Genomic DNA, 72,089 nt, shown 5'->3' with positions numbered 1-72,089 from the left:
CAGGGAAAAACTACCTACTTCTCTCTTTTTTAAGTTTTAACCTGAAGAGTTCAAGCTATGAGAAGGTCATATGTGACCCACTCTAAATTCAATCATGTATGGCTTCCACATGGCAAGCACTAGGAAGAGCAGCAGGGTTTCAAAAGTGCTCCATGTTTGTATAAAACAATTCAAACAAAGACATTAAAAATGGTCACATTGGAAGTTTGTTTTGTCTTTGTGTAGCATGAAGGATGGTTTCATGAGAAATGTAAAAACAAATCAGAGTTTTTCAAAATCCCCAAAAACCGCTGATTTTATAATTCCTCTTGAGTTCCCTCACTTTGGACTTGCACAACCACAAATGGATTCAAGAAAAGGAAGTAATAAGTAAGCGTCGCCATTGAAAATCCACTCCCTTGACTTGGGTTTCTTGGTAGAATATAGGTGACATCCAATATACAGCATCCGAAGACCTTGTGATAAGTCTACACTAGCAAGTATCATGGCCTATGGTGAACCACTCAATATATTACCTGGACATAAACAGAAAACATAATATACACTCATCCAGTTTTAGTTCTGGTACTAGGACATCAAACAGAGAACATAATATTTTCTTTTGTTTTTGGTAAGAATTGAGGACATAATTGAATCATAGAAATTTAAAAGGAACAATTGCTTCCATTCTGACCATAGATAAAGCATAGTTACAAAGTCCTTCATGTAATTACAATAAACCATAGATAAAACATACTTACAAAGTCCTTCAAGTAATTACATTAAACCATTTCATGAAAAAAAGATTAATTACAATCAACCCCCATTCACAGAACTGTTCATAGGATCGGATCTGAACTCATGTGCCCACTTGAGTTGTTCCACTAAAGAGAGAAAAGTATGCACAATCAACAAAAGTGGAACATCCTACTGATTCGGGTACATAAGTCCACATCATTACCCATTACCCCATTATCACATTATCACATATAACAAAAAAAACCCCACCAAAAAACCTGTTCACAAATCAAAGTGAAAAACCAAAAACAAGAAATTTTCCACATTGATTCACACAAAAAAAGAACAAAAAAACCATCCACCAAAAAAAAAAAAGAAAAAAGAAATCAGTCCATGTCTTCTTCCGGATCTTCTTCTGGCTCATAATCTTCTTCCTGGTCATCATCTTCTTCATCATTTGCTTCTTCCAATACTATCTCTTCATCAACTTCTTCTTCTGACAGCCCTAGCTCTTCATCATCATCTTCATCATCAGAAGACAACACAATGCAAACTGGTGCTGGAGGGACTGGTATGTCGTCTACTAGAATTGGATTATCATACGAATCACCTACATTAGCAGGTGGAGCTACTGGTGATGGTGGAGCTGGTGGAGCAGGAGGAGAAGGAGTTGGTGGACCAAGTGCAACTGGAGGGAATGCTGGATCAGCTATATCGGTTGGAGCAGGTTGAACTGGATGAGATGGAGTGACTGGTGAAGCAGGAATAGCATTATCTATAGGTGGAGATGGAGATGCCGGTGGAGCAGGTGGAGATGGAGGAGCTAATGGAGCATGTGGAGATGGAGGAGCTAGAGGACCTGGTGGAGCAGATGGACTAGGTACAGCTCCTTCAGCTGCCAAAGCAAGGACCTACATTTCCCTGTGCTTCTGAATACGCCAACATCTGATTGCTGTAAGAAGCACCAGGTTAGGAGCTCTCCTCCTATTAACCCTATGTCGAGGTGCCCTGTTTGGCTTTCTCCTGATACGACACATTAGTCTTGCCATTCAAACACACTGAGTGAAATAAAACAGCAGAAATAAACTATGTACAAAAAAAAGGGCAAAAATTGCAGTTATTAGTAAGGTATGAAAAAATTACATTGGTCCTGTGATACAAAGCCAAGAGCCATATAATACACAAACAAAGAGATATGCTGTGTTATAAAAAAAATGGTGATCAGAAAACAGATTAGGGTGGAATAAACACAATAACATAAACATTTATTACCAAAAAAGACAGAAATCACATTCTGATCTAGGGTTTTTATAAAGGAAACCATAGTTTAAGAAGAAAAAAAATTGCCTCTGTGAAGCAATAGGAACCCGATTACACATAGCAATCACAGTGCATATGAAGAAGCTAAGCTAGTTAAGCAAGCAAGCAACCCACACAGTACATCTGCAAGTGATTTGTCTTGGTCAAATGACGGTTATTGAACCTATTGGAAAACCTTTGGTAGCTGAAAAAAGGAATCAACAAATAGGGATTGGGGGCTTCTGGAATAATATAAGCAGCACAATATGGAATCACTGAGACATTCATGGGAGATATTCCAAGTTAAAATCAGATACCACGTCGCAATCCTAGCGTTTCTATACAAGCCATATTTTTTCTAATTACTCTGTTTCTATAGTTTGTCACTTTCGAAGGCATGTTACAACAGTTCCTGTGTGATCGTGCATTTGATTATTAGAAAAACTTAGTTACAAGAATAAATAGTGTAAGATAATTACCAAAAGATAATTGCTTCGTCCAGCAGAAATTGTCGATAAACGACATATGAAGAAGCTATGAAAGTTCACACAGGAAGCTAAGCTAGTTAAGCAAGCAAGCAACCCACACAGTACTATAGACATTGTTTTACCAAAAAAGTACTATACACATTGCACCAGCAATGGAATCCCCAAGAAACCTGAGTCACAGATTACAGACATCACATCCACCAGTAATGGCTTCCAACCCAAGTTTGGGTTTATGATCATGGCATCAAAGAAGAAGAAGAAAGGGGGCACAACTAGAATCCTTCTCAAGAGTAAGCATTGAATCTATAAAAAATTTCAACATTGATTCTGTAAACATGGAAAGACCAGCAATAGCAGATCTATTAACATTGTACAAACTAAATAGAACAGAGAAAAGAAAATCCAGATTTCTCAAGTAGTACATGTAAAACAAAATGCTGCCCAAGTTTTTCCAATGATTTTTCACCACCAATACTAACGTAAGAGACTAAAAAATCACTCTCTACCTGAAATGGGATGAAAGAAGACCCTCAATCCACTGAATCAGACACTACACCCAGTTCGGTTTTCCTGTTTAAACCTCAAAAAATTTGATCCAATAAATCGAATTCCTATAACAACTAAACCAACCACAACTTACAGATTTATAGCAAACTAAGGGCTTCTTGGGCTTTCCCAAGGTGCCCAACAGAAATAATATTTTTTCATGTAAAGAGAAGACAAATTATCTCTTCCTATTGGAAGATGTATGGACTAAAGATTAAAAATTAATCTTTCTAATCATACCAGTGTAAGAAATGTAGTTATGCAAGATAATCAACTTTCTAAGAATTCAAAGATTAAAAATTAATCGAATATAAATGTCATCTGATCACATCCTTGAGGCATGCAATAAATCCATAAAACTTAGGTCCAAACTGCAACCTTCTCTAGGAAGAGTAATGCTGTAATTTGATATCTCTTAAGAGCCATATAAAGTTACTCCGAAATAGGAATCCGATTACACATAGCAATCACAGTGCATATTTGTAGGGTAATAACCGGTTAGATATAGCAATCACACATAGCTACAGTTACACCTAAATCAGTCCAAAATGTAGAAGTGACGGATGGCCGAGAAGTCCAAAACCTCTCCATGATCAGTTTCTAAACCCCCAAGTATCTGTGGATTATCGATCCAATTAAGCCAGTAGGCCAGAGTACCAATAAATGATAGCTACAGTAACATCTAAATCAATAAGAAAGGGGGGAAATTGGAAAAATATCAAGGTCACAAAAAAGTGTATAACCAATAGATTAAAGACAACAGAGAAGTATTGTATGAAACAAAAAATGGGAACATCCGAAATTCATCAAAAGAAGGAGAGATTTTACCTTCAAGCAGTCAATTCCAGCAAGCAATAAAAAAAGATTAGGGTTTCTAGATATTTATATCAAGAGAAGAAGATGGCTGGGAAACCCTAATCGTTCTTTCACAACCCATTTTCAGTAAACCAGACATTCTGATCTCAAGTAGAAGAACAAAGTACTAACAAAAAGGGCACTGTGCATTGAAGCTTTGATCGAGTATAACCAACAGATACTCAAAAAAAAAGAGTATAACAATAGATTAAAGACAACATAGAAGTATTCAATGAAACAACAAAGTAGAAACATCCGAAATTCCTAAGAAGGAGAGATTTTACCTTCAAGTTGTCAATTCTATCAAACATAACAAAACAAAGCAACAGGGTTTCTAGGTATTTATATGAAGAGAAGAACATGGCGGGAAACAAGATGGACTGACTTTCGGATTCCCGCCTTGCAGCAGATTTACACCAGTTGGATCCATAACGAACCAGTCCCTTATGGAACCACATGTCATATCTTTCAATCCATCCTCTCACCGCTTCGCCTTCACCTTCTATGTTTATCGCTCCCTCTGTAATTTCTCTGTATCCCATTTCGAAATGGGATTACATACCCTGTGAGACAGTCGTTGATCAACCCATTCAAGTGATGTACTTTTTGAGCATTCGATTGACTGACAAGCACTCACAGATCACGTACAACCAACATACAGGATCAAACTCGTCTTCCTCAATTTTAGGGTTACAAAGAGCTATAAACATCTTCATCGTCGCCTCCTATACCAAGAATTGCAGGTAGGTGGTATTGTGGTAGGATAACCGACTCGGTTTTAGGGTTTGAATAAGTGGGAAGTGACTAGGGAATAGGACAGATTTATGTTAGTAAATGTCATTCGTTAAACCCAATAACGATGAGGACCTAATGCATTCCAACTGTTAATATTCCAGGGGAATCCTTATTTAGGGTTAGCAAACCTTTGAGATCTCAACCGTTGAGATTAAATCACTTCATTTACAGCCGTTCACTTCAATCTCAGCCATTAAATAAAAAACTGAGACTAAACCTTTGCGATCTTAGCCTTTGAGATTAAACCTCTCAAATTCCAGCCGTTGATATTCTAATGTTTCATATTACAACGGTTTATTGATCTCAACGGTTTTTATCGATCAAACCATTGCTCGATAAAACCATTGCGATTATACCGTTCACAATATTAAACCGTTGCTCGATTAACCCGTTAAGATTAAATCGTTGGTCGATTAAATCGTTGGTTGATCAAACCGTTGATCGATAACACCATTGCGATTATACCCTTGACAATATTAAACCGTTGGTCAATCAAACCGTTAACATTAAACCGTTGCTCGATTAACCCGTCAAGATTATATTGTTGATCGATTAAATCGTTGGTCGATCAAACCGTTGGTCGATTAAACCCTTAAACCCTAATACCCAAACCCCCCCCCCCTCAACCCGAATTTCCAATTAACCCAAAACCCCCCTAATAACCAAAAACCCAAAAAACCCCAACTACCCTTTAACCTTAATACCGTTGATCGATTAAATCATTGGTCGATCAAACCGTTGACAATAAACTGTTGCTCGATTAAACCCTTAAACGATTAAACTCTTAAACCTTAATACCCAAAACCCCCCCTCAACCCGAAATTCCAATTAACCCAAAACCCCCTAATACCCAAAAACCCAAAAAACCCCCAAAAGCCTTTAACCCTAATACCGTTGATCGATTAAATCGTTGATCGATCAAACCGTTGACAATAAACCTTTAGTCGATTAAACCCTTAAACCCTTAAACCCTAAACCCTAGTACCCAAGACAATGTTATAAGTTCCTAATTGTTGAATTAGCCAAATTCAGCATCTCGTTACCAATCTTTGAATTCGGAATTGACACATATTTGGCTAAATTCAGGTTCTCCAGAACAAATATTGAATAATCAAATCGACAATTCACTGAGTCAATCGGTTTATTATAGGCAAATACATGCGGTTGTCCATGTTCTATTATTTTGAATGCTATCATTCACAAACTTTAGGTACCCACGAACATATTAAGGACTTCTTCACCAATTTGCATATGAATTTTTGTTTTTTTTTCTTCAGGATAGGAACTCATTAGGGGTGTTATACACACATTCCAACCAATGAATTTCTCAACATCAAATAACTTCTGAATTTTTTTAATTGCTCATAGCGATTCATATTAAACTGGACTAAACAACTGCATTTAAAAACCAAAATATTGATCAGACCCAAACCAACCACAGTCTACTTCTAAACGGACAGCATTTCGACACATACAAGATAGTATTGCATACCTGTTAATAACACAATAATGATCTTAAAAAATAAAACAATACAATGAAAATATCTCAAATCCAACTTGTATTTCTTTCCTCAATTCATCCTTCATCAAATAGCAACCTAGATCTAATGATTACCCACACAACCTACATTACATCATCATCCCAAGATACAATAGTTTAAGTTCCCAACTCATTAAAATGTCAATACGTTATTCAACAAATTAAAAAAAATGTCCAGTAATCCATTCCAAGCCACCATCTAATTCTTCTCAAAATATATAACATCACCATCTTCACTTCTTATCTACTATTCATTTATGCTTTCCTCCTTACGTTCAGTTCCATCTCACTGAACGTATCAAATACTTCTTGTAACATTCTTGTTTGATTCTCCGAGCCTTTCAATACCCCTTTTCAAATATCCTTTCATAACACGGATTCAATTGAAGTAGCTTCTTCAATTGTGGAGGTTTCTGTGCCTTCAAGTGAAGTTGGAGTATGTTGGGTAGATGAGCACGGCCTTTTTTCTGCAATCCATTTGAACATGCCACACCCATTATGTTCAACCTGTTTTTCAATTCAAAAAATATTAGTCAAACCCAAAGAATTAATTCCAACAATATTTGTTATAAATGACATAAAAATATGAAGGTTGGTATAATGGTCATACCGAAGTTGATTTTGGGCAGCACCAGAATTTTCGATCTTTGTTCTTTTCAGTTTTTGAAGTTCTCATCTTACATTGTCCATTTCCACAGTCGCATAATCTTAATTGGTCTACCCACAAGAAGAATGGACATCCACTTGGACAATTGTAGTATTCTCTACCATTATTTGCAGCTGACTTAGAAATATTTTTCTTACATGTCATTTTACAATGTTCTCAAGTAGCAACACTAACCATTTTCTTAGAAAAAGACATTTGCTCATTTATACATAAAAAAAAAAAGAGAGTACAATAATCAAGTAATCATGAGATGCTGCATACACACAAGCCTGAGTTCATCCTAGGAAATTAAAACATTCAGGTTAGTTGATTTCACAAAACACCAAATGTGTAGCAAATCTTGTTTGTAATGCTATGCATTGTTTGGGAATCAATTTCCAAACACTGGCATACAATGTGTAGGAAATCTTGTTTGTAATTCATATGTTCAAGCCATGTTGTAGTATATTTAACATTGAAAATTGAATGGAATGATTAAGGGATCTACAATTACCCACTACAAGTATAAACTCCCAAGCTTCTGAATCAGAGATTGCATGGTCAGACATTGTGATGCAGCAGCCAAGAAGTTTTAAACAAAAATAGGTAAGAAACCTTAGCAATGTGAAGGTATCTAGTGCTACCTTTCCCACTCCATCCAAGGACTTCTACAAAACTGGAATTTTTACTATTTTCAAAGTCCTCTAATTAGGAGACCTTGATTTATCTCAAGGTTATTTTCCATAGCAAAATTTTCACGTTATGTATATTCTTATTCCTATAACCGTTGCTACAAATCTTGGTCAAATGATAAAGTTGAATTCCAGTTTCATTTCTCCTACTGCAATCATATCCTTTAGTTCTGATTGGTCGTGGTTAACCTCTACTTTGCTTCAAAACTTTCACATTTTCAAATTCTTTTTGTTCATTGTACTCCAACTAAACAGCCCATATGTAAGACAACAATTGCAGGTTTGAAGCTAAAGACTTTAGTTGGCCCATATTGTAGGCCATATATGCCCAATTTCCATTGCTATAAGTGCAGTGTTCCTTTACCTTCAACCCACCCCCATGTGAAACAATTGGGTCTGTTTTTCTTATTGCTCTTCACAATCTAATCTTACCAATTTGATGGTAAGGAGCTGTCTATTAATATCTAAATAAATAACATCACACTACAAAGGAGATAAAACATAAAGAGATAAATTTCATTACTACTAACTATTTGTCAAACAGATTAACGTTGCCCAAGAATGGTTTCAGAATGCTCATTCATGAGTCCTTCCCAAGGCTATTTTGCAAAATTATGAGAATTATATGGTTTTTAAAAGTTGACACTGCAATTCAGAGTTTAGGATGAAAAGGGTGAACTAAACTGTACCATGGCAATTAGAGATCTAAAGTTCCATCAATTTCAATATCTTAAGTTTTTAGATTTTATAATATATATAGCATCACACTCTTAATTATATGCTTAGGAAGGACAAAGATAAGGATGAGGATACTCATGATAGTTTGTTATACAAAGCACAGTTCTATTGAAATGCCTCAAGAATAGTATTAATTGTGGTTCATATGCAAGGCTGCAGACACAGGAGAATAGGAAAAAAAAAAAAACTATAAATCAGCAGATGTTTACAAATTATGAACCTTTAATTGGCCTATTTTTTAACTTCCTTACTGGCCAATGATAGGAACCCGAATATGCCTCTTTATGACTTCAATGGGAACCAGTCAGCCTCCCACAAGACAACCGTACAAGCTCTCTTGCTTCCATTTAGAATCCTAGAATCTATCAAGTTCTCTACATTAAAGTATATCATATCGATATTTTATTGATGAAGGCTACAAGGGCAGTACTTTCACTTGGACCAACAGCCAAGAAGGGTCAGGGTATGATGAAGGTTAGGCTAGATTGGGTTCTCTGTAACAGTCTTTGGTCAGCTCAATTCCAAATGATCCTTTCCCCACCAAAAGGGTCAGCTCAATTCCAAATTAATCTGTAATAGTCTTTGGTCAGATTCCAAATTAGTCAAATTCATTATCTGTAACTGCTATTCAAATGCTGCTACTTCAATTTCAGTTCTTGGAACTCAAGCATCCAGAGCCCCTTTTGTAATCAATTGAGCAGACCAAAGACTGTTACAGATCAATCCTGTTTAACCTCATACTTCACTCACCGACCTAGTGAACCTTTCCCCACCAAAATGTAATCAATTGCTGGTACAGTTCTATGGGCTTCAGCAATATGGAACGCAAATTCAAAGTTTGGATGGAATGCAAATCTAGCGTTTGAAATCCATATTTATCACTAAGCCAGGCTACTCTTCCATCTTATATGAACATAAAATTTCATAAATCAATCAATGCATAAACATATTGAACTGTTCAACATCATATTTAAAAATCATACATTGAGAGACTGAAAGAAATAAACAGAGAATAGCACTTCATAAGAAGATACAAATAAACTGAGAACAGTACCGTTGAGTTTAACGATTCCAAAAAGAAATGCAAATTTCTTTTTACCGGTGGGATATGGATGAAAGATTGCCGGAAAAACAGTATCGTTATACCACCAAAACCCTAAATCGCAGCCTTCGTTCAACGATTCCAAGACCAGCAGATCGCATCAACCTTTGTTCCACGATCAACCTTCGTTCCACGATTCCAAAGCCACCAATCGCACCAACCTAGCTTCCTTCCACGATTCAACAGGTTTTTTTTTTTTTTCCCCAAATTTGGATTTCACCGGTAAAGGGGTAAAGGGTCTTTTTTTGTCATTTTCAATTCGGTAAGTGGAACTTTATTTATCCGGTTACCCTTTTATATATCTCAACGGTTCAGATGGAGTTGTTAAATCTCAACGGTTGACATGTAATCGTTGCGTTTTAACATTGCGTTTAACCCACTTTCCCACCCGCGCTGTGACTTTTTGCCCTTTTAAAAAAAAACTTTACAATCACAACGTAATCATAATGTAATCATTATCCTTTTTAAAGAACTCATGATTTACTATTTTTTTTTTCTTTTCTGTTTCTTTCTTCTTTCTTTCCTTTCTTTTTCTTTGTGCTCCGTTTTTTTTTTTTTTTTTTTTTATTCAACAGCAGCTGCTTGGCCCAGCCAGCAACTGCTGCCATGTGCATGCCTTACTGCACATGGCCGTGGCAGCGCAAGCCACGGCCCGCTGCTACCGCTGTTGTGCATGCCTAGGTCATGCGCGCTCCTGCACACATCCGCGGCAGCCGCTGTTGTGGGCTTGCGCCAAGGGCAGCGAGGCATGGGGAAGAAAGGAAAAAAAGAAAAAAAGACGGGTGAGCCTTAAGCCAACAACTTTGATGCCATTGTTAGGTCACACAATCTAGGATCCAAATTATCTAAGGTTTGGATCATACCTGAATGTGTATGAAAATGCAGCGGAAGAAGGGTCAAACGCCAAGCTTATGGTTACGAGCACACAAACGAATCTCCACGATTACGACAGGCTTCTCCACAAAGAACTCCACACCACAAATCCCTAGGAAGAGATGGAATCCCAAAGAGAACACAAAACACTAGAGAGGGGGAGAATTTGGTTTCACAGATCTCTAGGTCTTAGGATTATAGGTTTTCTATATAAAGCCAAAACCCTAAGACCCCTACTCCTTTTAGATTCCCATTGAAAATCTTTCTAAGAGGGAGGAATAGACTCAGCCACTTAAGTGGTTGGTTCTTCCCATGCACACCAGGGTCGGGTTGGGTCCGTGGCCCCTTGTGGGCGTCTTGGACCGGGCCTGGCCTGTGTTCTATTTACAATATTAAACTTGATTTAGGAGTAGCTCTGATACATGATAAGTTACAAGAAAATTGTTTGAAGTGGCATGACCATGTTCAACGAAATCCTTTTTATTTTTGTGGGTAAAGAACGGAAGCCTTTAGTTGCTCTAATATAGAAGAATGTTTTGATTCAGATTGAAGAAACTAAAAGAGTCAAGACCTTGAAGAGAGCGCTGATTGGAGGGCAATGATCCATGTAGCCAACCCCATTTAGTTGGGATAAGATAAGTTGTTCTTGTTGTTGTATGATAAAAATCAGTATCAGATTGGTATCAGTGTTGAACCGAGCCATTTATACTAGTACCGTGAAACCGTTTAATAAATGGTTCAGTTATGTTTTAAAAAATGAGACTGTTTAGTTAATGGTTTGAAAAATATGGGGGAATTTACAAAGGTAGCCATGAAGTGTGCAATTTTTGTAACATGGTGGAATCTTGTCAATCTTTTCAGATGGTTCATTTTGGTTTTAAAAAAACCCATTTATATCGATTTAATTTTGATTATTTCAATAACACTCTCTCGAATCTTCTTCATTCCCATGGTCATTGGCCACATCTCCACATTGATGAAATTATTTATGCTTTTTTTTAATTCAATCATTCAAAACTCAAAAAGATAGATAGGTTTTTATGTACGGCATTTTCTATTAAACCATTTAGGAATTGTATAACTAATTAATAAATGATTCGGTTTTGGTTTATTACATGGAATTGTTTATTGGTTTTGGTTTTACAACATGGAACTTTTTATTGGTTTTGGTTTCTACCTCTGACACTGTGAACCGTGTTGTGTGTGAAAACCTCCGTCGCCCGATTCGCCCACAGATGAGCCTGTAAAAACTGAATAAGCGCAAGAGAGCCGGTGTGGCTCCGGCCTAGGACTCTCCGACGCTCAAGTCAGGTCTCCAGTGCAACAGCGTAACAACTTAGTAAAAAGTGAGTTGAGCGTTTGAGCTCCATACCTGGGCATTTATAGGATGAGATGAGGCGGTTGGAGGAGTCATTGTATGGTAAGAGTCCTCTATTGGTAGGGCTCTTCCACACGGAGCGGAGTGGAGAGTTATTTTCAGAGCCGGTCTCTTAATGAGGCAAGAGTCCTTATGGGAGTGTGATTTGATTTCATCGCAGGATTGCGGCCCGATTCTTATCCCATGTTTGTCAGGACACGCTGACGTGGCTCCGTGATCCCTGGTGAGCCGTTATTGTTGCCTTCGCAGAGGGCTTGGCCTCGTGCTTGGCATATGTGGTGTGGGAGTTGCCCCTAGACACGTGTGTGAGCTCGGCTTAGGGCTTGGCAGGCCTGATGCTCGGTCACGAAGCCCGACCAAGTTGGAGATGGGGGAGATCACCCTCTTTGTCGGTGCCCAGTTTAGTGCCGCGCACTGGGTGCTCGGCCCTGTTCTCAGCGGGCTAAATGTTCTGTGGCGGTGCTCGACCAAGTGGGGGATTGAGGTGGTGCCCTTTCCCTGGGTGACCGGTTTGGTGCGACACTAAACAGCTCTGCTCGGTCCTCGGGGCTCGGCTCGGCGCTCTCCTTATGGGGTCCTTGGCCATATGGCCGAATAGGGAGGGCTCGGCTCAGAGCTCGATAGAGTGAGTGTTCGGCCATGGCGCTCTTCAGCTTGGCTCGGTTCTCAGGTTTGACTGGGTTCACCCACGTGTCACCTCTTGAGTGGAGGGTGGTTTTATGACTCCTCCAGGCTCGGCTCGGCCTTGGTGAGTATGGCATTCGTCGTGTCGATCACCTTCGTCTCGAGGCCGAATCCGAGTCCGTTCTTTACATCCATTTGATGTCTCGTACGAACTCTGACAATTGGGTGTCAGTGACATGTCACTCGGTGCCATTATGACACTCAGGAATTCGAAGCATCCACCGATCTGAATCGTTAGATCTCTTTCCCAGGGCGTTTCTCGACCGTTGGGTCTCGGCAATTTGGTTGCTATAAATAGTGAGGATTCTTCTCTCATTTCTTGCTTGCTCAAATCTTCAGAGTGCTCGGCTAACCCAGTTCTTGGATCTTCCAAGCGCTTAGCCTTCTCAGGAGTTCGGCTCTTCTTTGCATTCAGCTCGTCAGTCAAACTTCGCTCAACCAGTAAGTTTTCTTTCTCTTCACAATGTCAGTTGGTAGTGGCTCTGAAGGTATTTTTCTTTTTTGACCATGTACATGTCCCCATGTTTGGGGTTCTTAGAACAAACCTCTTTTTTCTCTTTTTTTTTGTACCGAGCTGAGCCGGCGGCTTCTTGACTGTATTGTGCCGAGCCATCGGGTTCAGAATAATGAAGAGAGACTTGTTCTCCAAATTTTGTCTAGGTGTTTGCGTTCGGCCTTTTCTTTCTATTATTTTGCTAACATTGTTCCTGGATCCGAGCACCGAGGCCGAGCATTCAGTCTGACCCCTTAACCGAGGTTAAAGCCTTAGCCATTGTATCTCTTTTTATCCTCGCTTTTGGCTCGGCTAGAGTGCTTGGGAACGTATTCAGATGTCGAGCCGAGGCCGAGCTCTCAACTGAGCTTAAAGCCTTAGAGACTTTTTTAGCTGTAATTACTAGCTCGGATCGATCACTGCGTTCGACGTTTGCGTGGGATTATTGCTCCAAGCCATCCATTCGGTCGAGCTTAATGCCTCGGGCGATTTCTTGTTGTACCCCGGGCGCCAGTCTGCTCGGCCATCGCGCTTGGCATTGAGATGGCTGTCTCATGAATAATCTTGTGAGTCAGCTTGCCTATGAGGGCTGGTCTTATGACCTTATTGCCAACCTATGAGGGTCGGTCTTTACCGTCAGTCAATTTACAAGGATTGGTCTTATGACTTTGTTGCCGACCTATGAGGGTCGGTCTTCGACGTCGGCCAATCTATGAGGATTGGTCTTATGACTTTATTTTCGACCTACGAGGGTCGATCTTCGGCGTCGGTCAATCTATGAGGATTGGTCTTACGACTTCGTTGTCGACCTATGAGGGTCGGTCTTCGGCGTCGATCAATCTATGAGGATTGGTCTTATGACTTTGTTGCCGACCTATGAAGGTCGGTCTTCGACGTCAGCCAATCTATGAGGATTGGTCTTACGACTTCATTATTGACCTATGAGGGTCGGTCTTCGGCGTCAGCCAATCTATGAGGATTGATCTTACAACTTCGTTGCCGACCTATGAGGGTCGGTCTTCAATGTCAGCCAGTCTATGAGGACCTTATTGAATCTCGAACTTCAAGTAGGATTTGAATTGAGCTTAACATAAAAGTCGAGACCAAAGCCGAGAACATAGGTGTACGGGCTAAGCCGAGCTGAACAGAATACTTATTGAAAAAATTTCTTCAAATTCTCAGAATTCCATGGCCTCGGTACCTTCTTGGCCCCCGGAGTCTGCAAGCGATACGTTCCTAGGCGAATTTGCTTAGAGACTATATATGGTCCTTCCCAGTTTGGTGCTAACTTTCCTTGTTGTCTCGATTGAGATGCGCTGACTTTTCTAAGGACGAGGTCTCCTTGGCGGAAGTGTCGTTCCTTTACCCTTGAGTCGTAGTACTTTGTCGTCTTCTGTTGGTAAGCCGTGTTCCGAAGTAAAGCATTCTTTCAGAATTCATTGAGGAAATCAAGATTGGCCCTAAGTCCATCTTCATATGTCTTCTCGTCAAAGTTGAGCACTCGATATGACAAGGCCTTGACCTCCATGGGGGTGAGGGCTTCAGTTCCGTATGCTAGCCAAAACGGGCTTTCTCTCATGGGTGTTCTCACTGTCGTCCGATAGGCCTAAAGGACGCTCGGGAGCTCTTCCACCCACCTTCCTTTGGCCTCATCCAATCTTCTCTTGATCCCCGCTAGCAGTGTTCGGTTTGACACCTCTACTTGCCCATTAGCTTGTGGATGAGCTATCGCCACCGGACGAAAATCTATGTAAAAGTGCTTGCCGAACTCTCAGAAGCTTGGATTGTTGAATTGTGCCCCATTGTCTGTGATGAGCACTTTGGGTAGCCCGAACCGGTAGATGACTTTGCCTCGGAAGAACTTCTCCATGTTCTTCTCGGTGATGGTGGCTAAGGGCTCGGCCTCAATCCACTTGGTGAAGTAGTCGATAGCAACCACCAAATACTTTCGATTTCTGGACGTCGAGGTAAAATCTCTGAGAATATCCATTCCCCCCCCCCCCCCACATGGCAAATGGTATTGGGCTCAGCATCGGGGTTAGCTTCATCGCTGGTCGGCCTGGAACGGATGCTAATAGTTGACATTTCTCGCATGTCTTTACATATTTCATAGCTTCTTCTTGTATTCTCGGCCAGTAAAATCCTTACCGAAGTATCTTGTATGCCAATGCTCGGCCACCCATGTGGCTCCTGTATATGCCTTCGTGCACTTCTACTATAATGTACTCGGTGCCTTTCGGCCCGAGACATCGGAGGAGGAGAGCCGAGATAGCTCTCCTGTACAATACGCCATCGATCATCGTGTACTTCGCGGCTCGGATCTTGACTTTTCTTGCTTCCTCGCAGTTTTTTGAGAGTTGATCGTTCTCCAGATAATTGATGATCGGGCCCATCCAGGTCGGCCCATCCTCTTCAATGTGCTTGATACTTTCTTCTTGTAGGGATGGCCTTTCCAAAATTTTAATGTAGACTGATCGGCTCAGATTTGGGAGGTCGGCTTTGGCTAGCTGTGAGAGGGAGTTAGCCACAACATTCTCTTGTCTCGGTACTCGGACCATCTCAAAGTGCTCGAGCTCGAAGATCAGTGCTCGGGCTTAGCTCAGGTATGCTATCATCCTTTCATCCTTGGCCTCGTACTCACCATTGATATGGTTGACCACAAGTTACGAGTCGCTCTGTACTTTCAGTCGGTTGATCCCTATGGCTTTAATGACTTGGAGTTCGGCTAGGAGGGCCTCATATTCGACCTCGTTGTTGGAGGCTGGGAACTTGAATCTTAAGGCGTATTGGATGCGAAACCCCTTGGGGCTAACCAACATCAAGCCCACTCTACACCCACCGGAATTGCTCGAGCCGTCAACCTTCATGACCCATGACTATTCGGCCTTGAGCTCAGCTTCGGTCTCCCTTGTTGGTTCGACATCCCATACCTCGGGGTCGGGTATAGTGCATTCCGTGATGAAATCTGCCAGAGCTTGCCCCTTTATCGTCGTCCTCGGGTGGTAGCTTATATCGTATACGCTCAGCTCCACTGCCCACGCGATCAACCGACCCGACACATCTGGCTTCTGTAGTATCTTCTTGAGGGGTTGATCGGTTAGCACCATGATTGGATGAGCTTAAAAATACGGCATCAACTTCTTTGCGGCTGTGACAAGGGCAAATGCTACTTTCTCAAACTTAGAATACCTGGTCTTGGCATCGACGAGAACATGGCTGATGTAGTATATGGGCTTTTGTGCTCGGCCCTCTTCCCTGATCAGTACCACGCTAACCGCTACCGGAGTCGCAGCGAGGTAAATTTGGAGCTCTTCCTTAGGCTCGGGTCGGGAGACGAGAGGTGGATTCTCCAAGTATTTCTTCAAGTCTTCAAAAGTTTGTTGGCATTCTTCGGTCCACTTAAAATCCTTCGGGCTTCGGATGTTCTTCAAGGTTTTGAAGAATGGGAGACACTTATTGCCCGATCTCGACATGAACAGTACCAACGCCGCTACTCTTCCATTCAGCCTTTGTACTTCTCGAATCGTCTTTGAAGGGCTTATCTCTTGGATGGCCTTGATCTTCCTCGGATTGGCCTCGATGCCTCGAATGGAGACCATGAAGCCGAGAAATTTTTCCGAAGTCACGCCAAAGGTGCATTTGGTGGGGTTCAATTTCATTTCATTCTTCCTCAGCACGCCAGAGGCCTCTTCTAGATCAGCCAAGTGGTGCTCGACCTTCAAGCTTTTCACCAACATGTCGTCTACGTAGACTTCCATGTTCCTGCCAATTTGCTCACGAAATATGTAGTTTACCAACCGTTGGTACGTTGCTCTTGCGTTCTTCAACCCAAATGGTATGACCTTATAGCAAAAATTTTCTTGGTCGATTTGGAAAGCCGTGTAGGACTCATCCTCTTCGTGCATCAAAATTTGATTGTACCCAGAGTACGCATCCATGAAACTGAGCATCTAGTGCCCAGCGGTGGCATCTATCAACAGATCGATCCGGGGCAGTGGATACTCATCTTTTGGGCATGCCTTGTTCAGGTCGGTATAATCGACACACATCCTCCATTTCTCGTTCGGCTTGGGAATCGTGACGACGTTCGCTAGCCAAGTTGGGAACTTTTCTTCCCGGATGAACCCTGATCGGCGGAGCTTCTCCACCTCTTCTTTGATCGTGGCTTGCCGATCGAGGGCGTAGTTTCTTCTCTTCTGTTGAACCGACTTTCGATTCTGATCTACATGGAGTCGATGCTTGGCTAGGTGCCTCGATATGCCGGGCATGTTGGCAGTCGACTAAGCAAAGACGTCGGCATTCGCCTTCAAGAAGTTTCCCAGTCGGTTTCTTTGTTCTTCGCACAGTGACGATCCGAGCTGCATTGTCTTCATTGGACCTTCATTGCTGAGGGAGAATGGGATGAGGCCTTCTGCGGGCCTTCCACGCCTTTCGGTGAGCTCATCCCACTGATCCTTAGGGAGGTGCTCAGCACACATAGCCATTCCTCGGACATTTCCTTTGTTTTGCTTGACGAAGGTGGCGTAGCACTCCCGGGCTTTCTTCTGATCGCCCTGGATTTCTCCGATGTCGTTTTCCGTGGGGAACTTCATCTTCAAATGCATCAACGAGATGATGGCTTGGAGGGCGGTCAGTGATGGGTGGTCGAGTATGGCGTTGAAAGCCACCACTGATCGTACCACCATAAATTTAACTTGAATCGTTGCTTGACATGAAGCTTGTCCAAACGTGACTAGTAGGTCAATTGAGCCCTTGATTGTGGCGGCGGCCCCCGAGAATCCATAGAGGGAGGTTCCTTCCGACTTGAGTGCATCATCACCGAAGCCGAACTGTCGATACACATCAAGTGACATAAGATCCATGGATGCCCCCGTATCGACCAATACCCAGTGAACGGGTCTCTTCGTAATTTTTACCTACACACCAAAGCATCATCATGAGGTAAGCTTATACCTTCGAGGTCGGCCTTGGTGAAGGTAATCGCCGCCTCAGACTTTGGCCTTTTGCTCGGCATTTTCGCGACTCCGACAAATCGTGCATTCGCCTTGGCCTTCTAGGTGGGCTCTTGTCCGGGCCCTCCAAGGATAGTGTATATTGGAGATCCTTTATCATTGCTCGGCCTGGACCCATCGTCTTTCTTTTCAGCTCGATCCTTGGGTTCATCGCGGTCTGCCCTTTAGCTCTCCGCCCTCTGCTTGGCCCTTTTTTGGTCGCGGTCCTCCGATCGTCGACCCCCCCGTTCTTCTCGGTTCCCTTTGATGTACCGCTTCAAGTGCCCTGCTTTGATCAACTCTTCAATTTCTCTTTTCAACTGATAACAATCTTCGGTGTCATGACCGGTGTTCTTGTGGAATATGCAGTACTTGTTGGGGTTATGGGATGACCCGGCTTGCATCGACCGCGGCCGGCGGATGTACCCGTCGTCCTGTATTTGCATAAGGATTTCCTTCCGCGATGTATTTAAGGGAGTGTAATCGGGGCTCCAAGCTCGGTCGGTCTCTCGGCTCAACGAACAGTCTTGGGCCGCTTTTCATCTTTGCAGTCATCAGTCGTTGGCCTTTTCTTCTCAGCCTTGCCTTCGTTTGCCTTCCGAGCTTGGAGCACCTCTGCCATGTTTACGAACTCGTTACACCTCTCCAGGAGCTCGGCCATGTTCTTCGTTGACTTTCAGGCCAAGTCTTTGATGAGGTCCATGTTTGTAAGTCCATTGCTCATCATCGTATGGGCCGTGGCCTCATCCAAATCCTTGATGTCCAAAGATTCTTTATTGAAACGAGAGGCGAAGGCTCGGATCGACTCATCAGGATTTTGTTTCACGTTGAGGAGGTTGACCATCGTCTTCTTGTGCTTCATGCTATTCTGGAAGTGCGTGACAAAGGCTTTGTAGAGCTGAGCGAAGCTTATAATGGAATTCGACGGCAACCACCAGAACCAGGAGGTCGCCGCACCCTTGAGAGGAGGGGAAAGCCCGACAAGAGACGATTTTAGTTCCCCCGTACATAGTCATCATCGCGTTGAAGTAATTAATGTGATCCGTCGGGTCAGTGGTTCCATCATACCGGTCGAAGGGAGGATAAGGGTGTCGTCTGACTAGTGAGTAGGCATCCGGGGTTGCCTGTTTCTTCAATCCTTCAATTTTCTCGGCCAACTCTCGTAGCCTCCTTTCCAATTCAATTTTGGGTGCTCGACCGTTCGGCTTGTCAGCTCAGTACAGGTTGTCCTCTTCATTTGGCCGAGGTCTGCCATTCTGCCCCTCAGCTCGGGATCGGCTTGCTCGATCATTCCGTTGAGGTCGGCCATTATGGTCAGCTCGGTCAGCCTCACCCCTCCTTATTCTTCTTTCTACTTGGAAATTGGACCCGCGGGGGCTTCTCTGCTGCTCTTCTCGGAGAGGCGGGCTTTGGCGTCGAGGGCTATGGCGAGATCTTTCTCCTTGCCTCGAGACACGTCTCCCATTTGGCTCCTCCTCTTGTTCTCGGTGTCCTCTCGGCTGCCTGTCCTCTCCAAGCTGGCTGAAAAATATCGATTTTCTGGCAATCGATGCTGCTGGTTCAATCTCTCGTCCTGCTCTCGGGCTCCGACGATGCTCCAGCTCATCCCGCCTAGCGCTCTTATTGGGACGCGAGGGAGGAGTTTTTTGACGGGGTGGATGAGACGATGCTGCTCGGCTCGGCTCGGCCCAATGTCGACCACCATTTTGCTGTAGATTTCCCTCGATGAGTACTAGCGCCAAGGGGGTGCAACCGACGGCTGACCCAGTAACCCGCCCTGGGCCATCTGTCCCATGAAAGTTCGCAACATCTCGTTGGTATGAAGCACTTGTAGTTGAAGGTCCATAACTTGTCGATTCTTCACCGGGGCTTTGGGATCCAAATTTTCTATTAGTGGCAGCGGCAGAGGCAGGTTCAACCCATTCGAGTTCGGCTCGGCCTGGGTCCGAACCTCCACGGCCGTGTCCAACACACTTCCCCTATTCCCTCCGTTTACCGGTGGAGCCGGGTTGGCAGTGACACCCGTGCTGCGCTGAGTTCCTCCCCCGCATGGGGGTCTTCCGGCCGCACCCTGTCGTGAAGTTTCAGGTGGTGGCGACTGTCTTACTCGCCTATCGGGCTGTGGCTCATCCCCACGGGAAGCAGAGCTGTGTTGTCCCGATCTTGTTTGCACAACCATCGTCTTCGCTCCTTTGATTGGTAAAAACGATGGTGACTAGTTGATGTCGTTCCCACAGACGGCGCCAAATCTGTTGCGTGTGAAAACCTTCGTCGCCCGGTTTGCCTACAGATGAGCCTGCAAAAACCGAGTAAGCGTAAGAGAGATGGTGTGGATCCGGCCAAGGACTCTTCGACGCTCAAGTCAGGTCTTCAGTGCAACAACATAACAGCTTAGTAAAAAGTGAGTTGAGCGTTTGAGCTCCATACCTGGGTATTTATAGGATGAGATGAGGCGGTTGGAGGAGTCCTTGTATGGTAAGAGTCCTCTATTGGTAGGGCTCTTCCACACGGAGCGGAGTGGAGAGTTATTTTCGGAGCCGGTCTCTTAATGAGGTAAGAGTCCGTATGGGAGTGTGATTCGGTTCCGTTGCGGGATTGTGGCCCTATTCGTATCCCATGATTGTCGGGACACGCTGAAGTGGCTCCGTGATCCCTGGTGAGCCATTATTGTTGCCTCTGGAGAGGGCTGGGCCTCGAACGGCCGTGCCCACAGTGCTCGGCCTTGGGCGACCGTGTCCTCAGGGCTCGGCCTCGTGCTCGGCATATGTGGTGTGGGAGTTGCCCCTAGACACTTGTGTGAGCTTGGCTGAGCTCGGCTCAGGGCTCGGCAGGCCTGATGCTTGGTCATGGAGCCCAACCAAGTTGGAGATGGGGGAGATCACCCTCTTTGTCGGTGCCCAGTTTAGCGCCTCGCACCGAGTGCTTGGCCCGGTTCTCAGAGGGCTAAATGTTCGATCACGGTGCTCGGCCAAGTGGGGGATTGAGGTGGTGCCCTTTCCCGGGTGACCGGTTTGGTATGACACTAAACAGCTCGGCTCGGCGCTCTCCTTAGATGGTCCTTGGCCGTATGGCCGATTAGGGAGGGCTCGGCTCAGAGCTCGGTGGAGTGAGTGTTCGGCCATGGTGCTCTTTAGCTCGGCTCGGTTCTCAGGTTCGACCGGGTTCACCCACATGTCACCTCTTAAGTAGAGGGTGGTTTTATGACTCATCAAACCGTACTACCATTTAACCAAAATTAGTGTTTAACACCTTTAAATCCTAGTTGATATTTTACATGATTTTGTTTTTTAATTTTTCAATGCCTTTTAGGCATTTTATATTAAAAATAAATAATAAAAAAATTTATTTTATAAAAAAATACTTTTTTCAGTTTTATTCATTAAAACAAAAGGAGTTCGAAACTAAAACTGAAAAAGTTTCCTGTCATTTAGATAAGGATTTTCATTCTCTCAAGTGCGGTGCATTGTCCAGTGCATCTTTAAAGTGCATCGTATGGTGATCACTACACTTGAGAGGATAAGAATCCAATGTTTTTTTTATTTATAAGAAAATCCAATGCACTTTAAGGATGCACTGAACAGTGCACCACAGTTGAGGGGATGAAAATTCGGAAATATAACCTAATTGATCCTAAGCCTTAACCACCAAGAGTGCTTTCAATACATAACAATATTCTACGACATTAGTGATGGTTTCATAAATAGATCGGAATCGATGATATGATTCCAATCAATGTCAACTGCTGCAAATTAATTTTGGAATAGACCAATTCGGATCTGATTCCAATTAATGTCAACTGCTACAATATATTTTGAAATCGGCCAAGAATACTCTTTGATTTTTATTTATTTTTCTTTCTTTTAATCAGTAAAAAAAATCAAAAGTTAATAAATTTTCGGAAAAAAAACTCTGATCGGGAGTGTGGCCTACATTGGCACTTCCATGAGTCTGTCTCTCTCTTCCTCATATGAAAAGACATCTCTGCCCCCTTGTTTTGAGGAGGAGAGAGACAGATTCATGGGAGTGCTGGCGTAAGCCACACTCCCAGACAGAAAACTACTTCCTTAAATTTTATTTATGTAATAAGATCTACAAATCTTTTGAATAAAAAATTTATTATGGTGACTCTCCACCAAGCAAAGTGAAAGGCAAGCATAATGTGGATCTCTTCTAATTTGGATGCAAAAGTTGTAGAATCTTATATTTGTTGCGAGTTACCTAAAATCAGGGATTTAAAAATCGGAATAATATTGGTTGATTCGATCAAAATCAGTTGCGACCGATCCTGTTTCCTCATGATTCGAATCACCATCTCCATACAAATTTTCTAGTGTCCTGGCCATTTGATTACTTGACCCAATTCGGAATCTGTTAAAATATCATATCAGTCATATGGGAGACCAATCATACATCAATTTCATAAGGGATTTGATATGGATTGATATGGTCTTAGATTCCCTTACCTTAGAAATCGGTTTTTAAGGCGAATTCTCCTGAGGTTCGTATCAAATCCCGATTCCAGGTTATGAATCCTGCCTAACCCATTGCAGTTATTCCTTCCAGGTCTACTTTAAAGTGATTTAGATTTCATAAACCCAATCCATTTCTTGGGCTATTTCAAGGTTAAGCAATGTTAGTAGATTTATTTTTTTTTTTATTGTCAATTGGGTCCAACTGGGCCATTTGTGTCCACTAGTTTTGGCTTTGTGAATCAAGCTCTTCTCAAGTGGATATATTTTTTCAAGTATTCCCACAAGATCTACTTTTCCTTTTGGAATATAAATAACTCAACCTAGCTTTTGGTTTGAATTCCCAGATGGGCAAGAGACTAGATTTCAAAGTTCAACCCTCCTGTCCTAATCATATCATACTTTAAAAGGAAAAAAAATGAAAGAAATCAATCACATATTCCATATCTTTGCCTTTAGTATCAAACATCCTTTCCTTAAATACAGATATGTAACTTTGCTTTCATTTTAATTAATTTTTTTTATAGATCACAGTTTGACAGCAGCTAAAGCTAAACAATCATATTCTCCCAAGTTTCTTATGAGCTAAATGTTAAAACAAACACCAACAAACACGAATAGAAAACAAAAACAGAGCAAGACGATACAAAGATTTAACATCGTTTACACATCAATATGATGTGCTACATCCACGGGCAAAGCTGAAGATGTTTCAATATACAATAGAAGAAAGTTACAATGTGGAGATCTCTCAAGAACACTCAAAATGGCGCTACAAGCTCTCACCCAGAAACTCTTAGTTGAAAAACCTCAAATCTCACTCTCTTTACAACAAGACGGGTAAGACATATAAATACTCTATCGGGTCGTGTCAACCCAAGTCCTCTACCTACTATCACAGATCTCAGAAAAAGTCTCATTCAGATCAGCACCAGAAAAATATCGAAGCGGGTCAATCTTCAAAAGAACGGGTATAGGAATTCGAGACACACATAACACTAAATTTATTTGGAAAAATGAAAAGGTAAAGAAATATGTTTCCAAAGAGGTGGGGAGGCTTTGCACATCATCAATTCCAACTAATTGATTTGAAAATATTTATGTTTCCAAAGAAAGGGGGTGGGGGTGAAGGGGAGGCTTTGCACATCAATTCCAACTAACTGATTTGAAAATATTTGAACAGCTAGAGATGCCCTTTTTAGTATTAATTAAAGTCTGGACAGGACTGCAAGACATAACTCAAGTTTGAATTCTTTCGTGACTAAAGGAGGAATGAAAACAGTGACACTCTTACAAATGGCTCTTGATGATCAAGGGCATCTTTTCTTATATTCTTTTTTCTTCTTTTTTTTAGGTTTGTCCATCCCCTGCCAGTTGTTAAGAATATACATTCTATTTTTTCTTATTCCAACTAAAAAGGTTAAAAGAAAAAAAAATTGGCAGCTTCTGATATCTCCCTTGTGAATTGTGATTGAATTTACAAGCCAAACTGTTAATCCAATGTGATGTGAGCTTAAATCTCTTTTTGAAAGAAATTTTCTTGTTCTAAACTGTAAACTATTCTTGAGGGAAATGGCATAAATCATTTTGTTCTTTTGACATTATAGTTCTACTACTGTATATAAATATGCTTAGGCCCAAAAGGATCTAAATCTCTTACTGTAAATCAATTGTTTTATCCCCTCAAAAACTTTTCTTCATGAATGATGCCTCCTAAATGATGATGTGCAATCATGGCTCAGTATAGCTTGAAAGAGTTTTATAGAAAAGGAAAAAATATGCATATTATTATTGGGGCGCTGTTCTCTGTGCCGCAGTGCAGCCTGCGCCCAGGCACATGGGGGTGGGCGCAATGACCACCCTGCCCCCCTGCACAGGCTGCCCATGTGCCTGGGCGCAGGCTGGCTGCGGCACAGAGAACATTCTCCCTTATTAGAATTACCAACTTTAAGTAAATTACTAAAGAGACTGAGGCATTCAAAGAAATTCCAAATCTTCAAGTATTCCACTTTATTAAAATTAATTAGCTGCAACTAGTTCCAAATTTGTTCAATTTCAGCAGAACAAGGTTTCCTAATATGTGCTATAACAGAGTACCTATGAACAATCAAAAACCCAAACAAGCTAATCTCTTATCAGTCTAAATAACAACCATACATACTTCATAAGAGAAGAGGTGTAAACCTTAGGTGACCTCCTCAAATTTTAAAAAAAAAACAAAAAACCCCAAACTCCCCACTCAAATCCAAAGAGAAACTAATCTATTTTAATGTACAGAAACACAATGGAGAGAAAGACCTTAAACTAATAGAACATAAACTGTAATTAGTGGAATTTATTTAAGTATACAACTCCTTGGAGTTTCTTCTCTTCTTCAGCTCTTCTTGGAGTTAAAAGAATTACAAGATGAGTCATTCCTATAGGTTACATGAGAAGCTCCTTTTGATTTATCAGTCTGTTTGCAGGATTTGGAGTTAAATGAAGTATATCTTCCCTGTCTGTTCTTCCTTCTGGGCAAAGATGATCTGGGAATGAAAACTCCAGTTCCCTTGCTTTCTCTTCCACAACTTGGTTCATACAACAAAGGAGAGAGCACACTTGGATGGTAGGTGTGGGTGAAAGCCTGAGGACATCAACATAGTTAAATTAGTCACATATACAAAGCCACATTACACATTTTAAGTAATGGGTCATATCATGTTGTACCCTTTGCCAACTGATACAAGAAAAATGGAATGGAATGGAAGGTGAACCTGGAGAGAAACCGGAGGACAGCGTGTGGTTCGATCCTCTTCATCGTCGTCCATGATAAGAAGTGATATTTGCTTGCTCAAGTCGGCGAAGAACACATCATCTTCCAACTCCATGGTCACTTCCATGACTCCCTTAGCTTCAGTAGTCGAAAGAGAAGAGATCACTAACTCTAGCCCTGTTAATGGTTTCTTAATTTCTTTCTTCCTTCAAACTGACATCACTACTGGGTTTTAATAAAGGAAGCTAAGGGGATGGGTGAGTTAGAGAAATCTTGTTTCTCTAACTCTTCTAGCTCCAGCCCTGTTAATGGTTTTTTTTTTCTTCCTTCAAAGAGACATCACTGGGTTTTAATAAAGGAAACAAAGGGGATGGGGGAGTTAGAGCAAATGGGTTGGGAAGTGTGGGTTGGTGGGGTCATAGTGGGCAGTTGGCCAATCTGTTTTTAAGTCCCACCTTACAAAAATCATGAAGTGTATTATGAAAATCTATTATCCAGTTGAGAAGGGATGAGGGGCTGCCGGCAACAACTCAAGACAACATATCTCATCCAAGATAGACTTCAAATTCCTAACACACATGGCTGTAAATGGGTGACACTGAAAGGAAATGACTTAATTAGATTGAATCTCTTTCATTCTTTTCTTTCTTTTTATTCTTCACTTCTTTTCCTTTTCAATTTGTTCCACAATTCAGGGAATGAACATGGTATGCTTCCCTCCACGTCAACTCAAACTTTGTTTCTTTTGTTCTTTGTTCTTTGTTCTATTAGTACCCCCCCAATATACTTCATATTGCTTAGTTCTTTGTGTGGTGGGGAGAGTTGCACCGTTCGATCTTGATCGATCGAGATTTGATACTGTAACAATGGATTTGATAAGAGCTGATGTGGGTTAGCTTGATTCGTATTGGGGTTGGGGTGTAAGGGATCCACAAACATTTACAGCTTTGGTCACAGTTCTTGCTTTGCTCTTTACACTTCACTTCACCGACTTGAACTTGGTCTTCCATCTCCTTTGCTTTTAGTTTCTTTGAAAAGAAAGCAAGAGTGAATTATGGGTGTCATGTGGTCCACACGGTTTGCTTGCTGGCGTAGGGACCCAAATGGCCCAAAACCTATTTGCTTCACATCATGATGCATCCATTTTAAGGGCCACTGGCTATTGAAAAGTCCCTACTTCTCATTATTATATATTTATTTTCAAGTCTTTTTTCACAGAAATGGATTAAATTCTGCCAGTTTTACTTTCTACGTTTTCCTTACTTCTTGGAGTGGAATAATAATAGTTAGCACATGAGAATGAGACAGAGATGTTAGCTCTGCACATGAGCATAGTGTCCCACGGCTGCACCTGCAGGGCATAAGCACTCATAGGGCCTGCAAATACCAGACCCAAGAGGTATAAACAGTTCTGGAACGGATTTGCCAAATGATCAATTACATACAAAGAACAATGTTTCAGATCAAAAACAGTGAAAAGACACTCGTTCTTGACGAAGAATGTTACCAAATGCAACCCTAATGTTTTTCCCAACTTAATTAGTGCATTAACTTATTTCATTACACTTCTATATAAAAAAATTAAAAAAAAAAGATATTCTCAGGGGTATAACTGAAGTAACATCTAGCGGTTGGCAAAGAGATCTTGTTTTATCAGATGTTGCAGTTAGAGCTTCAGAAAACGAACTACATCTGATGAATCGGTTCAGATATTAGGAATTATAGAGGTATAGTCCCACATTAGATAGCCCATGTCCTTGATGCCTTTATATACTTGAGGAACTCTCTCTGCATAATGATTTAATGTTTCGTGTTCAACCCTTAAACTCTCCAACATGGTATTTTTCTTGATTGTACATCTAGCTCAACTCAGCAGCTGGTTGCAGCAGTAGGATTGTGGGACAGGGTTGCAGGGGTGGTTGGCAGGAAGGAGATAGGAGAAAGGGAGAGAGAGCGAGGGTGAGGGAGGGGGTGTTGCAGGTGGGAAGTGGCAGTGACACTGGTGGGGTAAGATTGGAAGAGGGAGTGGGGACCGTGGGGTGAGGGTTGGGGTTGCAGAGGTGTTCACACCCCTCTTCGGAGGAAGAAGAAGATCTGAACTCCAACTGCTGAATGAATATCAAGGATATTGAAACTCATGCAAGTATTCCAGCAATTTAAAGAAGATATCAAGAACACGGCAACGGCACTACCAGTTCCAACAAAGTTCTCATAGCCCAATCCAGTCTTCATTAAGACCTTCTCTAGACTCTCTGTTAAATCAACTTTTAACTGAAGTCCAGATTGAAATTTTTCTTTTATCTTTTCCTTTTCATTTCACCTAACTTTCCCAAATAAAAATTTCATCTCACTTCACTGTTCTACCCAAATGGAGCTATAATCCTATTCCATATCTACACATTTGTGGTTCTTCAAATTATTGAATGAAGTATAGAGAAATACTAAAGCTATGCAGCTACATGAACACATCCTGTCACATGATTGGCATAAGTTACACTGGCATGGTTCAACCAAAAGCAATAATCCTCATAGGTATAACCTCTCAATATATCAAAAATATTTTCCTCTCCCAACTTTGCAATGACACCGAACATGTTGTCCTCACAATAACATCATGACTCTATAACAACTCAGAGAAAAGAAATCCCAAGTCACCACCCTAAGTTGTCACTGCCATTAAAATGCTCTGGAACTTCTTAAGGGACAGCTTGTAACCCCAAAAAATAACTAGGGTAAAAATTTGATTAAAATCAGGTGTAGAAGAATATCAAGCCCCACTAGCCATATCCATATCTGTCACTCCATCAATTCCCTTGAACACAACTCGTAGTTTCCTCGTGCATGATGTTTTCTTGTCGTCCTTCTTGGTCATGCCACTAACATTGACAACTCCCTTTGGGACTTTACCCATGAGGTTGAAAAGAGGTAGGGTTAAGTTCGACCGAGTCATCTCTTCCAGTACAGGAGGTGCTTGCATATACAGATTCTCTCCTTGGTATGAAATACTTGGTTTTGAAAGAAGCAGCCCAGGGTATTCTCCAAGTAGTTCCATAAACTGTATCACACAAAATACATCAAAGGTAAGCACAAATACAAGCTAATAGGAGAAATAAAAATGATGAAAAATTAATAGCTAAGCCAATATTCCATTCCTCCTAGGACTTTCTTTGCTAGAAGAGACTAAAACAAACCGCTAATTCCAATCGAAGATACAAGGGAAAATATATTTATGTTCTACCAGTAGTTTAAAAATATGCAACAAGATAGGTAAGTAAGACAGTTAATACAACAACTTTGCAACTACAGTATAACCACAACTAAAACACTCAAAAATCAAGCCAAAAAGAGTGGTTTTAAAAGGTTAGACTGCCCACCAAACAAAGCCAATTTCTGCCCAAGAGGAGACTCATGTAAAACAACTAAGATAAAAGGCTACTCCAACATAAACTATATCAAAGTGACATAATCGTGATGTAATGACCTTCTGTAGAGTGATTGAAGTATCCAGCTCAATAAGAACTCCAGGACCACAGACAGGACAATCCTTGTCCCTTACAAACTCAGTCACTTTGGTGTGCAGGCCGTCAACACCATTATACCTGTAAAAGATTTTCAACAATTAGTCAATACAATGAGGGGGTAAGAAAGCTGACTGAACTGAAATATAATAGCATTTCTTTCTTCTATATGTAAGAATTGGATATTATTCTTCCTTAATATTTGATGTGTAGGCACATATTTGCATGGTTAACTTACAGAAAATGCTCAAATGATGTGGAAAAAAAAGTGTTTGTATAAAAGTATATGTAGCTGAAATTTTCAAACAAAATAATCAAACACCTCTAATTTATAACAATGAATTCACAGCCATTTAAGAAAAATAGAAGTTTATATCAAGTAATGCAATCCAATAGCCCAGCAAGCAACTGGTTGAACATACCCCAAAGTGACAATCACCTAGACAGTGAAACTGATGAGTAAATAAAAACTGAAAGCTTGGATGTTAAAATCAATTACCCAATTGATCACCAATCAAATGAAAACTAAGAAGTTAAATAAAACATTAAATAAAGCTTTTCAGACAAGTGAGACAACCGAAATTCCACAAAATTGAAACAATGTATACTTGGACATTTCATGTACTTGCAAGACTCTTTAGACTGACCCTATAGTTGATAAAGCCCTTTCAATCACTAATTCTAATTTAGAAAGAAAAAAATAATGTTGTAAAATCTTTATTAGTCACTATAAACTTCAAATCACTCCCTTGTTAAGTGGATTAATTATGCATACTTCATAATGAGAGGGAATATGTACGTGGACCCCCCATTAAGGTCAACATGCATTGAATTTTCTTTGAACCAGCAAAGCAAAATGTTTAGTACTTTTCTCACTTTTGACTTCTACCTGTTATTTTTTTTTATGTCCTTTTCCTTTTTATCACTCGAAGATGCAATGAAAGTTTTTTTTTTTTTAATTGTGATACTCCCAGGTCCATTGGGGGGGGGGGGGGGGGGGATAGGGGAAAGAGCGGAAGAAGAGAAGCAAGAAGAAGGGGGGGGGGGGGGGGGGGGGGGGGGGGGGGGGGGGGGGGGGGGGGGGGGGGGGGGGGGGGGGGGGGGGGGGGGGGGGTTGATGCAGGGGGGGGGGGGGGGGGGGGGGGGGGGGGGGGGGGGGGGGGGGGGGGGGGGGGGGGGGGGGGGGATAAAGAATTGTTCTCCTAGGCCACCAGATTTTCCTACAAACAAGTTATAAGCTAATAATGAAATAAAGTGCATGCTTTGGAAAACTAAGGAACTAATTAGAAGAAGATTAGTTTACATTACAACATTGATGCAGCATATTAAAGATAATTATCCAACACATTCATTGTTATAAATTTATGGTGAACATATATGTTTAGTTGTACCACTTTGTTTGACTCTTGTGATCACTTGTATATACACCAATAGTTGTCAAGGCGGACACCTTGTTGGCATCGCCTTGCAACCAGGCCCCCCTCCAACGCTTTGGGTCTCCTAGATGCCGTGACAACTAGAGATACGTGCACAAATACTCCTAAACCCCCCCCCTCTTTCAAAATACAGTGAACAGTACCAACTTCATTTTAAGCCTTCTTTAATACTTTCATCCTTTAGTTACAAAGCCCACCCTCCCTCCATTCTCTGCACTTCTCGAGAATTTTGGAGCCTTGCAGATTTGACACTCCAATGTTACTGACCCGCTGAACTCCAATCTTCTGGTTATTTATGTAAATTCTAAGAAAAAAAGAATCTAGACATATTTAAGCTTTTCAGTTCTATGATAATTGATAGGTCATTTTTTACTGCCTACAATGTATCCATAACTAGTTAAAAGTATTAATGGGGCATACTTTGATGGTAACACAATGGCAATTCAAACATCCAAGACATGATTCTTCTAGAAGTTCAAAGCTTAGCAGAAATACAAGGGGAATCAGACGCACGAAAGATAATTAGATAGCGTTTTGCTGCATCCCGTTGCAATCTTCAGGGCTTCCAGTGCACATGCAGCTGATATAATCGCATTTGTAGAGGCAATAGCTGGAATAATATTCTTCACAACGCCCTGTTAAGCAGCAGAGGCAAGCCGGCATACGTTATGCAGCAGTCCAACATGGAAAAGATTCTACAACTCTTAAAAAGGACTAAGGCAGCTTAGCATGTACATAACAACAGTTGAACACTCACATGAATAAAGGGAAACAATAGATTTATGACAGATACAGAACTGGTTAATGCAGGGTCAATAAGAAAATATAACAGATTACTTTGTGAAAAAGAAAAAAAAAAGTTTCCAACTGATACTTGGATATGCAAGGCACAAAAACTTTTTGTTAGTTGAAATCTAGATATCTTTCTAAAAAATAACAATAAAGAACTAGGAAGCCAATACAAAATTACGACGGAAAAGAGTAAGAAATGTTCCAAATTATAAATGAATACCCCAGAGAATTATTTACCTGAGTCAGAGTATACGTAACCCCTGGAATGCCAAAAAGTTCAGCTCTTTTGACAGCCTGTGAAATACATTTGTTTAAGTGTAAGTAAGAAGAATATAAAGGGGGAGTATATGGTGTATGCTCAAAGTGATAATTTTAGACTATATAGTGTATTCTCATTTTATACAACATGGCGTTCCTTGGTGTATGCTTTTTGTTGATGATATTATGTTGGAGGATGAGACAAAAGCAGGGATTAATGCCAAGTTGGAGTTATGGAGATCAACATTGGAATAAAAAAGTCTTAAGATAAGTAGAACAAAGAAGGACTATATGGTGTGTAACTTTAGCCACACTAGGACAGTTAAGGAGGTAGTGCATACTGATGAGAGAGAGATTTCCTCAGAGTAATTATTTTAAATATTTGGGCTCTATCGTAAATAAAGAAGGTGATATAGAGGATGATGTTGCCTAGATGATTAAAATATGATGGATGAAGTGCAGAGGTGCGTCCAGAGTGTTGTGTGATCGACATATTCCTTTAAAACTTAAAGGAAATTTTTATGGGATTGTCATACGACCGGATATGATGTATGGTGCAGAATGTTGGGTAGTTAAGAAGCGTCATATAGATTAACTAAGTGTAGCGGAGATGAGGATGCAAAACTAGTAAGATAAAATAAGGAATGACCATATTAGAGCTGACTAGCTGAGTTGGGAGCAACTCCAATACATGATATGCTATGAGAGAGTTGTTTGAGGTAGCATGGTGACGCGGATCAGGGTTCTGAAAACCCAACTCGGATCGCTTATGGGCCCATCCTAAATGATAGTATGACAAACCCAGAATCTGTAACAAGTACCTGAAATAGAAGAGGGAAGAGAGAAAGAGAGAAAGAGATTGAGGGAGAAGACGAGAAAGGCAGCCGATTATGTTAGCTCTCAACAACATGAGAGTAGTCTCTTCTCCCCTTGTCTTACTTATAATAAAATCAATAGAAAGTTACATTAGAAAAGGAAACTAATTCCTTGTCAGCCAAGGAGAGAAAATACGAAGCTAATCTAATAAGGAAACAAGAGAATCTAATCTAGAGTAGGAAACACAGCAAAGAAATAGCAACTAGCCTACGTAATAACGATAGGGACAAAACCCCCTACTCGTGATACATATCTTAACACTCCCACTCAAGTTGGAATATAAATATATCAAAAAGCTCCAGCTTGGAATAACAAGAACAGATATTAAGAGCAGCACCAGTCTTAAGCATAAATAGTAACAGTAGACACTTGTGAGCACAGGGAGAACTTCATTCAAGTAGTAGTATCAACTTGAGCACATCAACCATCAACAATTTCAGTAGATAAGAATGTTCGTGTAGAATCCAATCACAAATGAGTAAAATAGGCGGTAGTGAACACAAACTACAATCCACGACATCATAGTAGCAACAACAATATCAAAAGCAATTCTCAAAGAAGGCCAATAGTAGTAAGTAGTTATCTTCTCAATGAGAGATAAAAGTGCAGCATCCAACGGCTACATCATAAGCGGCAGGTAGTAGGTAGAAATCTTCCCAAAGAAAGATAAGAGTGCAGCTCCAATAGCCACACAAAAGGCCTTCTCAAAGAAGGCATGTAGTAAGTAGTATTTTGCTTAAACAAAAGCAGATATTGAGCCCCAAACAGAGATCTCAGATAAAAAGGCAGTATAGGTTACTACGAACCAGACAACATCAGGTTGTTGTAGACCAGCTAAACAACATAAGTTATTGTGGACCAGATAGGCAGTGTAGGTTACTGCAAACCAAATAGGTAGTATAGGTTATTGTGGACCATACAACATCAGGTTGTTGTAGACCAAATAAATATGATTATTGTTGAATACCATCTTCACAGGTAAAATTGTTGTTGAGGACACGAACAAAATAATAGTAATTTTCAGATAAAAATAGTTTTGAGCCGATGACTTGAGCAGATAAGAGAATAATAATCTTCAGTCTCCTCCTCACGTGTAGCATTACACCTGGACAAATAATGACCACTAATAACCAACATCTCAAACGATAAGCATCACAAAAAATCCAATAAATAATTAAGAGTATCACTACAACAAGATCCCAATAATCTCCAATTCACCCCTTCACGGTAGAAATAATCTCCATGCAAGTAAGATCCCAATAAATTATTTCCAATCTCCCCTCACGGTGGCAAATAATTGTCACACAAGTGCCAATCTTAAAAAATTGGAACCCCAAATTGATACGATCGGATCCACCAAATAAATATGGCAAAAATATAAGCCCGATGTGATGCAGAACCAAGGGTGTATTCAAGGAAGAAGAAGAAGAAGAAGGCTGCTACCTTCCTTGGCAGCCAACTGTTGGTGTAACACTGTTCACGTGGTACTGTTCACGTGAACAGTGCTGTTCTATTGGGTTGCTATGTTTTAATTCTTGAGTCTTGTAATAAACCAGTGAACCGGTTGGTTCAGCTGGTCTAATTTAAGTTATGGTCCCATAGGATAGTTAAGTCCTTTTACTTATTTAAGTTGTTAGTAGAAAGTCAGTCTCACATCAGCCATGAGTTATTTGGGCTGATAATGTCTTGTATCTCAAGAAAGGTCCAAAATTGGAAGTTTCTAATTTTGAGACTTTCCAATTTTGAACCCTTCACCTCTTTTCCTCAGTTAATAAACGCAACCCAGGGGCTGCAAGAAGCCCACGATTTGACATTCAACTACTGCTACTATGCAAGTTTACTTCTACTGAAGTTTTCCCTTGTTGTTTGATCCTTGGACAAGGAGCTGGTGTCTGATCTAGCTGACTCCTTGCGGTGGGAAGCCCAGGAGGTCTCTTCCAGTTGCTATTCTTCATCCCCTTCAAGCTTTCAAGACCTTATAAGACCATTCTACTACAGCCGAGGCTCACTGTTGTTGCCTGCACTACAAATCCTTGGTTAGTTTCTAATTTTGGACTAACCTTCTCATTACTCCCCTCCCCGGCTCAATCCAACAATCAACTTCCTCACATCTTTTCAGCAAACCTTCCCCCCCCCCCCCCACTAAGACCTCCACTCGATCCTTGTTTCTTCCCATTCTACCCAGCAGATTATCTGCTACAGAATTTCTCCCAAAACCCATTAAAACCCTATTTTCTACCCTGTTACTCAAATCAGCAAAGTAGAACAACCTGCTCCAAATTTGTTTGACTAAGCCCTTGACTTCCCTGTTATTCCAGACCTGTTCCCTCACCTTCTCCTTATCCTAAGCCTACCCATTAATCCTCCAATCCAACCCAATCTTAACCCCATCAAGCTGTACCCTTTTCCCTGATTTCAAATCCTGTTTTGGGACTGGATGAACCTTCAATCCTGTCCTACATTACAATGGCTATTATGTAATTACTTCATGCAATCTCCAAGTGATGTGGAAATCAGATCAAAATACCCAATTGGGTTTGGTATGGACCCACCTAGGTACACAGTAGGCAATAGCAAGGACTAATGGTAGTATAGTAGATAACCAAAATTTTGCAAGGGGCTATTTGTAAATAAAGGAGAAGAATCCAAAATTTTGCAAGGGGTTATTTGTAAATAAAGGAGAGGAATGGCAATACTGTAAATATAACAAAACAAAGAGGGAAATGGCATGAATGTAATTTAGAGGAATTCAAATATAAGCACAAACGGAGGCCAAATGGTAAACTTGGAAGGTATGATAAAATATGGACATGAGTGGATTAATGGTGAAGAAAGGGGTAAATATGGAAACTAGATAAAGTAATGATGCCATAGACGTTATCGTCCAAGAAAACAAAGGGGCAACAAAATAAAGGTAATAAAATAAGGACCGAGTTTCCCTCCAGCCATGGTGAATGTGGGAAAGGGTATTAGGAGGGTATTTTGGAACATACTAAAACCCTAGGAGGGGTTTGTAAATCCTAAGATGGTGGGTGAACCGTCCGTCCTCTATGGGTGGAGGGAAACTTATTCCATAAAATAAAGGACAAGAAAAAGAGTACTTAAATGGGTAACGTGAAGAGTTGTGAACCAAAACCCCAACACCCCATCGACTTCAACCTGATGTTGGAGTATTTTTCAACCTTCTACCAAGAAAGCTATAATCCAGCGGAAATTGAATCAAGAACCAGAGGCAGAAAGCATGGAACCAAAACCAGCAGTATATAAATCTTCTTCGATTGATTGAAACACCAATCACCAGGGAATCAATCAACAGCAAACACAAATACGAAAAGGGGACATTACCATCTTCAGCAACTCAGATGACGGTGTTGAACTGTATGGAACGACAGAGAGAACTCCAAGAGCAGTAACTGGAAATATGATCAAAAGATCACCAAATCTTGCAACACAGAGATCAATAGGAGCAAATCGGTTCAGCAGCAAGCAGCCGAACTATAAATCAACAGACGCCTTCTTCTACCTTTGTCTTAGTCTTCAACCTTCAGTAATAGATAGAGCCCAGCAGAACACAAGCCAGAAAAAAAAAATGGAGACAAACCTCGTTCTTCGATCAGCAGTAACAGGTATGGCTTCATTAAAAAACATCAATCTTCATTGAAACCCATACAAAACCCTAGTTCTCTTTCTTCTTCTATGAAATAGGGTTTCACCAGTAGCAAGAGAACTTAGAATGACTCTCAAAACAGTTACTAGTTACTGCTCCGATACCATGTGACAAACCCAGAACCTGTAACCAGTAACTGAAATAGAAGAGGGAATCGAGTGAGATTGAGGGAGAAGAAGAGAAGGGCAGCCGATTATGTTAGCTCTCAGTAACGTGAGAGTAGTCGCTTCTCCCCTTGTCTTATTTACAATTAAATCAATAGAAAGTTACATTAGAAAAGGAAACTAATTCCTTGTCAACCAAGGAGAGAAAATAGGAAGTTAATATAATAAGGAAACAAGAGAACCTAATCTAGAGTAGGAAAAATAGCAAAGAAATAGCAAGTAGCCTATATAATCACGATAGGGACAAACCACCTACTCGTGATACATATCTTAACAAATAGGTTGTGATCAATTGAAAGGAATGGCAATCTCGTAATTTATTGGAGATATAAATCACAAGAAAAGGGAACAAAGGCGAAAGTCACGTAATAAGGTGATAAGGGCAAACTTGGAAACAAATATGGATAAGGATGATGGAGAATAGAGACAAAGGGAAGGGTATACTTGGAAAGTTGAAATAAAAGTAAACAAAGAGATAAAGAATCGTGGGGAAGAAGGCTGTCTTCTTCTTTACGATTCAACAACAGAACCATCAGAAATATAGAGGATCGAAGGGAACCTCCTTCACGCAAACCCAATCGACTTGGGGTTTTGAGATCTGAAGCACAACTACGGAGCCTTTGAAATCCAGGTCTGAAATCACCTAAACCGCAAGTGAAGAGTGTGTTTTCTGAACTAAATCTGGACTGGCAGTAATAATGGAGGTGTAGGTATCATTTGCAATGGAATCTCAAGTAGGAAAGTAACAACCTGCTGAGATTAAGAGTGGAAGATTAGAGTAAAAGAATAGAAGAAGAAATTGCAGGGAAGAGCAGAGAGGGAAGAAGATATGAGAGAAAAAGGATATGGTCACAGGACGTTGTCCGTACCAATCTGGTAACAAAACAACTCAGAACTTTCATTCATTCAAACATAATTATCGTTTAATTACATTGGTATTTAAAGAAAATAATTAAAGATTCCAAATTAAAATCTAAAACTGAAATTAACCATAACTCTAATGAGACTCATAACTGAAATAAAATCTTAAATCAACTATATCTTTAATTAACCTATTAAAATATAGAAAGGACTCTACCGCTAATAGATAACCCATTCAAAGTAAAAGATTACAAGAGAAAATCCCAATAATAAACCTAAATAAATAAATAGCTAAATATTTTACTAAACTCAAAAACCCAATTGGACCTGGTTCATCTTCATGTGGATCCCCCAACGGGTTTGGGCCGATCCAAAGAATTGCACCTACATAGGGCTGTAAACGGATCGGATTCGGCTCGGAGAGTGCTATATCCGCATCCGCATCCGATTAGCTATCGGACGGATTCGGATAGTGCTAAACGGATACGGAACGGATATTTTATCCGTTTACATGTAAATATAGCTTTTCGGATAGCTATAGCCTATCCGTATCCGCATCCGTTTAGCTTTCGGACGAATTCGGATAGTGCTAAACGGATACAGACACGGATACGGAAACGGATTTCGGCTATTCATTTACACTCCTACTCCTACATCACATGGCCATGTTCAACAAAGGCCTTGGAATGGTCCAGTTCAGAGGAGTGATTTGATTCAGATTGAAGGAATTAAAAGAGCCAGGGGTAGGCCTAAAATAACCCTAAGTGAAGTGGTGAGGAAAGACATGCATAGCTTAGGCCTCATATCTTGTATGACTTCGAATAGAGCTGATTGGACAGCAAGGATCCATGTCGACGACCGCATTTAGTTGGGATAAGGCTATGATGTTGTTGGTGTTGTAAGAACACAAAGAAAATATAACCATACACATCAACCCCCCCCCCCCAAATAAATAAATAAAAAATTGCAAGTCATAACCTCTGAGTAAACCCACTGCATATGGTCTGGGTCATCCTCATCAAAAGCTTTTCCCCCATGCACCTGTAAGTGAAATTAATTATCAAATGGAGAAGTCAAACACCAAAGTGCCAGCAAAAACTAACAGCATAAAAGGCTTTCATATTACCTCATCCCATTTTATTAGGTGGGCATATTCAATACAATGAGCAGCAGTTCTAGGGGTTTCTGCCAGAGTGCATAGTGGAAACTTTACTTGAGGGGGGAAAAGCCAGATGGTACACTCAAAGCATGGCGTGACTCCTGGCAAGATAACCCTAGCATGGCCCTTGAAACCTTCAGTACCACCATCTACCATAGGTTTGATTGTTTCTTCACATGGCTTGTCTTCAGAATCATACTCTAGAGTACCAGAAAGCAATATACTACACGAAATAAGTAAGAGGATGTATAACCCAAACACTTCAACAATAGAAAAGCCTCTGAATAAAAGGCACAAAAAGAGTATGGCAGATCTATATAACCAGAAATAAAATGTGAATCAGGTAATTAAATCAAGGATTCAGTTTCTAGTATCAAATTAAATATTGCCTGCACATAGGGGCATGCACATACCAGACACTGTTCACAAGTAGACCTTCATATTTTAATACATTAAGATGTTCAATTACAATAATTCCACGAACAATTGCAGCATCAGCTAGGATGTCATTTTTATTCCAAAATGCTAATTAGAATACAGATGAGTATGAAGAGGCATGTATAAAACTACTAAAGAAGATTGGAGGAAATATTTTCATGAGCAAGACATTAGAATCATAAGGCTTTGTAGATTAAAATCAAAGATCTAAAAAAAACTAAGAAATAAGAACTATGAGACTGCTTAACTTTCTGATTCCTTGTTCGGAACTTGTAGCCTTTATGTCCCAAAAGGACGAAAATGCCATCCTCCAGCAATTCTAAAATCATATTCCAATGTGCTATGGCAATATCATGATGAAAGAATATATGGTATCTTAAAAATATGACTATCAGATGAAGTAAAAATATAGCTGTCAGGCACCAAAGGAAATCAAGAATGAAATATCCAAATAGAAATAGAAAAGACGCACCCAAGAAACTACAAGCCACATCATTGATGTAGCTCCGAGCCTCGATAGAATCAAGACCAAGAGCAATAATGTTAAACTCATTATAAAATGCAAGATCTTTATCTTGGATTCGGCAAAAATGTGGAACAATGTTGACTCCACTAATTCTTTCCATTACACGCTTTGCTGCTACCTCTGCTTTGGGCTTCCCAACATCTTGAAGCCTACAAAAAGAACCTAGGTTAAATAATAAATAAATAAATAAAGATCTTGCATTTTATTTATAGAGAGAGAGAGGGAGAATTTATCTACACATAATGCTGAAAACTAGAATCGTTTAAAATTTCACAATCTGAACAACAGCAGATTTTAAATTTAGTTGTGTACTACTAGAATAGCAACAAAATGGATTATAATCTTCTTTTTTCTGGGGGGGGGGGGGGGAGGAGAAGAAAATCTGAAGAAATCGCACAAGTGGGGGGGGGGGGGGGAAAGAAAACTCGCAAACAGCCCGCAGACTACTCAAACCACAACTCAACTATTCCATTCTATTCAATGTATCTCCAACAATGGAGAATCACATCATATAATAAGAGAAATAAAACACTCCTAAATATAAGACTAACTCAACTAATTCAAACAAGGAAACTAAGAATTCGAAAACCAAATATCCTACATAGCTAACAGAATAAAATAAAGTATTTTCCCCCAAATAACATAGATTCCTAAATCCTACTAGATCCAAAAATTCAAACTGGACTTGGTTCATCTCCATCTGGGTTCTCAAACGGGTTCAGCCCAGCCCATGGAACAACTCCTGCATCAATTCCCCCGGTGTTGAGAAAAACTCGTGGACGAGTTTTTTAAAACGAGAGAATTAGCAACAATTGATCGGCATCCACGAATATCAACTTTGATGGAGCGATGATCCAACACATCTCATGATCAACTGTCACGATCTTCAGAAGATCATTAGTAAATGATATCTTTTCAGTGGGAATTTGATCATGGAGTTTCAAAACTGAAATTGGACCATCCATCTTCAATTGCAACCTTGATCGGACCCATGTACTTCAGTTTGATCGTTGCTATCGTTGTTCACATTTTCTTCCACATCTGAACCGCCTTCTGAAGATTGTATCATGCTTGACACCTTATCATAGAAGGTGTTTACTTTCGGCAAACCTGTCTTCAAATCAAGAAGTATTGCTTGCAATTGACGGAAACCATCTCTAATTAAAAGGAGTAAATCGTATCAATCAAACTCCACGATCTAGTGGGTTTATGATAACAATGGCAGAATTGTAATTTATTGGATTGCAAAACTAAAGAAAGAAAAAGAAGTGTGGCGTAACATATTGGTAGGGAAGTTCGATAATAACCACGGGGAAGGGTAAACCTGGAAACAAAATAAAAAAGGCCAAAGTCGAATAAAAATGAATGGAAAGGGTAATTCTGGAAAATAAGAGTATGACTTAAAAGAAAAGAAAAAAAAAAATTAAATGGGGCAATACGGGAAAGTGGGGTCTAAAAACAAAGAACTTATCGCATTAAGGGCAGACAACATGATGAACTCAGTCTTCAACTAGTGGACAAACAGCCAGCTAATGGAGGAGTTCAAGTTGGAGTCGATCTCCCTTAAATGAGATTGGCGGTGGAAATTCAGGAGGCGGGAATCCTGGAGCAACCAGGTACGCTTCTCTTCTGGCTCTTGCTCTCTCCTCTCTTTTTTTTTTTTTTTGGTTGCCAGTGGAACCCAAGGGGGTTCGATCGAAGAAGAACAGGGCGGCTAGAAAGGGGTTGTGGAATCGAGGGGGGGAATTTTCTGCTGGAATCAACAGGGAGGGCTGGGACTAGGTTTTTGTTCGACTCCTCCGTTTCCAAAAAATCTTAATTTTTTTTTTTTTTTTCAAATGGAACTGCTGTGGGGTGGGAAACTGGGAATCGAAAAGATGGGCTGGGGTAGGGTTGCAACGGGAAGGGGATGAGTTAGGGCTTCAATTCGATATTTCTCGGCAGAACAGTATGGGAAAAGAGAATAGGGAAGGAGAATGAGATGATAGAGATTGACACCCTAAGGGAATGAGAGAGGTTGATGGGGAAGGAGATGGATCCTTCGGCTCTGATACCAAATTGGTGGAGGGTCGGTGGAAGAAAATCTGAGAAGAAATCGTTGCAAGGAGGGGAAGAAATCGCACAAGAAGAAAGGGGGGGGGGGGAGAAAACTCACACACAGCCCGCAAGCTACTCAAACCACAATTCAACTATTCAATCTATCTCCAACAATGGGGAATTACATCATATATAAAGAGAAATAAAAGACTCATAAAAATAAGACAAACTCTCTAACTAGGAAACTAAGAAAGAATTAGGAAACCAAATATCCTACATAGCTAACAGAATAAATTAAAGTATTTTGTTCCCCAAATAACATAGATTCCTAAAACCCTACTAGATCCAAAAACTCAAACTGGACCCGGTTCATCTTCATCTGGGTTCTCAAATGGGTTTGGCCCGGCCCATGGAACAGCTCCTGCACCAGAGCCTGATGGGTTACTGTATGTGGAAATTCAATATGAATCTGTCACGTACAAGAAGATGGTCTTCTATCACTTTCTAGTCATGTCTTCATGTGCCAAACATTGAAACCCAGGCTGACACTGCAAGGTCTTTCGTATATTCTTTTCTTCAAGAGAATAACGTGAAAGTTGGACAAGAAAGGGAGTTTACGAAAGACTGCCAGCAGGAAAAATATATATATATATATATTTTGGCATAAAAAAATATAATTTTAACGTTGTTGAGGTGGTTTCTGAAGAAAATGTAATAATTAGACGTATGACTGTGCATTGAGTGTCTAGATTTGCCATATCAAACACCAACGGATGTGCTGAATTTGCTAGACAGATCACCTATTCTTTACTTTGAAATGAATGAAAAAGGAAAAAGTAATGTTTGTATCCATCTAAGCGACTGCATAAGAAACATAATTATCGTATACATGTAAGGATGTGTTTGTGTGCAGTTTTTAGCATTGCTGAGCCATACAACTCGTACACGTTTTGAAAACCAACATGTGTGTTTGTTTGTGCCAGTTTTTGTTGAGACAGAATCCTATTAAACCAGTTATAATTTTATTTTAGTATGGGGATTGGGGGGTTGGAAAGACGGTCAACCACACTATGAGTAGCATGTCAAGAATATTTCCATGCTCATGTGGTTTGATATATCAATTGTTTCCAAAGTGCTCATCCATAATTTTGAATATAGCATAAGTAGGAAAGATTATATTCCAATGTTAAACAAGTAATCACCACTTTCAACTGGGTTACTTCAAACAATTGAAAGCAAAACAAATTCAATGCAATTCTCAACACAAGTGAAACATAACATTCAAGCAACTTGTCAATGAAAATTTCGTAAATTTAGCACCCCCTTGCTAGAGTGTCAGCGGGGTATCAAGAAATTTGCAGCGCCCACAAGAGAAACATGATAACTAAGATAACAGAAGTGCAATAGATGGCGAAATGGAAAAAAAACTGTATTGACGTGCAAAGGCAACAAGAGGACCTGAACAGGAACTGACGATTGAGATTGGAAACCTCAATTCTGTCCATGTCTATGACTTCGAGGTTCTGGAAACCCGATAAAGCCAAGTCCTTGAGCAGCTCACAGCCCAACCCGCCTGCGCCCACCACTAAAACCTTCACATACTGGCGCAAATCATTTCTCAACTGCCACACACAGCGGGAAGGAAAAATAATCACCAAGAATCACCGATGATTCGATTCCAATTGGAAAGATTATGGAGTTTTTGTTTATTAAAAAAGGAATGAACATGAGTTGTTTGTGAAAATGCTAAACTATCTGATCGTAGGATTTAAGCTTACGCACGTCGGGGCTTGGGTAGAAGGATTGGCCGACAAGGTTGCCAGGCCTCGAGAGTAGCTTGTCCAGGTCTATCCATCTGCCGCTAATCTCTGCTTCGGCATTAGCCATTGCACTCTTCTGGTTCTTACCCGAAACGATAACACCCCCGTCTCACCGATTTTGTAGTTCTACTTCTCTCTCTCTCTCTCTCTGGTATCTGGTCTCTGACCTCTACATAAACATGAATTCGAATCGAAGCTCGGATGGGAACTCGTGAGGTTCAGAGTGACGTTGTGATGCCGATTTTGTTTAGCTTAAGTTTTACGCTTACTACAATTCTGAGCGTCAAATTGTGAAAATCTAAAAATCCAGAATCCCCAATAAATCAAACCCCATAAGGCGCCTCTTTGCACCTCGCCATATGTGACGGAAATAAAATGGCATCCGCAGGTTGTTCTAGTAATTACACAACTGAACCCAAGTCAGTCTTATCTCAATTAAATGGGATTGGTTGTAGGATTCACTTTCTCCTCCAATCAATTCTATTCAGCAATTTTTTTTTTTTTTAATGAAAAAAGGGAAAATATATTAATAATTCAAAGAGGGTACAACTGGATTAGAGTTTGGGATATTAGTTCTAGACAACTTTGGATAACTAAAAAAAAAGATAAAGTTATTCCTGGTTAGATGAACAAAGGCGCATTCTTGTACAACAGAATTAGTATGAAAGAGGAGAGAGACTAATGGCCACGGCCATGGTTGTTCCTTGGGCTGAGGAACAAAAAATAAAACTTCCTCACTCGAACACCAAATTTCTAACAACTGGAGATCAAAACCTTGGGCCTTCTTAATACCCTTCATCATTGCCGTGAGTTCTGATTTCAGAGGACGATGAGCTACCATCTTTCCTGTGTCTGCCAAAATAAGATTTCCTTGCAGAAGGATATAAAAAGCCCAAGATGATGTGTCTAGCCCTAGTTCAAAGAATTCTGTGCGATATAAAATAGGATTGTCTGAGTATGGTAGATTACCAATATCGTCAAGAAATATCTATAACAGGGGGAGATATGAATGTCAGAGTGCCAAGGATTTCTTCACACTATTTTTTCAGTGTGTGTATTCTAAAGCAAGATAGGATCGAATCTCTATAACCCAAAACCTAGTCCTAAAGGCTCGAACTGAAATACAAATTCTCAACATTTCAAATGATGTAATTTCTTTCTTCTTTTTTTTTTTTCCCTTAGTTTTGAAAAAAAATAAAAGGGATTTGGTTCACATTCACACCAATATTATGTTTCGATTGAATCAATCCATATCAGGATCAAAATATAATCTATAGGATAAATTACACTGCGACCCCCTAAGGTTTATCCTAAATATGGTGTGATCTCCTGTATTTCTAAATTATACAATCGACACCTTTAAGTGGACAGTGTTAATAATAAAATATAAAATACTAACTTTGCCCTTTTAACATTTGTTACCAAAAACCTATTCACCCCTCTTTACCGTTTCTTTTTCCCCATAACCGAAGTTGCTGCTATCTTCTTCAAAGTCGCAGGACCTACAACTCCACCGCACTGGTATGGCTTTCTCCACTTGCCATTGTCTCTCTCTTTCTCTCCCCCATTTCAAGTACCCCCCTCTTCTCTCTCGTATTTCCATTCTATTCTTTAAACAACCTGAAGTAAACTTCTGCTAGGGGGATGAATATTTGAAGAGCGGAAGAATATCAACTCCAACACCAATCACATACCACTGCTCTGAGGCCCCATTATAGCGACCACAACATAAGAGAGTCTGTATTCACTAAGCTTTACTGTTTTCATGAAATTCTCAAGTTTAGCAACATTAAATTCACCATTTTCGTCAATTAGTTGCGTTGAGCAACACTCGTCCCATATAACTAATCCACAAATTAAACTCAGAACAAGAAAAGAGGAATTAAATAAAAAATTAAACGGTTTCCATTTATTTCTTTTCAAACTGTTGCGAACCGTGTTGAACAGAGAGATTAGAATCAGAGACAAAACCCTGAGAAGAATTACCTGAGCTAAGCAAGAAATCCCAAACAAAGACACAGAAGTTATGCTCAAGGAATAAAGAGTTGAGCTGTCTTATTTCCATTCTATTATTTGAACAATCTGAAGACACAGAAGTTATGCACCACAAATGATTTTTTTCTGGTGGTTTCCATTTTAAAAAATGGAATGAGATTTTTTATTGAAATTGGTTTAAAAAATAGCAGAATCGAACCCTAACTGGTGAGCGGAGATGATGCGAACCCTAAATTGAAAAAAAATTACCTTCCTCATAGCCGTAAGTCATCGCAAGTGTTGGTGACTAATTTGAGTAGCAAGGGAAGGGGGTGTGAAGTTAGGGATGTCCTATGGGCAAAATGGTTAGTTCACACAGGGGTATATTAATCATTTGAAGGCATCAATTACCTACGTCATAACACCAAACTAGCAGAATGGGGCTAACTGTAACAGCTAACCTAAACTCAAGGGGTTTGGTTGTATAATTTAGAAATACAGGGGGTTGCATTGTATTTAGGATAAATCTCAGGGGGTCATAATGTAATTTATACTTATCTATATAAAAAAAAAAGAAAAAAAATCTCTGTGGAGTGTGGCTTACGCCAGCACTCCCATGAGTCTATCTCTTTCTTTCCCATGTGAAAAGACATCCCTGCCCCCTTATTTTAAGGAGGAGAGAGATAGACACATGGGAGTGCTGGCGTAGGCCACACTCCCGGACAGAAAACTGCTTCCCTAAAAAAAATAGATGTTTGTATCGTATTAGTTAAAGGTCTTTTTTGTATCATTTTTCATTTTGTTTTTCTGGCACAAACATTTTTACAAGTGTTTGGTACAATTTATGGACCTTATTTCTATTTACAAAACATCAAAATAATAGAAAAACCATAATAGAGTTGAGACCTTATTATGAATTTTGACCAAAAATCCTTCTTAGTAATTTTTTTAGAATTTTAACGAACATGTGCTTATAAAGTCCCAAAGTCGAGGGTAAAAGAATCACTTCCTCCTTTAATTAGAAAGATAATGCCGACCTCCTCCTCTTTGCCTCCTCCACCACCAGTCCTTCTTCTTCTTCTTTGAGAAACTCCACCCCCTGCTGCAACCCAAATCACCTCAACTGCCTCGCCCATCCCTTCCCTGCTACCCTACCCAGCCATTGTCCTCTATTCGATCCCACCCGCCCCTCTTCTTCTTCAAGTAAAAGCATTTCGACTCTCTTTCTGAGATCCCAATGATCAAAGAATGGTGCAAGTGCCCAAAAAAATTGGTGCAGATTCACCAAACAAAGAACCCTACATAGAAATCCCTCCACCTCTTTCTAGGTTAGTCACCATCAATCAAAATTTTGAACCTCCCATTCCACGTCCATCGTTTCTTTTATTCATGTATGTATTCTCCTGATATCTCAGTTCGAAGCCACCAGAACATAATCAAATGCATTTTTTAAGGCCAAAGCCTTCAATCTGTTCAAGAGATGAAGAAATTGATGCTTGGATACAAGGAACGGAGACGGGGGTTTTATTTTTGTTAGTTCGGAATCAGGACTGATATGAAGAACCAAAGGCAACCCAGAGAATAAACCAAACATCCCCCAGCCACCCCTACCTCAACCCAAAATAGAAGTAGTAAGAGGGTTCAATTTTTTCAGCTCAAAAAATGGAAACGGTTTTTGTGTTGAAAAGAAAAATGGAGAGGAAGAAGATGGGAGGGAGAGGGTTCAATGACTGTGGTTGTAGAGGAAGAGTAAGACTCGGCTGGGATTCGATTCAAGAAGATAAGAAAAAGAATAAGAAGAAGAAGATGGAGAAGAAATCAAGTAAAGAAACAACAAGGATAAAGAGGGTTTAAACTTTTTTTTGGTAAAGACCCACCACTTAAACTACATATGGGCTTTGGGCTCTTTCTACAAAAATTGTTATGAAAATATTTGTACCAAACTATTTTTCATTCCACAATCAATTATGTTTGGTAGTTACCAAACAGTTTTTATTTTTTGATCAAAAATGGTTTTTAATAATAATTTTTTTAAATAGGCCAAAAACAAAATGAAAAATGATACCAAAAAGACCCTAAATACATTCTGGTCAACTATTTGTTTATTGATAGGTTAAATTTTTAAAAATAAATTCACTGATCAACTATTGATATTGGTACGAATTAATTGATCAAATACCAATACCTAAAATTGTAATGCACACTTTTTTATATATAAAGGAAAAAATTACTATTAATCACAAAAAGGGGGACCATTCTATGTGGAGGAGCACGACCCTTGCGTGCACAGGCCCAATAAGAGAATGCACGGAAGCATATGTAGGGCGGTCATTCTGCCCCTTAGTGTGTCTGGGCGTGGGTAGTACACTCCTTCATAGAGAACTTTTCTCCAAAAAAAAAAAGAAAAATTACAAGATTAGACATTTTTGTCTTTCTCTTTACTAAACTATCCACATATTGTTTGGTTTAACAAAATTAAACAAAATTGAATTTGGTTTACAAAACTAGACAACAAAGTGTTTTTCTTTTTCTTTTGGACGGTTTTATCCCTGAGGACAGTGAAGGGGCAGCTGTCTTCTTTCTCTAGCCATAGGGCCCAGGGCCACCCATCCCTTCTTCTTCTAAGCCCCTACCGTCAAGTGTAAATCGTTAGTTGTAGTTAAACTTTTCAAAAACCCTATTTTACCCTTAAATTTTTCCTATGGATCATTTTACCTTTATGAGACATAAGGGTAAGCACAAACCCTTCTCCCCCCCAAATAACGTTCCATTTTCATCTTCTGAACCTATCCCTTTCTTCTCCGACGAATTACGTAGAGGAGAATAAATGTCGGTGGTGGTGCTACTGGTAGAAATCATCATCGGAGCCGCTGCTGCTGCGTGAAATAATCGTCGGTTGCTTGCGGGTGCTACTGTACTGCTGATGCTATTGAAGAGAGAAAATTGAAGTTGCCATAAATCCCCAAACCGTGCATTGCTACACTGTCCTCTCCAGCAGATCCATCTTCTCTCCGAAAATCTTCGAGAACATTTGGCACTTTAAAGTAACTTTTCCCCCTTGAATCCATTACTAATTTGTCATGTTCCGTAAATGTAATCAAATCAAAATTTTTTGTTAGATTTGCGCTAGGGTTTGTCTAATTAGATTTAGATTAATTCTTGGCAATATATTTGATCTCTTAATTCATTTTGATTTATCCATGTGATTTATACATATAGTATATAAATCCATCCCCAAACCGTGCAATATGTTGCATTTTGATTGCTATTTTCCCAAATTCTCTGCACATCTCTCCCTAGCTCTGTTCTTGTGTATTGGTTTTGCAAGACCCTTTGAAGAAAATTTCTCCTTATCTTTCTTTCCTTCCTTCTATACCCAATTTTTTTAGTTGTATAATCAGAATACATTTTTAAGAATATCTACCTCTACTGTTAAAAAAAAAAAATAGACCAATGACAAGAAAAACAAAAACAGAAGCACAAATCTTGTCATTATCTAATCTACCAGATTTAAAAAGATCTGATTTCTGAGGAATATAATCTTTTAACATTTGTTTGAGCCCCTTTGTATTTTCCATAACCTGGTATAATAGGGGAGAAATTCATTACCAAGAAGAGCAACTTCTCTTAACTATAGGACAATTTGGTTTGTAATAGGTTTTATATCACATTTGTTTCAGTTCTTCATAAATTCTATAGTTCAACTTGAATGCCACACTTGGATGTAAACAGTTTGGGAGTTCCAAACTAATAAAATCTTAATATTTTGGTGATTGAAACCTTAGAGTTGCTTTTATCAAACTTCTGATTCAAAATACAAAGTTTTAATTGTATTGATCTTTCCATTTCTAATAATCTCTTGAATGAAGGTTTACTCATCCATCTCCAAACTTTCATAAATCTCTCACCCCAGACTAGTTTGCCTTCAATTTTACTCAACAGCCTTTATTCCCAATACCCCTCAAATTCATCCATAAAATCCTAGTTCCAAACCTGTTTTTGAACCCTACCAGAAACCACCCATGTTTTGTCTGAGATTTTCAAAAGCCCTAGCAGCCTTTGTTCTAGGGAGCATGAAGGTAAGAAAGTGAAATTAGATAGGCCTCTGAAGAGATATACTAGACCTAAAACATGCTTGAACTAAGGATGCAGAACCTAAAATTTTGGCATGTATCTTAAATTAGTTATTCTATTTTGCTCTATTTATATGGACTTTTAACTCTTAATTTATAGGACATTGCCAAATATCTCATGAGTTTGATTATGTCTGAGCTTATGATATTGAATAAGAGTTTATGTATATTAATTTCCTCTAATCTTTATGACCTTTTTCAGCAGCTATCAAGTAATGAATGTAAGGTGTGCTATTGCATTTCATTGGGATGGTAAAGTGTTCAGAAAATATGTTGACCTAGACTAGCTTGTATGGGTATTTGGACATGGTTTTTGACATCTACAATTCAGTCATTAACCATGTACTTGTAGGCCATAATGTAACCCTCAAAGCCAGATGCAAAATGACTGATGGAGTGGTCAAAGTGGTGACAGATGACTATACTATGTGTGAGTTGTGTGGTTTGACTGAGAGGGATGGTGTCAGTTTGCATGTTTATGATCTTAAAGTTAGCCCTGGTCACATGGACAACTATACAGCCAACAACTTTCTTAATAGGATTGTTTGTAGAGAAAATTTAGCTGAGGAGACGATTGCATTTGGTTCCACAGTTGATGGTACACAGCTTAAGAAGAGTCAGACTAGAGCTGTACCAAGAAGGCCAAAGCAGAGTGTTAGAAGGGGTGGTGTTATTTGTCAAGTATCGACTAGTGCTAATAGTAGTGGTAGTGGCTCTACTGGGAGTGCTAATACTGATGCTACTGCATCTAGTAGAGGTAAAGCTGCTAATGCTAATGTTGTTGTCTTCAATGGAAGAACTACCTTGATTCAGGAGGATTTTAAGAAGTTGTTTTTTAAAAATGACAGCTACGAAGTCTGTGTTGTATGTAAAGCAAGTGGATGTACTTGAAGAGTGTATGCTTCCCGTGTTTTAATGACTAACACTGTTGACAAGACTTTTATGATAAAGTGTTATAATCCAACACATACATGCATTATGATCACAAAACACAAGAGTGTTACATCAAAATGGATAGCAGAAAAATTTGCAAATCAGATTAAGACTGATCCAAACATATATGTGAAGATAATGAAGATAGTTTTGAGTTCAACAGGAATTCAAGTCTCTTATATGAAGATAATGAAGACAGTTTTGAGTTCAACAGGAATTCAAGTCTCTTACATGAAGATGTACAGGGCACACAACATTGCTATAGAAATTAATCAAGGTAGCTTTGCACAGCCAAATGCACTGTTACTTGAGTATGCTGATTTGGTCTTGAAGAATATGCCTGGTAGTATAGTCAAGTTACGTTATAATGATTGGCAAGACATGTCACAACCTTTAGTATTTAAGAGGTTATTTGTATCATTTCATGCATGCACTGAAGGTTTCAAAAAGGGATGCAAACCATTTATTGATATTGATGGATGTCATCTCAAAGAAAAGTATGGTGGTGTTCTACTATCAGTCATATCTGTTGATGAGAATAATGCCTTGTTCCCCATTGCATTTGGAATAGTAGAAGTAGAATGCAAAGACAGTTGACTCTTTTTCCTTGAATACTTACATGAGGGACTTGAAGTTGTCAGTCATGATCAATCTCTGACTTTTATGTCAGACAAACAGAAGGTACTCCATTATTTGCATATGTTGTTTATTTACCAACATGCCTTTATATTTTGGTAATACTGACAATTTGATTCTGTTGTGTAGAGACTATCTGATGCAATTAGTATGATCTTCCCATATGCTCAACTGAGATGTTGCAGCAGACATCTATATCAAAATTTCAGAAAAAAATTTCCTAGTCCAGTTTTGAAGAAGCATTTTTGGTCAACATCAAGAGCCTATACTACCATCCAGTTTGAGAGAGATGAATTTTATTAGGGAGTTTAACAATGAAGCATATCAATGGTAGATTAACAATCCCTTAAGCATATGGGCAAGACATGCATTTGATGATAAGGCAAAGAGTAACAATGTCACTAATAACTTGTCTGAATCTTTCAACCAATGGATAGTATAATTAAGGCACATACCTATTCTTACCTTAGATGACCAACTAAGAGTGAAGATGATGGAGAGATTGTATAAAATGTATGAGAAATATTGTGGTTATGACATTCATGGTATAGTCACAACAAATTTGAAGAGAAAATTGGACATGGTGCAACAAAAGGCAAGGGAATGCATTGTTCATCCATCTAGTCCACATACCTTTGAGGTGCAAGATATGTTTCAATGTCGATTGATGGTTAGTTTGGTAGATCACACTTGTACCTGTAGAGTGTAGAATTCTACTGGGGTGCCATGTAAACATGCAGCAATAGCTATCACTTTCATGAGGGGAACAATAGAACAATATTGTGATGCATTCTACAATGTGGAGATATATATGGATGCATATAGTAGGATAATCCAGCCACTTCCTGATTTGTCTGAATTGAAACCAACTAATCCTACCAAGCTGGTACAACCTCCAATTCTTAAAAGGAGACTAGGAAGACCTCAGACAAGTAGGAAGAAGATGGTGATGAGGAGTACAAGGGGAGATCAAAGTATGTGATATGTAGCAACTGCAAGCAACGAGTCCACAACAAGAGAAAATGTCAGTTAGCTCTAGTGAAGGGCACTGGAGCTTCTACTAGTCAGGGAGCTGGTGTGAAGATATATAACCTATATACCTAATTCAGTAATTTCTTGAATGTTTCATTGAAATGCATTACTAACTCTCTCTTTCTTATGTTGTATATCATACATATGTAGAGAAAGAAGGTGAATGAGAGCCAAGATGGTACTTGCATCTCTTAAAGAATTATCAGATCACAAGCATCTACAACTATGACACAAGAGAGTATACATGAAAGGACTGTGCCCAAATTGACCAAGAAGCATGCACGCAGGAATGAAAAAAGGGCAGCAACTAGGAAGATGGGCAGCTGAGGAGATGGGTGTAAAACAGGAAAGGATGTAACTGGTTAGGAATTGAGAGGGTCTTAAGAGGGTGTTTAGGACTTGAAATAGTGAGTGTATGTGATGGGTTTGAATTTAAACAAGTAGTGTTATAAAAAATAAAAAAAAATTTAAACAAGTAATATTTGTGTGGATGTTTATGGCATGATGGGTTTGAATTTGAACAATTAATATTTGTGTGGATGTTGACTTTTATTTAGATTGTATTGTGATGATGGTAATTACTGTGTGGATGATGATGGTAGTATAATACAAGTATGTAATATTGTTTTGTATATGAGTAAATGTTGTCCATTTGAACACTTAGCTGGAATGTTTATCTGTACTACTATCATATATATGCCAAAATGCTGTCCGTTTGAAAATAAATGTTCATATACGCAAATCTAAAGAAATTAAAACCATTTCAGTAGTACTACATTTTGGTCACATTCAAATTAAAAGTACAAACCTTACAACTTAAATGGTACAAAGACACCACAAACTTGCTTTCCTAACTCTATTTGTTAACAAATAGTACAAAGACCAACACAACCAAAACTGTTACTACAAGCTTCAGTATTTCAACAGAGTTCTTCAATTCCTTCAATCTTTCCTTCACACCACGCATCTCTTTCCCACTCTGTCTATCTTCTCGACTTCTTTCAACTACAACCTCATGTGGATGGCCTCCGGGTGTGGCCAATACAGGTGGTGGTGCATTTATTGGGTCACACCATTTGAAGAATTCACATCCATTAGGTGCATCTTTGCAACAGTAGTACAACTTGTTCTTGTTTTGTGTAGACTCTGATATCCTCACTAATGCCCTTCGTTGACCTACATTGTAAGTTCAAATACAATGTTGAACCTTGGTTGCTCTCATTCACACTCAATGTTGACATTTTTATCTGCAAGAATAAACATGAATAATGCAAAGTTAATTTCAAAATATCTCCATCCCAAATTTCAATTTCTTGAAATGGCACTCAAAACTAAGTTTTCAGCCTTTCTCAATTCATCATCTCCTTCAAATTATATACAAGTTAATTTCAAATCATATCAATATCTACCACATTAGTTATGTTTTCAAAAAGGTCACAGGAAAAATTGACACAAGAGAGTCCATGCATCTAATGCATTCGGACATGACCGATTGGAATTTGGGAAAAAAGAACATATGAGGAGTTGATTCCTTCACTTACATGGGATAGTGACTTCTAGAACAGAGCTTTCATAACAGGGTTTTCACAACAGGGTTTTAACAACAGGGCTTGATGGGTCGACACAGGATTGTGTATTAATGGCATTGGATAAAGCTCAATTAAACGATGGTAGAAGTAATAGGAAGAGAGAGAGGATTCACCGGAACTTACCTTCACCGGAGGGTGCTGGGGCCAAAGGAACTCCACCGTGTTTGGGGGTTGTGTTCTACAAATTGCCAGAACTATAATTGGTAACAAAACCCTAACTTGTTTTTGGGGGTTTTGAGGAGAAGAATCAGAATAAAGGTAAAATGGGAATTTAAAATAGTCACTGAGCTAAAATGGTAAAACAGTCTTTTTACTTATAAAACTAATAGTTTGCTAACACCGTGTCATTAGGGGGTTTTTTGAAATAGTGAAACTAAGGGGGTGTTTTGATATTGTTTCAAATTACAGAGGGGTGCATGTAATTTGCTCTTAATTTTTTTATTCCCCCCATTTAGTGAGAAAGCACATATACTAAAAGGAATGCGCTTATCCCAATTGGTCGAGAAGTCACTGGGAGCTAATACGGAGGTGGGGGTGGGTGGTTCGACGGGGAAGTGGGAAGGAACAAAGGTGGGGTTGTAGGACGAAGAAGAAGAAACAGCGGAAGGGGTGGGTGGGAGTTCTTGGGGTGGGTTCGATTTCAACAGGGGTTAAGGGCGGCTGAGGTGGGTTGTCAAAAGAAGAAGAAGAAGCTGGTGTTGGCAATGGGTTGCGGTGATGTGCAGTACGAAGGGCAACGATTGGTGTCGCGGCGACAACAAAGCATCTGAAACCGGGAGCTCGTTCGGAGGTCGCAGAGATGAGTACTTCTTCAAAGGGCAGTGTTCTTGCATGAGGGCGGAAGGGGTTATAGCCTTGCAGTGGAGTACCTGTCTTTGTTTTTGCAAGTGTGAGAAGGATTGCATGGGCAGGATCTGGTTGCAAGGGCAGGAGGGGTTGCATGATTGGGGAACGGGAGGATGAAGGGTAAAATCATAAAAAAAAAAACATACTTGGCTGAGGAAGTAACACTGTTTCGGTTTGTTTTGTAAACTCAAACTCAATTTTGGATAAATTTGTTAACTAAAATAGTAAAAATATAATTTTGTAATGTCAAACCTAATTGTGCCTAATCTTGTAATTTTCTCCAAAAAAATTTTCATGAACACCCTCCTCAATTGTTTGAGATGATACCTAACCTTTCCACACCCTATCAACTAACATACTTTATGTCCCTACATTCAAAGATACATCCATCACCAAAGGCCAATCGGCCCAATCCCATTTCAGCACTTCTTTCACAAAATGGGTTGGAATTATTTGGATCGGACTCCGATTCAGGCCGATTTGAATCCCTAATTCTCCAATTAAAAATCATGGTTTACTTAGATTAAGGAAACTATTATGGAGACACAAACCTAAATGGACGAGTCTGAGTTTTTTCAACCACAGAAGATATGGCCCACTCAATTTGAATTGAATGGTCAGGATATAAGTATTAAAGTTGGACCACAACACTTTGTTTTCATTAACAAATTCTATTAAAGTCTGTAAACAATGTTTTAGTAACGGTCTTTTTTTTTCTTTTGTTTTTTTCGTCCGTTTTTCTCCTTTTAAGCTTCCCTGTCTTCTCGCTGCTTTCTTCCTCTTCGATCAACTCGGAAGCGATATGCAGCGGCAGAGTATACATTTCAAACACCAGTCTCTCCTCTTTAAAGAAGATCTTCTTTCACACCATGGGAGTAAGGTTCGAGCAGCAGCGTCGTCTCTGTTCATAAGCACATCTGCCACAACATTTTCTTGGGCGATCACTCGATCTTCTTTATTTCGTACAACTTTCGACTTCTCAGATCTCAATCATGTTCGGCTGTGTACTCTGCAATCATCGCGAACCCAGAATCCAATTCTCGCTGCAAGAAAAAATCGAAGAAGGATTGGGTGGGAAAGAGCTGCAAAAACTGCCGTCCAATACGTTGCGGTTATTGCATCTAATTTGAAAGTCTTACCCGAACCGCTTGATGTTGTTATCAGAGAAGTTTTTGGAGTAGGAAATGGCGGAGGATCTGGGATTTGGAAAGGATTTGGAGGAGGATTTGAGGGATGGGGAAGGAGGAGATGGAGGGTTAAATTTGGGCTTTTCCGGTTGTTGGGTGTTTGTGCTTTGATGATTATGTTGAGTAATAGAAGGAAACCTGAGACCGATTTGGCCTGCGGAGTTTTAGGGCTATTTCTGTTAGGATCTTTGGTTTGGGATTGCCAGAAGGCGATGAAGGGGTGGGTTTTGGGGTTCTGCTCTTGTGCTCTGATAGTGATTTTGGGGTTGAGGAGTGAGCATTTACACATACGCTTTAAAGATTTAAGGGTTCGCTCTCCCTTCGTAAAGATTGCCAGGGCAAAGAGAAGATGAGCTACCTTATCTTAGATTTACAAAAAAAAGAGGGGAAATTTTTCTGACAAATTTTGTTCTCCTTTAGTTTATTTTATTTTTATGATATTCTGTATCACTGTACAATCTTCCCCTTTTACAATTCTTTTTTTTTTTGTTTTTTGGATTCATCTACTGCAATGCAACATTATAAGACAATTTCCTTCTTCATTTCTTTGTATCTTGTTTATGTCCTATCCACCTACATGATTGAAGCTTGAGAGGAACTAAAAAGTTTGTATCGATTAATTCTTGACGATATTCGCAGAGAATTGATTTGTTGCAGAGCAATGGGGGTTAAACCGCAAATTGATAAAAACTGGTTTATGTTTGTGACAAAGAAAGACAATAACCCAGTAATCAACCAGTGCGGATGCATGAAGGTGAACAGTTAAAACCATATAAATTCTAACACTTCACCAGCAAGGAAGAAACAAAACAAGTCCCTTTTTTTTTTAAAGGTAAACACAAACCACACGCCAGCACCCAAAAGGTTAACCACACGTTTTCATTTTGGGTTGGTGAAGCCGTGAGGGAGGAGGACAAATAGTGGTGAGCCGTGAAGTATCAGAAGTACACCAGAACCATTACACAAGCTGACAAGCATCAACTTTAAAGAACCAGTGGTCCAGTATTTGACTTCGCAATACTGGCAATTCAGAATTCCTGAGCAGAGTTTGCTATGATCCGTCTCTCTCTTTCTCTTATCAGGTCTCTTCCATTGTCATTTTTGTTTCATGGGGCCGAAAGGATTTAAGGTGTTCTACATTGGAGCTCTTTCTCCAACCCACCCCCACGGCCCATCACTTGGGTGATCCGGCATTTCAGAAGATATGCCACTGAAAAATGGCTGACAAAATTCCTGATTACCAACACGGATCGAATATGGAAAACTGACACTAGAGCATCTTCTGTTATTATTAGGTTTATTTTAAATAAATCAAAATTTGCATCTTCTTGCCTTAGTGGTAAGAGGCCCAAATTCACAGCTTTCTCTGCAATCAACAACGAAGGGGGAAATGCTGAGGAAAAAAATTGGTCTTTCTCTATACAAATAACAACAAACAACAGTAGAATATCAGTTCCATCATTTCTCTTTGATGAATTACACTATGTGATCAAGTTGCAATCACATATTTCTCTTCTGTCTGTCTGTCTGTCTTGTCTATTGTATTGTGAAGAAAATCATGTGCACATACCTGCCCCAGAAATTGGGCTTTGTATGTTTAAAGCATCAATCACCTCCACTAGGCTCCAGAAATTGAACTCTTTGCAGCTTGATATATGACCCTTTGTCAAGACCTCATCTGAACATATCACAACGATGTCCTCTCTCTTAACCATTATCCAAGAAAATTAACCCTAATTAGCAATAAATATGATCTATATCAGTCCTCCAACCCAGTGGACGATCATGGAGCTTCATATATCACACTGGTGCTTGAGGAGATACCGTAGAGTTCTGAGTGCGAGCAACCTCCCGCTTAAGGAAAAGTGCATATAGGAGCTCATTCCATACATCAGGGACCCCAGGGAGGCACCAATGACTGCAATCCTGCCTGTGGATGGGGGCAGGCCCAGCCTTTGGCCCCTGATAGTACAAGGATGCATGAGCATCTTTCCTCCGTGATGTCATATGGGTTACATTCAACACATCTAAACCCATCACTTGTGGCTTGTTTGAGTGTGCCTGTAGTATGTCACCAACTATGCTGAATTGGGGCCAAGATTGGGATGTCACCAGTGATGGGCCCAGTTCAGGTAGTGTCTCCAAATGACAGGTCCCCCCATTCCTCCAATCCCCACCTCTGTAAAGCCATGGTATTATTGTTAGAATTGCACAAGTTATGTTGACATTCATCCATAATCATGAAAATAGTACTAAAGAATCAACTTATCCACTTCCTACAATCCTACATACTATAACATTATTAGTTCTTTAGTGGACCTGATGCTGTCTGGCCAGGTAAAAGACAACCAGAAACTCAGCACATTAATGTACTCAAATGTGAGAGAACTTGTATGAGTAATAGCATACTCCGAAGGGGGAAGGTACTTAGTATATATGTGAATGATGGCCTCATGGTTAACAGATCATAAAGTCCTAAAGACCTGAGTTTGAACCTTAACAATAGCAATTTCAAAGTGAAGAAGGCTCCATGGAGCAAATGGAAGACATTAATTCAAGGAATTGACTAAACAAAGGAAGCAGAAGAAAGTTAAAAACGTAACACAAAGATTGGTTGAACAAGAGAACAAGTGAAAACTTCACAAATTTCAATCTACTTCAAACCATCATGATTCATAAAAGAATTGGTAAGTCCAGCATGAAGAAAACAGATTAAACAAACCCAGACAATCTATTCACATATTAAGAAGCTGCTAACCTGCAAGAATGTTAGGATGCCATAGACACATATACAAAGAAAAAAGTTGGAAATTTTATTCTAACCTACATAAGAAGTCGAAACAGAAATATTATTAATTGGTGTGACCATGACCCAACAATCAATGGACGAAGTCCTTTTAAACAAGATACTCCTCCGAAGTTCTTTGGGTCCCCAGGTCAGGGTCCACCAAAAGATTAAATCCTCCAATTTTTTTTTAAAGGGGGGGGTGGGGGGGGGGGAGGAGGGATAAAGTCCTTTAAAACCGTTACTGATGAGAGATTTAGTCTTTAAAGTCACTCTAAGTGTTGACTTCCCATTTTACAGGTTGATCAATATAAAACATGATATTCTAAAATATGATGGGAGTACCTTGGGCCTAAGCATTCTTAGGGTTAAATACGGAGGGTATGGCCAACCACTAAATGGACACTATCTGGAGGATTTCTACAAACAAATCAGCTTGGCCAATCATATGTGACAGTTTGACTTGCATTTTGAATATTAACTAAAAAAATCCAAAGGAAAGTTGTGAGGTTCTTTCTTTCTGTTTGGATAGTAATTGGTAAAGAAATGAAAATTAACCAATTATATTAATTTTGAGTTTTTACATGTGTTTGTTCCAATGGCCTACAAATTGAGCACCTATATTTAGATCTTTTTGAAAGGATAGTTTGAATATTTAAAGCTCCAGACTTGCCCAAAAACATAGGTTCATTTTCTTGGCATATATATTGCAAAAACAGTATCCCTACAAGCTTAAAAAAATGTCAAGACCTAGTTCTTTCATGTTTTCCTTTTATTTGGCTGTTGGTAATAGGGGCTAAAACACTTCTACTATTACTAAGCTTACAAACACAAACACACTGCACACACACACACACAAAATGTGAATTGAAAAGATTATTGAGATAATTAATCAAGTTATTGAGACAAACCTGAAATGCAAAGGGGAAAAGGTGCGGAAAAAGATCTGTGTCTTGCTCATATTCACTTCCCTACCAATCCAGTCGACCAAGGTCATAATTGACCTCTGATATGCACTTTCTACGCTCATATCAAACTTTACCTCCTTCCCGTCTTGGAAATAACAACCCCTGACCAAATAGTTTCGAGTTTAAAGGTCAAATTATAATTGATACTGAAGCATAACCCATAAAATTACATTATAACTTAGCTCGTGATCAAGCCTTTGGCTTCCCCTATTCTCAAATCTTCTAAGAAATATCTCCTAGACAGACATCCAGGTTTTTGTAATTGCCATACCAACATTTATTCTAAGGAAATAGTTTATTAGATTCCACAGTAGAACAACTCAAAGAATAAACATTAGCAACATAAAAATTATGAGGAATAGATAATCAGCACTTCGACAACAGATGATTTGATAAGCGAGAAAAACAACCATTTGGACTAAAAGAAAGCAATTTCATTTATCATGGACACCAATCAGCTGGTCAGCTCCCAATATATTTTTCACAATCTGTTTTCTATGTTTCCACTGTAATCTGGATTTTCTATAAAATGGATAGCCAAATTAACTACGGTCAAGTCAGAACAGTGTATAGACCAGTAGGCATAACAGTGAATACCGATTACAGGTGTCAAAATCTGATTAAGGTGTTGGGAATCATTTCTACTTCATTAGACCTATACAAACATTTTATCCTTTAGATACCAATAAGACCAAAAAGATTCTATTGATTATAAACCACATAATATTTTCAAATGAAAACATGAACTACTGGAGCTTAAATCTATTCTCCAACTATGAATTGAGCTTTTCAAAAAACAACATTTAAAAAACAAATAAACCAGTCCAATCTAACACAGAACTCAAGAAGAAATATGGGTGGAGGAGCACTTCAAAATTTGAAAGTCACAATCAGCCAATTATCCAAAAAGATTAGACCTATTTAACTTAAATCGTAAACATTTAAAATTCCCATACAAATCCTTTCCCTGTTAATGACTAAAACCACCATAACTTCTTCATGCTCAGAGAATGACTGGGCTTCAACACTGACTAAGAGGGGAAAAACCTATTGTGCATATCTACCCTTCCCAAAACTCTTATAAGACTTTAAATATTTTTTTCCAGGTTAGTTAAAAGTTAGTTTTTTGTTTTTCCTTGCTTTCTTGCTGTTCGTTAAAATAAACGAAAGAAAAATAATATAAATGAAATAGGAAGTAAAATGAGAATTATTTTCATTTGATAGATTATGTACCCTCTAATGGTCTTCTCAAAGTTCCACCAGTGACCGGTATTGAAGACGAGCACGTCTGCATCTTTCCAGCGTACAGAGCTCCAATCCATTTGATCTAATTTTAGGGTTGTCTTTACCTTCCCTGGAACTCCAGCAGGTGGGCGGCTCAGCGGCACAAGAAATGGAGATTTGTAATACTCCACAGTGCAGTTGAAGTCCCTGAACTTAAATACCAAGAACCCATTGTGCTTTGTGATTGGAGAGCCATTCACTTCATAGATTGAATCCTCATTAGGAATTGCTGATGAGAGCAGACAGAGCAGAGACTCCCATTGATTTCTACCAATTGAATCACCAACAAATACCAGCCGTCGGTTCCGAAGCTTCTCCAGCATCTCCTTTGCATCAAATCTTAAATAAAAAAAGGAAAAAAGGAAAGAGAAATCCCAATTAATTACTCAATTCTTTCTCTCGTTAGCAGGGTAGAATTTGATAGAGACTGTAGTACAAGTCAAAACAAATACAATATGCAGAGAAAAGCCTAATCCTAATAAAAGCAAAAGAATTTCCCATTATTTAAAAAAAAAAAACCCACCATCCAGGACAAAAAATATATCTAACCAAATGTAAGATAATACATAGATCCACAATTCAAGTTATAGAACACAACAAGAAGAAGAAAACAAACAGTAAATCGAGATTAGAACTTCAGAGCGAATCCAGAAGTTTACGGAGAAAGCTAATAAGTAATGAACACAAGAGAACATTAAAGAATTGTTCACACCAAGTCAGAGAACCAGATACAGATGGTCATAGAAGGCAAGCAGGAAAGTAAGAAGAAGAAAAAAGAAACATGGCTAACAAGAAACGAATGGAAAATTCACCGGAAATTAAATCAAAAGTATCTAAAGAAGGCGTAACCATAACCATGTGGATTATTCTGAGGGAGGAAGAAAATTAACATTTTTTTTTAGTAAAGTAGCAGAAATAAACGAGATTAAATATAAAGTAAAAGGTATATTAGATTGAAGAAAAATCTAGAAAGAAAGAAGACAAGGTAAGAACCTGGGCAAGTTGCATTCTTTGGGTTGCCATCGCCACTTAGAGTAGAAAGAATCAGGCCTACCATTTTCAGAACACCGAAATCCATCATCGAGAAACCTGCAATCTTTGGACTGGTAAAGAGGATAGTGTTCATCCCAAACCCACTCTCCATTGAACAAATCACACCGTCCACCGCCTACTTCGAGGAATCCCACTCTTTCACCACTACTCCAGCTGTCAAATCCCAACGACAAAAGTTTCTTTAACTGTCCGTGATGCCGAAACCCACTACTAACAACCCTGTAATCCAAGTAGAAGCAGCAGCAAAGAAAGCAAAAGACAGTAGCAACGAAAAAACCAAGAATGCCCAAAGAGTGTTCTTGAGTTCTGAGACGATTGATCTTCTTCAAAACCTCCCAGTATGACACGGTTTCTAGGCCTTGGGGAGATGGGTTCTTCACCATTTCCAGAAAATGTGTTTTCGTTGTTTGTGCTTTTAGTGATTATTGAGACTGGAAAGTGCCTGAGGAGGGATGATGGGAAAAAAGGAGAAGAGGAGTTGTGGTATGTAAGTAAGACAACGTTAATGGCAAAGGCATATGGAATGCTTCTTTCTTTTTTGAGTTACCACTATAACTTAGATGCAGAGGGAGAACGAGTGTGCGAGCGAGAGAGACAGAAGCAAGGGTGCTTTAATGGCGGAGCTTTCTCTTTCCACACTTCTTTCTTTCCCCCTCCTCACTCCTCTTTTATTTATGCTTTATTCAGGAAGAGGGAGAAATCAGAACTGAGCACTGTAGTAAAGAGATTAAAATGTGATGCTTGGGAGGATTTACCTCACCCCCAACAACCACCACCACGAGAAAAAAAAACCTTGCGAGGGACCGATGACTCAAATCAGGGAGACTTGGAGAGAGAGAGAGAGGGGAATGAGAAAGAATATGGGATAATGGGACTGTATTGTCTCCGTGTTGTGTGGCTCGTGTCCAAGCGCTTGGAGAGAGAGAGAGAAATGGTTAGCGGCGTGAGTGATGGGAGAGTAGGGTTCTAAATGGATATTCGAAAATCTGAATTCGATCCGCATCCGTATCCGTTTTGGAGTATTTGAATTCGTTTAGAGATATTCAGAAAAAAATTCGAATACTCTGATAAAAATCCAAATTCGAATACTAAATTATAAAAAATTAAGTAAATAATGATCTTGCGGGTTTTTGAAGATTCAACAGGTTCTAGAATATGAGGAAAAGAGAATCATGATCTAAAACTATGGATTGAGAGTGAATTGTATCCACTAGGGGGAGTAAGGTTCGGGTTACACAAGGCAGAGGTGTAAACGGATGGTCGAAAATCCGAATTCGATCCGCATCCGAATCCATTTGAATCCGTTTAGAGGTATCCGAATTCGACCAAGAAATATCCAATTCCGATTACATCCGATCTGTATTCGAGCCAAATCCGATCCATTTACAGGCCTATGGGAGAGAGAGAGTATCAATTGAGTCGTTATTATTCTAGTGAGAGAAACCTTTGAATTGGTTGCATCGGAATGTCCAGAATTGGAATTGGTCGCATCGGAATGTCCAGAATTGGAATTGGTCATGATTGATACTTATCTGAATTGATCAATTCAACTAATCTGATTTCGAATTTTGAAACAGTGGGTTTGGGCAAATGTCATCGAAATGTTTTGTTGAGATTTGGGTGTTTAGTCCCATTTCGGTGGAAAAATTAATCAAAGGGCAAGGGATGGATACATTCCGGTGTGGGATGATGAAGTCTACATACAAAGCATGGTTCTTAATCTCAGGATTGGTCTCGGGATCGGTCAAGGTTAAAATCGATTCGATACCGATTTGGATTGGATGAGCGTGCACGAGTGGACGATTGAGATCAGGATTTTACCAATCGGGAATCAGATTGGTGAATCAGTCGATTTTGATTCAAAATCGGCTGTGATCGATTTTGATTTCTACTGATTTGACACAGTCGATTCAATCCAAAAACCCTAGAAATTTCTTATTTTTGAATCTGAAGAGTGAAGATGATTCTAGAGTTCTTGAGCCTCGACTTGGGCCAATTCCAATCCGAATAGCCAATGATCAATTCCGTATCTGAATCCGGATTTTAAAATCCTGAGTGAGATTTGATTATGAAAGCGAAAAAATGAGGGTGTGAAGTGTAACTACTGAACTATGAACACTTGAGAAGTGCCATAGTGGTGATACATATTAGCAATACTGTACTCTATAGAGAGTAGAGAATACAGGAAGGAGAAGAGGGACAGAGGAACGGGAGACGGGAGTCTTGGCATGGATTGGGCTCCTCTGCAGCGCCACAGGACATGTCCGACGCACATCGGATGGCCCTGCTGCCTCGAGCACACAACTCAACAGTGTGCATGAGGGCTGCATGCCCAGTGCAGTAGGGCCGTCCGATGTGTGTTGGATGTCCTGTCACGCTGCAGAGAATCCAGGTCAGCCTTGGCATGGACAAATTTTTTTCCTTGATACTAGGCCCACATTGGAGGCAGAGAGGGAGGGACCCATGAAGGGCAGCAGATAAGGGACCTATTAGGGCCAGAAAAGGGGCACAAGACCACATTTATTATATCTATTATATGTTAAGAAGGATGGGGTAGGAGACTAGGAGTAGAACCACTCCCACTCGAAGATTTGTTTAGACTTGGGCGTCGGCGGTAACGGTAACTAAACGATTAAAACGACTGTGAGGTGTGGGCCTGTAGGGCATATCACTGCCCGTCCCATGGGACATGAGCTGTGCTCCAATCTCCAAGAGGTCCACCTCCAGTCCTCCACCCACCTTCAAAGACTCCATCGGATTACTCTTAGCTTTTAGAGTGTGCTCTCACATTGATATTCCTTTGTCTTTTCTTTTCAGTAACAAAATCTCTAAGATCAGCCATTTGGCTATGGCTGATTATAACTTTTTGACAATAAATATATATATATAAGGAGAAGGTTGGCCTTGTTGCCAGCATTAGGTAAACTATCGGTATACATCAATTATAGGGCTGGTCCAGCTGGACACTAGAGGACAAAGAGGTTTTTTCAAATAGAATGGAGAGAGGATGACACATGAACCTTTCCCCCAAAAATTGGGAAAATGTTATCTGCCCGGGGTGCAGGATGCATCCAAAGACATGGGGTAGGGTGGGGCGAAATGATCGCCCCACCCCTGAATGACAGAAATGATTGTCCCACCCCGTGCCATGTGTCTGGACATAGTCTATGCCCCTTACGCTCCTAGGCTGAGAACATCACCCCAAAAATTATATAAGAACTCAACAGTAAAGTCAGATGGGACAAGTTAACACCATGTTTCGAGATTCTCATTCCTTTCATGGGTTGCTACCATAATACAACTAAAGATAAACTGGTTCAATGGGGGGAGCATCTACAGATAGTGTGTGTGTGGGTGGGGAATGTGGACCAAGATCCAATGTTAGTTTTCAAGGATGGTTTGGAAAACAATTTTAGTTAATTCTCGCATCAAAAGATGTTGGGCTCAGTCTGGGATGAAGACATGAATTTGATGGATGATCATACACAAGGTACTTTATAACTACTCAGCTCATTAAACTTAGCTTCACAACTAATATCTATCATGTATGGCAAGAGAGACACAGGCGGATCCAGAAAAGGGATGGGAGCTAGGTTATTATTTTTGATAAACTAAGCCAACCTTTTATTGGATAAGGAAGTGTTGGAATTTTACATATAGGTGTATTTAAAACTTGACACCACCTTTTAATTGTCTCAAATCTTATTCCAAAACTTTTTAAAGTTAAGGGTATAAAAGGATTTTCAAAATATTTTGAAAGTGATGTATCGTTATGTCATTTGCTCAGGTGTGCGTTATAAATGCGTATTTTTCGAATAAACATGTAAAATGACGGTATATATACACTCAATAGTATATTATACCATAGAGTAAAAAGTAAGATTACAAATTAGTTCACATCTTGAAGGGTGTCAATAAAAAATCCCTTACATTTATTTATTTTTTTGGTAAAAGTTTGATCCATATTAGTGACACAACAATTTGTGATTTCATCAAATGTCACAAAAGGATCTACTAGCCCATCAATGTTAAGAATGTGCTATTGAAACGTTTTATTGTTTTTTTCGTTCTCCAAGGAAATCACCAGAGTGTCACATTAATATCCATGAAACCTTAAACCATGAGTTTACCAAAAAAAAAAAAACAAAAAAAACCATGAGGATGAAACCTCAAACCCTAACCTTGAAACATCAAATGTAAACCTAAAACTTAAGATGATTGAGAGCCTTATTATTTTCATTGTCTGCCAAAGATATGTAGGGATATCATTTGAATCATTTGTGTAGTTAACCTCCCCCCCCCCCTGCGGTCATAATGGTAAGAAGCTTAAAAAGATGGTTCTTTTTTCATGTCTTTTTTAGGGGTTAGGGGAGGATCGATTTAGCAATCGGTATCGAATTGGTCGTTACATATCAGTATCGGATTGGACATACAAAAATAGGGAGGGCAAAATAGGAAAAAAAAAGGTGTCAGAATCTTGGGGGTAAAAGCATCCAATCCAGCCCAATATGGCTGATCCCTATCAGTATTGATACGGCATGAATACCATGAACTAAATCTCTAGGGTTTGTGGAGTGAAAAAATCGTTTTTTTTTAAAACAAAAAACACTAGGTCAAATGTTTTCTTAACACCACCTCAATCAATGCTCAATAGTTGCGAAGATATTGTTTCATCATCAGACTGGATCCTCTGTGGCGTGACGGGTATCGGTGCACATCGGACGGTCGAGCATCGAGCAAGCAGCCCAACACACGGCGCTGGATGGGGCTACGTGCCCAGTGTTCCTGGCTGTCCGATGCACTACAAACACCCTACCGTGCCACAGAAGAGCCCCCATCATCATCCACCAACATGTAAAATTTCAACTCAATGCAATTTTCTAAAGTGGGAAATAAAATGTCGATCTAAAAGCTAATTGATGGCTTCACTTTGTTAGCTTTGGATCAACTTTGATTTAACCATTGAAACACAATAGTAAACGTCTTAAAACAGGGCAAGAGCTCTCTATAGGAGAGTGTGACCCCTAAGTGAACAGGGACTAATGGGAGTGAACATGCGGCATCATCATGATGGTCATTATCGTCTTTTATGGGGTTTAGGGTTGTTATTTCGCCTCACTTGTATCTGGACGCAGGAGTAGTCCCCCACAGAGATCATTTCGCCCTTAAAATAATATGACACACAATAATGATATGACTCAAAATTTAACATTGGACTTCTTATACGTATAAGTGGATATGGTCAAAAAATGTCTTTTTAATAAAAATGATTTTTAAATAGAATCAGCTCGATACGTGACAATAATCAATACCAACACAGATATTATGAATTATACAATCTTGCTTCTAACGTATTTTTTTTTTTAAATTCTTAAGATTCATGGTGGAGCACAAACCATTTAAGTATTTCAACAAATCTCTTTCTTTCCTGGACGTAATTGCTGCTGTCACGCAATGTAAAAAATATTGAAGAATGTCATCGACTCATATTGCAGGGTTCCCTATTTAAGAAAATCTGTCCACTTGATTCTCTCTCGACCTGAGACTCTTTTTACTGGTCCTGCCTTCAAATTAAATGTTGGGCATGTCGCTAGCTTTCCTTGAAGCTAATCACTCAACCAATGGGGAGTTGGGATGGAAGGGGTAGGGAGATTTTTCCATGGGAAGGAGAGAGGCAGACATAGTGCTGGCACAATGTTAATTAATTAAGGAGTCCAATCTTTTTAATTCTTATTCAAAACAGAAAATTTGATTGTGTTAGTGGCGCCCAGACACAAGATAGGGTGAAATTATCGCTATGCTTTCCATGAAAGATGGTAATTCTACCTCTGTTGATGCTTCTATACGTATTCTCATTGGCCCTCGATCCACACTCCCAGACAGAGAACACGTTTCTAAAGAAAAACTCAACATATTTTAAATGACAAGAGAACGTTATTTGGTTGCGTAGCCCTTGCACCAGCACAAGGGCCAATGGAAGCATGTGGGCAAGCATCGGGGTGTAGTATTTTTGCCTTTCCATGGAGGTAGGGTGGTTATTTTGCACCCACCTATGCCACGTAGCATTCTTTTCTCCTATTTTAAAAGAATAAGAATTTGTAAGAGATATAGACTTGGGACCTTGAAAAGTAAGAAGTCAAAATAGAACTCTAGCGGCATTACTTCTTTTTTTTTGTAAGGGGAGGGATGCAGTTGGGAGAGGGGAGGCCGGCTAGAGACATGCATGGCACAATGTCAATATTGTTATGGGCAAGAGTTCTATGTGGGAGCGCGTGGCCCTTATACATGTGGAGACCCATGGGAGTGCGTGTCACAACATCAACAAGACAATCATTATCATCTTTCATAGGAGTGGGGCAGTCATTTTGCCCCCATGCAAAGAATATTTATCTTGTTATTATATTATTTTGTTGAGAGAAGACTACTAAAATAGAATAGAAAAGCTCTACGTATGTTAGAGAATAAGAGTTTGGTGAGGTAGAGAATGAAGAACTTGGGAAGATTTAAAATAAAGCATTAACAGCAATACCTTTTTTGTTTTTTACCTTTCTTGGTTGGGTGGTAGGAGTGCTAGAAACATGGATGGCACAACCGCACTACATGAAAGGTTGGAGTTTTATTTTATTGACAGGAAAGGGATGGTTTAAGATCAGGGATGTCAAGATATTAATCTTCTTTCTACTTCACTTGGTTTCTTTCGTTCAGGTTTGAAGAGAGGTGAATAGTGGAAGAGGTTTTATTTTTATATAAGTGTATTAGTCGGTCTCTAAATCTTATCTCTTTTTAATTAAAAATAATTATTTAACCGTATTTGTGTACAAAGGTTAATTAAACAGGTCCCACGTACCAACATTGTTGGAGAAACATTTCAACAAGCTAAATGGGACGCGGCGGTAAAATCCCCGATTCGAGGCACCAAGTCCCGTACTCCCGAGACAAGAATCTGCAATAACAATACTCTCGTTGATATATGTGGTTGATCAAAAAATCCACCAGAGTGTGTTTTCTGTACTGTCCAAGTGTCGGAATGCCCCGACTTTTGCGGTTTCACGTGCAAATACATTTCTAATAATGTTTTCATGCCCTAAACAACTAAATATGGTCAGAGTCGCTTACCCAGAATTGTACATTTGTTTGTGAACTTTACAATTGCACGGGGGAGGTATGCGTCATTTTATCGATAGGTGACGTATTGATGCCAGAATCCCATCTTCCGTGTCTACTCGCTCAAACACCCAATCCACGTTTCACAGGGCTACAACTTCAGGTTCTGGGCCTACAATCGAACTCGGGTTAGGATTTGGGTCAAAATAAGCCAAACTGTAACACTGGTGGTGGTGCTAGCGGTAGTGTTGGCAGTGGAAGAGGATCAGCGGCGGCAGTGGTGGTACTGGCAGAAGAAGAAGGAGAAGATGAGATTTGTGTTGAAAGAAAAAAAAATGTTAGAAAACCAGAAGAAGAAGAAAAAGAAAGTATGAGGTTAGCCAATTAAGGGGTAATATCGTCTTTTGAATTACTGTTTTAATACCGTTAGCCATTTAAGGTACGGTTGATAGAATCTTTCAAAAATAGGGGAGAGCATTATCATTATTCAAAACTTAGGTATCAAATTGATATTTTGGATACTTAGAGGGGAGGGGATGATATTTCCCCTTAAAAAATAAGGCTAAACATTTCAAGAACGACAATACAAAACAAAACAAAAACAGAAGTTGGGGTACCGTATATTTTAAATTTAAAAGCGCTAACCTAAAAATGACCAACTTTTGTTTTATTAATTAAATATTAATATTTGATGTGTGAGCTATATAGTTTGTATATGATATTAAATTACTTCAAAAAAAATAAATTTATTTTTTTTCAAAAGTTCTTTTTTCACTCCAAAAAAAATAAAAAACACATTCAAAACTTTTGCTATTTGGGGCCTTTTTACCATAATATTGAAATCAATTTTTGAAAAGGTATTTTTTTTTTTAAAATTTCATTTTAATTAACTATGATCCAGAGTGATGATCTAGACTGATCCCTATTTCGGTCCGATTTTAAGGTGTAAGGTTTCCTTCTGGGTGGGCTAGCATAGTCACACCTCTTTGTTTCCAAAGCCGAATTGATAGTGTTGTCTTCAGGTGGAGTTAAAAGTGAATCCAATATTGTTAAGTAATCACAATCAGGTTATTAGATTCTGTTCTATCATGCCTTAATTGGTATGAAAATATTATATAATGCGGACCTAACTAAATTATTCTTTAATGGGAAAGGAAACATTACATTCATTTTGCAGGGTTGGTCCTTACCCTCATTCTATATATAGCCAACATTGGCCCATTAAGTGTACGACATTTAAAACCTAAAATGAGTGAGAGGAGGGTAGACAAGACCGACAACCATTGTAGCGGAGCAACGACGTTCGTGCAGGTATTGTTTTTCGGCCATGGATCCAAGTATGCAGTTATGGTTATAAATTAGCTGGAAAACTTAACTTATATTTTGGTTTTCTTATGGTTGGATCTACCTTGTTGTGCGATGGTCTTTATAAAGTTGATTTGGACTCTAGTCTTTCCAAAACTGTCAATACTTATTTTGTTCTGAATATGGTTATTAGTTTTAAACGTGGAAGATTGGATGAAAGTTCTTCAATGTAGTGGCATAAATGGTTAGTTCACATTTCTAAGCAGAGGATGGAGCAATTAATCACTGATGTTGTCCTTCATTGGTTGGTTTTTTCTGATTATGAGACGTGTGTTAATTGCATTAAGGGAAAACTTACTAGAGCTAAAAGGAAGCGAAAAACCAGGAATGATGAGGTAATGGGGTTAATCCACATAGATATTTGTGGTCCTTTTACACCTGCTCCCATGGGTGGATACAAATATTTTTCCAGTTTGATTGATGACTTTTCCCGCTACTATTACATTTATCTTATTCAAGACAAGTCTGAATCCTTATAAGCATTCAAGGCCTTTAAAGTTGAGGTAGAATTTAAAAGCGAGAAGAAATGAAGTTTATGAGATCTGATCGTGGTGGTGAGTACTATGGCAGATATGATGAAATTGATCGCAAACTTGGACCATTTGCTTGATTCTTGCAAAACTATGGCATAGAAGCTCAGTATACTATGCTAGGGTCTCTTGAACAAAACGGAGTTGTTGAAAGGCCAAATCGTACTCTCATAGATATGGTGAGGAGTATGATCAATAATTCTTCTATACCTGATTTCTTGTGGGGTGATCCGTTACAAACTGCTGCATACATTCTGAATAAAGTGTCAAGTAAATTTGTCCCCAAAACTCCACATGAATTATGGAGTGGTAGGAAACCTAGTCTTTCTCATCTACATGTGTGGGGTTGTGCAGCAGAGCTAAGACCTTATGATCTGCAAATAAAGAAACTTGATCCCCAGACCATTAGTGATCATTTTATTGGATATTCTAAAGGTCAAAGGATTTTAGATTCTATCATCCTATTCTTTTCACTTGAGTTGTGGAATTGGACCAATCAGTTTTCTTTGAGGATAGTATGGACATTTAGGATGGTCAAACACGTAATTTTGTTTTTTAGGACGAACGTGTTCTTGTACATGTATCTTTGTCACAATCGTCTATAGTGATACAACCTTATATTGAACAAGAAACAGTTCCTGTTCAAAAACCTGTGGAACCTACAGTAGTAGAGCCTATACCTCCTATTGTTGATGAAATTCAGAATCAGCCTGTAGCTGATGTTCCTTTGAGAAGGTCAAAAAGAGCTTGGAGGCTGGCTATAGTTGAATGTTGTCTATTTGCAAGAGCATGAATATGATGTTGGCATGGATTTCGATCCAAACAAATTTTGATTAGACTGTTAATGGTCCTAATTACTTGAAATGGATGGATGCCATGTATGATGAATTGAATTCTGTCTGTCAATGATGTATGGGATTTGGTTGAATTACCAAAGAGTAGTAGGCCAATTGGTTGCAAATGAATTTTCAAGACCGCCTGATTCTAAAGGTGAATTTCAACATTACAAAGCTCGACTTGTTGCAAAGGGTTTCAATTAGAAAGAAGGCATTGATTATATGGAAACCTTCTCTCCAGTTTCAAAAGAATGATTTCTTCAAGATAATCATGGATTTGGTTGCGCATTTTGACTTGGAATTATATCAGATGGATCTTAAAATTGCCTTCCTCAATGGAACTCTTGAAGAGGATGTGTACATTGAACAATCCCCTAGTTCAAAGTCTATTGACACTAAGCATCTTGTGTGTAAACTCAAAAAATCTTTTTATGACTTAAAACAAGCATCCAGACAGTGATACCTAAAATTCGATGAAGTTGTTACTTTTTACGGCTTTAAAGAAATTGTGCTTTGATCAGTGCATTTATCTGAAGATCAGTGGGAGTAAGTACATCTTTATTGTGCTTTATGTTGACGATATTTTGCATAAAGTAAGGGGGAAGGTTGATCTTTTGGGGTGTCTGTGATATATGATAAACTTATAGGGCGTGTCTGTGAAATTTTCCCTTTTTTTTTTAAACTTCTGTTACCCATTTATTGTTTGCGAAAAAGGTGAGCACGGGAGCATAATGTATTCACCCCCTCGCAGGTTTCTCTCCTCTTTCTTCATTTAATGATGTGAATCCTCTTATACAAATCAAAACCCACTGAAACTCCGCTCTTCCTTAGGTATGTATGATACCAATAAGAGTTAATCGCTCTCCCTTATCAAGTAGCCATCTTCTAATATTTCTCAGTTTCTCTCTCTCTCTCTCCCTCTAGTCCAGAAGTGGTGATTTTGAGTCTACTCTACAATAGTTCAATGTGAATGCAAGTTTGAGCACCATTGAGGCCAGAAAGGTCTCCACAAACATGGTAGTGTTACATTGCTCCAAAGTGCATGTCTCAGTGACTAACAAATCATCCTTCCTTAATGTCATATAAATGTCATACCTGTTCCTGTTCTTCCTTAATCCAAAGTTACTTGCCAGATTCCATCTGATGAACCACTATGAGCAGGGATTTTCACCAGATATTGTTTAGAACCAGATCTTCCATGATTATACTTCAACAAATAAAATG

General features: G+C 39.5%; 4 protein-coding genes across 4 annotated transcripts; 1 reads left to right on the top strand and 3 right to left on the bottom strand.

Annotated features, from left to right (window-relative positions):
• Positions 1-24,438: 24,438 nt before the first annotated feature.
• Positions 24,439-25,217, bottom strand: LOC122638519. Its single transcript, XM_043831366.1, has 2 exons — positions 25,060-25,217; positions 24,439-24,929 (listed from the first exon to the last, which is right to left on the bottom strand). Exons 1-2 carry the CDS (start codon positions 25,183-25,185, stop codon positions 24,681-24,683), a joined length of 375 nt encoding a protein of 124 aa, XP_043687301.1. The 5' UTR covers positions 25,186-25,217; the 3' UTR covers positions 24,439-24,680.
• Positions 25,218-27,597: 2,380 nt separating this feature from the next.
• On the bottom strand, positions 27,598-42,702 carry LOC122642911 (NEDD8-activating enzyme E1 catalytic subunit). Its single transcript, XM_043836529.1, has 9 exons — positions 42,573-42,702; positions 42,249-42,412; positions 38,700-38,902; positions 37,757-37,989; positions 37,609-37,671; positions 31,042-31,098; positions 30,526-30,647; positions 28,540-28,657; positions 27,598-28,113 (listed from the first exon to the last, which is right to left on the bottom strand). The coding sequence occupies exons 1-9, from the start codon at positions 42,675-42,677 to the stop codon at positions 27,826-27,828; spliced, it is 1,353 nt and encodes a 450-aa protein (XP_043692464.1). The 5' UTR covers positions 42,678-42,702; the 3' UTR covers positions 27,598-27,825.
• An 11,829-nt stretch (positions 42,703-54,531) lies between these two features.
• Positions 54,532-55,293, top strand: LOC122649252. Its single transcript, XM_043842592.1, has one exon. The coding sequence runs from the start codon at positions 54,556-54,558 to the stop codon at positions 55,291-55,293; it is 738 nt and encodes a 245-aa protein (XP_043698527.1). The 5' UTR covers positions 54,532-54,555.
• Positions 55,294-56,602: 1,309 nt separating this feature from the next.
• LOC122649173 (protein trichome birefringence-like 10) lies at positions 56,603-61,417 on the bottom strand. The gene is made up of 4 exons (XM_043842550.1): positions 60,971-61,417; positions 59,927-60,316; positions 58,637-58,795; positions 56,603-57,119 (listed from the first exon to the last, which is right to left on the bottom strand). Exons 1-4 carry the CDS (start codon positions 61,411-61,413, stop codon positions 56,741-56,743), a joined length of 1,371 nt encoding a protein of 456 aa, XP_043698485.1. The 5' UTR covers positions 61,414-61,417; the 3' UTR covers positions 56,603-56,740.
• Positions 61,418-72,089: the final 10,672 nt, after the last annotated feature.

The sequence above is a fragment of the Telopea speciosissima genome, chromosome 1, assembly GCF_018873765.1.
Source record: "Telopea speciosissima isolate NSW1024214 ecotype Mountain lineage chromosome 1, Tspe_v1, whole genome shotgun sequence".
In the NCBI taxonomy this organism is placed as follows: Eukaryota; Viridiplantae; Streptophyta; class Magnoliopsida; order Proteales; family Proteaceae; genus Telopea; species Telopea speciosissima.
Note: the sequence above shows the minus strand (reverse complement) of the source record. Positions and strands in the feature narration are given on the sequence as shown.

Excerpts from the sequence above, each read along its gene's own strand:
- LOC122638519 (XM_043831366.1), bottom strand. The coding sequence starts at position 25,185 with ATGGAAGTGACCATGGAGTTGGAAGATGATGTGTTCTTCGCCGACTTG. Across the intron at positions 24,930-25,059 it reads GTCCTCCGGTTTCTCTCCAG|GCTTTCACCCACACCTACCA; the intron begins GTTCACCTTCCA and ends TGATGTCCTCAG.
- LOC122642911 (XM_043836529.1), bottom strand. The coding sequence starts at position 42,677 with ATGGCTAATGCCGAAGCAGAGATTAGCGGCAGATGGATAGACCTGGAC. Across the intron at positions 38,903-42,248 it reads AATCGTCAGTTCCTGTTCAG|GCTTCAAGATGTTGGGAAGC; the intron begins GTCCTCTTGTTG and ends TTCTTTTTGTAG. Across the intron at positions 28,658-30,525 it reads ACGCTATCTAATTATCTTTC|GTATAATGGTGTTGACGGCC; the intron begins GTGCGTCTGATT and ends AATCTTTTACAG.
- LOC122649252 (XM_043842592.1), top strand. The coding sequence starts at position 54,556 with ATGCAGCGGCAGAGTATACATTTCAAACACCAGTCTCTCCTCTTTAAA.
- LOC122649173 (XM_043842550.1), bottom strand. The coding sequence starts at position 61,413 with ATGGTGAAGAACCCATCTCCCCAAGGCCTAGAAACCGTGTCATACTGG. Across the intron at positions 60,317-60,970 it reads AAAGAATGCAACTTGCCCAG|ATTTGATGCAAAGGAGATGC; the intron begins GTTCTTACCTTG and ends TTTTTATTTAAG. Across the intron at positions 58,796-59,926 it reads TTTGAGAAGACCATTAGAGG|GGGTTGTTATTTCCAAGACG; the intron begins GTACATAATCTA and ends CTATTTGGTCAG.